Here is a 72089-nt window from a genome sequence, read left to right as displayed (position 1 = left end):
AATGAATTATGAAACATAACTAAATACATATGAACACATAAGAAATACATTTTCTACACTCACAACCACAAGAATCTCATGAAACAGAGCCGCTGCCTTTCATTAATTCTCTGTCAAAAATACACAGTGAAGAAACAGAGTTTCTTTCCCACAGTCTCCCAGAAGTTACAAGCCAGCCAACCCTTTGCAAATAACTTGCATACAATATATAGAATGTGTGAGGAAGAGATAGAACGCCCAAGGGTTGGGGAGTTACTCGAATCATTGCAAAATGGAGATGGAGAGCCAACCATTAGCTACAGGTGCAGCACTACAAACATGACATTTGGCTTGGGTGACTGTTTGCCTTCCTTCGCCACTTGGATAGAAGCCAATTTGAAGAAAAAACACTTTAAATGCTGCCTTTGGTGCCAAAAAACCGAAGTGTAGATGAGCGGGCCCACTTGGAGAAGTCGCGAACCGAAATTTCACGAAACCGAAGCAAATTGGAAATTTTTCCTCTGTGCGCCGCGCCATTTTCTCTGTGCGTCGCGCTATTTTGGGGCCTGTTTTGGGGCACTTGCAGGTGTCCAAAATGTGCCCAAGTGGGCTTGTTGGAAATCCTGTCCTGTCTACTATCTAACCCCACTAGAATTTTCAAATTTGGTGCTCATTTTCCCTTCCAAATCTTCATTCTCCCAAGACTGCTTTATGTGTGTCAAAAAAGTGGCAGAGAGGCCATTTTTGGGTGTTTTTTGACCTTTAGGAGACCCAGACCTTGCCCAAATATCTTGCTCGGACACCAGTAGTCGTAATTTTAGATGCTGAATATAAATATGAAAGTCATTCCTCATTTGGAGCTCTATAATTTTAGGGTCGCGGCAGTGGCGCGGCGCACAGGGAGAAAACCTGTTTGTGCACAAAAATTTGTCAAATGACCAAAAATGCCCCAAAAATGCTCCAAATTTCTTGCCCAAGCACGAGTGGTCATGATTTTTCATGCTGAATCCAAAAATGCAAACCTTTCTTCATTTGGAGCTCCCAATTTTTAGCGTCACGCCAGTGCGCAGTGCACAGGGAAGTGGCGCGACGCACTGGGCTTGAGGCGCGGCGCATATAGCCTGTGCGTAGCGGTTTTTGCAGGAGACTTTTGGAGGCCTTCCCGGTGTCAAAATTGGGCGTAAGATAGCTCGTTGGAAAGGTCTTGAGTCTAATTTCCAACCCAACTGGAATTTTTCAATTTGGAGTTCATTTTCCCTGTCAAAAATCAAATCTCCCAAGACTAGTCAAAATGTGCCAAATGAGGCTGCCTAAAGGCAGAGTGCTGTTACAGTCAACTTTTGAATGCCTTCCTCAACTCCAAATTGAGCTCATGATAGCTCATTGGAAATATATTTGTGTCTAGTTATCATTTGACTCATCAAGAAAGTCATTTGTCAAACTGAGATAGGAGAAAATTTGACTTTCCCAAGGTCACTTCAGAGGTGCATCAATTCTCCTGAGACAACTATATTTTTGACATTTCTCCAAAACCATGACACCTGTGTAAAAAGTGAAGGAGGTTTTTCTTCCTTGGCATGTTTTGGAAAAAAACCTCTCTCAGTTTTCCCAAATTAATCTTTTATTTCTCAGAAACATCATTTGAGTGAAACCTATCCTAATGTGTGGAACAAGGGTTTTGTCGAAATGAAGCGAAATGAAGGGGATAGGGAGCTTCTAAATTATTGAGGAAATTTTGGGAAGTAGGGAGGGATGTTAGGAAGTAGGGGAAAGTGAAATATCAGAGATTGAGTGAGGGGAAGGGGTCCAAAAAGGAAAAACACAGGTCCAACCTAGAAAATTGCCAGGTTGTAGCAAGAAACTAGGGTTTGTGCGAAAATGAGGAATTTGGGGGATCTCAGTGATGGGAAGTGTTTTATAAGGTACTTTAAGGATAGGGGAAGGTGTATGAACATCAGGATACCAGTTTTGCCGATGATTTGACCGCCCAAGAGAAATTTCCTTCAAAACCCTAAGAGAGGGAAATGACCTTACCTAGGCGCAATTGAAGCATGAACAAGGTGTAAAATGACCCAGTGGGACTTGACATGATAATGAAAACTCTCTGAATGATGGTACACTCAGCTGAACGGTGACATGGACCGACATTTGGACAAATTTGACAAGGAGTGAAAGCAAACCCTAGACCTAATGCCTAGTGACCAAATTTTGCTTGAAGACTCACTGAAATGACAAAATTTGACCTTGACACCTTAAAATAACTTTGTAAGAGCATGTTTGATCACTGGAGGAAGGTTGAAAAGACTGACACTAACATTGGCTCCAATAGGGATGGCAGCTCCTTGGAGGTGCCAAGAACTGCAGATATTTGGGTGAGCAGACAGTGCCTTCGTCCATTGGGCTATGGAGTCCATTATTCCGACAAACCAACATGACTCAATTTATTGACTGAAACTTGACTCAAACTGACTCAATGTGAACTGAAATGACTGAAAAACTTGACTTTATGCAAAAGGAAATGACTCATGACTGACTTAACTAAAACAAGAACTGACAAAACTTATTCAATGGCAGCAGTCCATCAAGATTCGAGGGTTTCAAATCATGATGATAGGCACCTGCATACTAATGCAATATGTACAATCATGTGTAATGTGTCTTCCAATGTAACCGATCAAGTAGATGCCTCCTTGATTGATTCTCCGGATCAGATCTTCTGGTCAACAACAAATACTGGTAACTGGGCCTCCAAAAACATAATTGACCATGATCTTTTTCATCACTGAATACTGTAATAAACACCTTCACGGCTGACTACAACAGATGTGCCAGAGGATCTTGAAAAACATGAAGTCTATCCTCTTGCTGAAAGAACAAGGTGTCTTTCTCCTTTGCTTCTGATTTTCCTTCATAATGTACTTCAGTATGAGTATGTTCTTGATACTCAGAAAATTCTGAACAGGTAGATGAGTGAATCTCCTCTTGAAAACACATTTCAAAACATGAAACATATGAAGAAGAATCTGAAATGGAATCCTGAATGGTCTGATCTTTGGTAGTCTGAATATATTGTAAGTCATCTTCATATGATATGACAGCCAGATTCTCATTACATTCATCACATTCATTAATCATGAGAAAAGCAACTTCAGATGATTCTTGAAACCCAACACTAACATTCATACCATCTACTAATGATTCATCCAAGGAAACTTTTTCACTTACTTGAACCAAATTCTCATCTTGTTGTTCATGAACTGAATGAGCTACCTCCTCATGAAGATCTAGTTCTGGTGAGATAAGGTCAGTTAGGTTTGTACCTCTGTTTTCTCCATTTGAGGCAGCCTCAACCATGCAACTCTCTTTTTCCTCCTCACCATCTGTCTCTCGATCTGATTTATCATCCCCATTATCTGAGATTGGAACATCATTTTCTTGCATATCATCTTTTATTTCCACCAGATCTGAAACAAAACTTCTTCTTTCATCATTTCCAGCCATATGGAAATCTTCAACCTGCTGATCTATAAAGCTATTCACCGGATTGTCATCCTTTTCTTTAGAGATATTACGAATATTCTGCCTTATAAACTGAAATGCTTCGTAACACAAGGGTACATAATTCTCTTGCATCATTAAATCATGTATTTCGGCTGCCTCACCTTCATCTGTAATCTGACCTTGAATTGTGTTTGGTGGCTGCAAATCTGGTTCTGTATCCAAAATGATTTCATCAATCATTTCAGGGGAAGATTTCTTATTAACGATCTCCTCAAAAATTTCGCCATCTGTCTCATCTTCAACATTAAAACTGAGGGATTGTTGATTTCCTACAAGCTTTTCATTTGAATATTTACTGTGCAATTTACCCCGCAAACACTGAAATGATTCAAAACAGAGAGGTAAGGAATCTTCTTGTATCGTTTGATCATATAATCCAGTTTCTATGTCTTCATGTGAAACCTGACTATTAATGGCATTTGGGGGCTGGAACTCTGAATATAAGAATTTTGGAACAAAGTTTTCATCTCCCTCAAGAGGATCCAAATCAAGATTTGTCGATAGCTGATGTCTGATTGCATGGAAATTATCTATGATGAACTGACATGAATCAAAGCACAAAGGCAAAGATCCTTCAGTTACCTCAAAATCTGTTGCACTTTCCTCATGGTTTCCATAGCTGATATGCCTCGGTTGATCACTGTACTCGAGCTACTGTAAGCGAACTTCCTCATCCCATAAACTGGCTGCTGATTTTTCTACAAGATTAGCTTCTGTTTGGAGAGCATAATCATCATCATCATACTGATCAAACTGAGGCAAAACGTCAGTATAAAACACGTCATCAAGCATACATGTCATATCAATAGGTCTTTCTTCTCCAATATGATCTACAAAACAATCCTTATGACTACTGAGATAAGAAACAAAATGTTTTGGATCAACCACTTGTTCATGAACACCATTTTCATCTTTTGCAATCATTTTTCTGACCATCTCTTCTACTGCACTCACCAAAATGTCAAGCTTTTCCTCTAAAGGTGTAGTTTTCTCTAGATCCACGTTTTTCATCTCTTCTCCTTTCAACCTTGCCCTTCTGATCAGCAAATGAGCCTCTACATTTACTGCATTGTTCTACATCTCTTCAAGTGTTGCGACATTCTTTTCTCTCAATTGAAACTCCATTTCCGGATCAAAGGCACCTGGGTAGTGCAAGAGAGCAAATCTAGGAGTGGGTCTTATATCAACCGGCATTGAATAATAAACTTGATTAAATCTGGCTGAAAACTGTTGTATTGTCTCCCTTGGCAGTCTTTTCAGCTGATTATACTCTTCTACGATAAGGAAAAGGTTCTGTCCGATCCTCCACCTATCAAGAAAAACTTTGATGAACTGCTGTAAATCTGTGTTGCTCACATCAGGCAGGGCTTTGAAACCAACTCTTGACTTTGCCTTGCAAAGAAAGAGAAAATAGCCTTAAACTGACATCTTCTTCATCAATTTCGAAAAGGTCTAGAAAAGTCTCAACCTTCTGCACATGTTGCTCAGCATTGACATTCTTACATTCACCGTCAAATCTTGGCAAGTATAGATCATAGTTTTTGAGGAAAGCATGAAGAACAGAAGGTAAAACAAGAGGTTTATACCTATCTGGGATTATAACAGTTGTAGGAATATATACAAGAGCGACGGGATCAGGTTTGTGTTCTTTAGGCTCATCAGTCTGAAGAGCATCAACATAAGATGTAGGAAAAGTAAGGAAGCCAGGATCAAAGGGAAACTCACTATTTACACTTTTTGAATAGATCGAGTGAAGATTTTGATCACCTTTATCATACAACAAATTCTGAAAAATTTTCAGGGCAGCTTCAAGAACAGCGAAGAAGTAATTCACAAGGAAGCTGAGTAGGTCCTGAATACCATTCCACTTTGGACACCGAACTTTGTGTAAGATCCTTCCATTTTCGTAGAGAAAAAGTTAGTCCTCCAGTGGAGTCACCATGAAGCACCGATTGCTAGATTCTTCAGTGAATGGAGTCGCTAGGTGAATGATTTCAACCGTCTTCTTATGTCTGATCATTGTTCACCATCAACCATCAGATCTGAGCTTGATAGATGTACTGGGGCAAAACAATCTTCAAGCAAACCATTTTCGATCCCCAGTATGGTCGCCACTATGTTAGCACCTAAATCTGCCTTAGGCTGAAGGAAGGCAAAAATTAGGGTAACCACAAACCACGCTCAGTCTGGTAGCTAGCCCTACTAGAGCAGGAGAGGGCTCTCTCCGAGTCACGCTCAGTGAATAGATAATCGAAAACGGTCTGATATGACTTACAATACAATGTTTACCTTAGGCTAGTAAGTGAAATAGGGATTCTGGAAACAATTTTATGAAATGACCGAGCTTCTGGGATGTTATGGGACCGGCACTTAGCAAAGAACAGAGAATTGAATATGAAGGCACAGATTATTCCATGAGGCAAGGTAGGCGGAAAATGTAGCAATTTAGTTTGAGGTATCACAGCATGAATAGATTGCTGAAGAAAGTGAAAAGGGCATAGTGACATGAATCCTTTTCAACAGAAGAAATAACACTGAAACATGAAATTTTCCCACAGGCAGAGCAATAAAAATTGGATTCTACCTAATCTCACTCAGAAAATTTCACTGGAAATGAAAATGAAATGAATTATGAAACATAACTAAATACATATGAACACATAATAAATACATTTTCTACACTCACAACCACAAGAATCTCATGAAACAGAGCCGCTGCCTTTCATTAATTCTCTGTCAAAAATACACAGTGAAGAAACAGAGTTTCTTTCCCACAGTCTCCCAGAAGTTACAAGCCGGCCAACCCTTTGCAAATACTTGCATACAATATATAGAATGTGTGAGGAAGAGATAGAATGCCCAAGGGTTGGGGAGTTACTCGAATCATTGCAAAATGGAGATGGAGAGCCAACCATCAGCTACAGGTGTGTTGGGTGTGGAGCCTGATTATCTTCTATATTCAAAGGTATCGCCACATAGGACCCCAGTTCGAAATGGCGGCGACAACGCCATCCATAAAATATTCTCTGCAGGGGGGTCCGGGGGGGCGTCTGCGACCTTTGGGAGCCCCCCCCTGGTGGGGGGTTTCGGGGGCAGCGCCCCCGAAGCTAAAAACGGCTATAAAATTGCCTTGTAAAAGTATAGTAATTTCTAGTCAATCTGGGCCGTTCATTAGGCGGATGATCTGACGGTAGAACTTATGTTTAGTTTAGGGTTTTTTGCCCTAGAAGGCAACCCCTCTCTTTGTATGAGGGTATTGTATTTGAGGCTGTGAGATAGATGTGTATTCTGTGAGTGAGAAACAGAGAGGTGAGACTGTGAGAGAAAATAGAGGATATTACAGCGGATTTGCTGTAGGTTGTGTCTCTTCATTTTGCTGGATAATAAAAAGCAAGGACTGGCTGTTCGGGGTGGACGTAGCCCAAACTGGGTGAACCACGTATATCTGTGTCTCTCTTGTTTTGTGTGTTTATATTTCTGCAATATTTTATGTGTTCCATTGCTCCGTAATATATAATTTTCTAACAAGGTGCAACGCTACAAACATGACATTTGGCTTGGGTGACTGTTTGCTTTCCTTCACCACTTGGATAGAAGCCAATCTGAAGAAAAAACACTTTAAATTCTGCCTTTGGTGCCAAAAAACCGAAGTGTAGATGAGCGGGCCCACTTGGAGAAGTCGCGAACCGAAATTTCGCGAAGCGGAAGCAAATTGGCAATTTTTCCTTTGTGTGCCGCGCCATTTTCTCTGCGCGTCGTGCTACTTTGGAGCCTGTTTTGGGGCACTTGCAGGTGTCCAAAATGTGCCCAAGTGGGCTTGTTGGAAATTATGTCATGTCTGCTTTCTAACCCCACTGGAATTTTCAAATTTGGTGCTCATTTTCCCCTCCAAATCTTCATTCTCCCAAGACTGCTTTCTGTGTGTCAAAAAAGTGGCAGAGAGGCCATTTTTGGGTGTTTTTTGACCTTTAGGAGACCCAGACCTTGCCCAAATCTCTTGCCCGGACACCAGTAGTCGTAATTTTTGATGCTGAAATCCAAATATGGCCATTCCTCGTTTGGAGCTCTATAATTTTAGGGTCGCGCCAGTGGCGCGTGCACAGGGAGAAAAACCCTGTTTGTGCACAAAAAATTGTCAAATGACCAAAAATGCCCCAAAAATGCTTCAAATTTCTTGCCCAAGTACCAATGGTCATGATTTTTCATGCTGAATCTAAAAATGTAAACCTTTCTTCATTTGGAGCTCCCAATTTTTAGCGTCGCGCCAGTGTGCGGCTCACAGGGAAGTGGCATGGCGCACTGGGCTTGAGGTGCGACGCATATAGCCTGTGCATAGCAGTTTTTTCAGGAGAATTTTGGAGGCCTTAACGGTGTCCAAATTGGGCGCAGGATAGCTCGTTGGAAAGATATTTGAGTCTAATTTCCAACCCAACTAGAATTTTTCAATTTTGAGTTCATTTTCCCTATAAAAAATCAAATCTCCCAAGACTGGTCAAAATGTGCCAAATGACGCTGCCTAAAGGCAGAGTGCTGTTACAATCAACTTTTGAATGTCTTTCTCAACTCCAAATTGAGCTCATGATAGATCATTGGAAATATCTTTGTGTCTAGTTATCATTTGACTCATCAAGAAAGTTATTTGGCCAACTAAGATAGGATAAAATTTGACTTTCCCAAGGTCACTTTAGAGGTGCATCAATTCTCCTGAGGCAACTATATTTTTGACATTTCTCCAAAACCATGACACTTGTGTAAAAAGTGAATGAGGTTTTTCTTCCTTGGCATGCTTTGGATAAAAACCTCTCTCATTTTTCCAAAATTCATCTTTTAGTGCTCAGAAACATCATTTGAGTGAAACCTATCCCGATGTGTGGAACAAGGGATTTGTCAAAATGAAGCGAAATTAAGGGGATAGGGAGCTTCTAAATTATTGAGGAAATTTTTGGAAGTAGGGAGGGATGTTAGGAAGTAGGGGAAAGTGAAATTTCAGAGATTGAGTGAGGGGAAGGGGTCGAAAAAGGCAAAACACAGGTCCAACCTAGAAATTTGCCAGGTTGTAGCAAGAAACTAGGGTTTGTGCGAAAATGAGGAATTTGGGGGATCTCAGTGATGGGAAGTGTTTTATAAGGTACTTTAAGGATAGGGGAAGGTGTATGAACATCAGGATACCAGTTTTGCTGATGATTTTACCACCCAAGAGAAATTGCCTTCAAAACCCTAGGAGAGGGAAATGACCTTACCTAGGCGCAACTGAAGTATGAACAAGGTGTAAAATGACCCAGTGGGACTTGACATGATAATGAAAACTCTCTGAATGATGGTACACTCAGCTGAACGGTGACATGGACCGACATTTGGACAAATTTGACAAGGAGTGAAAGCAAACCCTAGACCTAATGCCTAGTGACCAAATTTTGCTTGAAGACTCACGAAATGACAAAATTTGACCTTGACACCTTAAAATCACTTTGTAAGAGCATGTTTGATCACTGGAGGAAGGCTGCAAAGACTGACACTAACAATATCAACGTCATTCAATGATATAAAGGCAAGTCTATGCAAACAAGAATTAAGAAGAAAGGTAAAGGAAAGAAGAAGAAAGAAAATGCCCCGCAAGATAAACAAAACAATCAGTCTCTTGAAGAGAAGAAAAAACCTAGCTACCCATGTCTAATCTATACCGAGGAGCATTTCACTAGTGATTGTCCACACTGGGAAAAGATGAATCAATTCCTTAAATCCTCCGCTACACCCACTGTTTTGACAGTCCGATTCCGAAATCATGAGACCACTTTGGTTGTCTAGGACCCTATTTCCTCTAATTCGGTTTTAATGTTTTCATCTACCAAGCCTAAAAACAATATTTTGGTGGCTACCCAAAGTAAGGACTATGGTAATGTGAATCCTTTGAACATCCAGGCTACTGATCAACCTGCCAGTTTGACTGCATCTTCACCGATCTCTATTCCAAATGTTGTACCTACTGAATTAACGATTAAGCCTCCCAAGGGTGTTATTAATATTTCAACATTCAACTCTCATGCAAGAGTTGCTCAAAATTATAACATAGTTGAACACCTGGCTCAGGCCCCATCAACCATGTCCACTCTTGAGGTGTTGCAAAATTTCCCGCCCCAAAAGAAGGCTTTGTTCTCAGCAATTGGATGTATTGATCCTTTGGATTCCAACTTAGTAGTCTTTAACTATGAGAACCATACACCTCGACTTCCAGATCAACTAGCCTTCATGATCCAAGTTGTTGTTCATGGTAAAAATATTCATCGTTCCATTGTGGACGAAGGTGCCTCAACCTGTATTATGTCCCTGTCTTGCTGGAAGGCTATTGGTTCTCCCCAATTAAGCCAGTCACCAACCACTTTGAAATATTTTGATGGAAGAACTTATAAACTGTGTGGGATTTTGAATTCTCTACAGGTAGAATTAGGTGGCAAGATTGTATTAGTATAATTTTAAGTTATCGATGGACCTCTAGATTATAATCTTCTACTGGGTCGTACGTGGGTCTATGCCATGGTTGCATTTGTTTCCACATACTTTCAAATGATCACTTTTCCTCATAAAGGTGGTATCGTAGCCATCGATCAACTCACTTTATTTTCCACTGATTCTTCAGTTACTGGAAGTGTCCCTCTTGTGGGGGAAACCCCTCACCCATATCAGCATGTTGGAGTTGGATTGCTTAAGGATTCCTCTCTCATGGGAACCTTTCTACTTCCTCCTCCCCAACTTCCTGATAAATCCACTTCGGTCACCTATATTAATATGATTTCTTCTTGTACTACTCCAACTGATCCATGGGTAGTACCAAATCAATCTATTATTGATAGTTTTGGTGATCATATGTCGCTTGGCCTCGTTGAGCAAGATTACGAAGCCATCCATTCATCTTTCGTTGACTATTCTAATCCTTCATCTTCGATCAATTGGGTTGATCGTTCTTTAGATTATGGTACGTCGCCTAATCCTTTCTCTCATACGTTTTCAACCGTTGAGAGCATCATGGAGATCATGATGCCAGATGATGCACCATGGGACGATCATCATCATCATTCCTCCTTACCAGATTCCTTCGAGGACAATATTAATGAACTTTATCAACCCAATTTCATTGAGTTATCTACGAATTCTACATCCATTTACAATGTCAATTCTAAGAAGAACTTGTTGAACATTGAAGAGACCATCCCTCTTAACATTTCAATTGAACCTGACATTGTCTAAAATATACATATCAATGTGTTGCTCTCTAGATGAGGTCAAGACTTGTAAAGCACTATTCCAAGAATTCAGAGATGTTTTTTCCTGGTCTTACGAAGAAATACCTGTATTGATCCAAACATTATTGTGCACGGAATTAAAATGTATCCTGATGCTAAACCAATATGATAGTGTCGTTACCTTGTTCATCCCAAGAAGGCCGCTGCCATCAAAGTTGAAGTTGAAAGAATTCTACGACTTGGTTTCATCTATCTTGTACCTTTAACTGACTGGGTATCTAATATTGTTCCTATTATGAAAAAGCATGGAACAATTCACGTGTGCGTCAATTATCAGGACATAAATCATGCTTGTTCAAAGGACAACTATCCCACCCCATTCATCTACTAGATTGTTGATGATTGTGGCGATTGCGAGATGTTTCTATTTATGGAGGGTTTCTATGGCTATAATTAAATCAACATTCTCTCGATTGACCAACATAAGACTTTGTTCATTTGTCCTTGGAGCACATTTGCATACAAAAAAATCCCTTTCGGATTAAAGAATGATGGGGTTACATTTAAGAGGGCCATGAATTACTCCTTCCACGACATCAAACATATTGAGCAACCTTCTTTGGATGATTTTCCTTCTCATTCATGGCGTCGGGCTGATCACCTGATGCATCTTAGGGCGATATTTTTACGATGTAGACATTATGACATTCGACTCAATCCAAAAAAATGTGTGTTTTGTGTTAGCTCTGGTTGTCTTCTCAGATTTTTTGTATCAAAACAAGGAATTTATATTAATCCCTTGAAAGTTCAGGCGATCATTGATCTGCCTGCTCCTTCTTCCCTCCTTCAGATTCAATGACTCCAAGGGAAGGCTAACTTTATTCGGAGGTTTGTTCCCAATTACATCGAACTAACAAAAGGATTTACTTGCTTGCTAAAGAAAGGGGCCCCCTTCCATTGGGATGACACTACTCAGAAAGCATTCGATGCCTTGAAAGATTTACTAGTTCGAGCATCTTTATTATACCCCCTGTTTGTCAGTGCGATTATTTCCTCGTCGCTACAAGTACTACCATTGTTATGGTATTGATTCAAGAGGATGATATAGGAACTGAATATCCTATTTATTACTTGAGTCAGAATCTCAATAATACCGAAGTCAAGTACACTCATGTCAAGAAGTTAGCTTTGGCAACTGTTCAAGTTGTTCAAAGGTTTCACCATTACATCCTGTGTCGTAAAACTATGGTTGTTTCAAATTGCAACCCCATGATGTACATCCTCTCATGATAGTTACTGGGGGGAAAATAATCTAAGTGGATTTTCATCATACAAGAGTTTGATTTGGAATTCATCAAATCCAAGTCAAAGAAATCCCTAGTTTTCATTGAGTTTATTTGCGATCTTCCCAATTCTGAAACTGAAACAACATCTAGTGATTCTATTCCAAATGAGTCATTTTTTTTTTTTTTTATTTCTTCATCTGACCTGTGGTATGGAGACATTCTCATATATCTCCAGACCCAGAATTTTCGGTTTGATACCTCTCGCTCTAACCAACAACGTACCCGATATCAATCCAAACATTATATTACAATCAGTGATAGTCTCTATCGTTGTGGTATCGATACAGTTTTTCGAAGGTGCCTCACCCATGAGGAGGCTAATAAATTCTTAAATGAATTCCATTTAGGGGCATGTGGCATTCATTTATTTGGATATGCCATCACATAGAAGATCCTACGTGCTGGTTACTTTTGGCCCACCATATTTTGCGACTGTATCCTTGTTATCCAGAAGTGTCACACATATCAATTTTTTTATCAAAATCTTTGTGCTCTGTCCACTCCTTTGCATCTTTTCCTTTTGCAAAATGGGGCATTGTTTTCATGGCATGTAACCCTCAATTGATTGGGGGGCATGACTATATCATTGTAGCAGTTGATTATTTTACCAAATGGGCCAAGGAAATGCCTACATATAACAATACAGGCAAAGAAACTGCTTTATTTTTCTTTAACCATGTCATTGCGTGGTTTGGTGTTATACAAGTTGTCGTTACGAACCATGGAAAACATTTTCGCAATCACATGATGTCTGAATGAACTGCTAAGTTGGGACTTTCCCATGAAAAATCCACTTCTTACTACCCTCAAGAAAATGGGAAACTTGAGGTGATTAATAAAGTTCTTAATACAATGCTTCAACATATGATAGGGGTCCATAAATTAGACTGACATCTCATTATTTATGTGGCTTTGTGGGTGTTCCAACTTCTGTCGGTACTGCTACCAAATTTACACCTTTCCAATTGGTTTATTTATGGTTTGGAAGCAATCCTTCCAATTGAATGTGAAATTCCATCCCTCAAACTTGTTGTCGAACTACTCCCTGATACTTTCGTGGAAGAGAAACATCTCTTACATCTGACGAGCTTAGATGAAACTCGACGATATGACGTTATGGATAACAAATCCCATACGAAATGTATTAAGGTGAAATATGACAAGAGTGTCAAGCCTCATGTCTTCTTGGAAGGAGGCTTCATTCTGTTATATGATCAAGAGTCTTATAAATTAGGATCAAGGAAGTTTGAGCTAATTTGGTTGGGTCCATATATTGCCAAATGTGTTCTTTCTAAAGGGGCCTATGATCTAGTTGATTTTGATGGAGTTCCCTTGGCGCATCCTAGAAATGGGTTGTACCTTAAGAAATACTATGCTTGAGTTTTGCATAGTGAATTGTGTACATATTGTATATAGGTGTGATTGATTGTGTTTGTAGTGTGTTCCCTTCAAAGTTTCCTAGGTTTCTGTTAATTCTGTTTAAATTTAGTTTCATATGTCGACATCCCTCGAACCATACATTGGTTACGCTTATGGTGCTAGTTGTAGTACTCAAAACCTCTATTTCGCATCTTGGTCCATATTTGCTCCAAATGGTGAGTTTGTGAGTTTACAAGGCATTTGTATCAATCACTCTACAAATAACATCATCGAGTATAGCATAGTGATCAAATTGTTTTCTGATGCTATTTCACTTGGTATCTGTTGTATAGTCATCAGATTTGACTCACAACTTGTAGTACTACAATTGACTAATGTATATTCGGTTAGAATTCCAACTATGTTTCGCATGTTCATGAGGGCTTTCCTTCTAGAAATATATCTTGATTTCATCCAGTATCAACACATTTCTAGAAATCTAAATACATTGGTAGATGCACTTGCTAATCATGTTTTAGATAGACATCTGTGACACATGTAAATTAATTCAATACGCATCGCATCACATTGAAACGAAATAATAGAACCATAAGAAGCACAACATATAGATAGTTATAGATATATATATATATATATCAAAATGTTGGTTTTACAAAATTTGTGCCCGAGACACATATGGCCACATAACCTAAAATATACATGCAACTAAAATATGGCTATAAGCCTCCTAGTATATTAATCATAGTGTTCATGGTAGCCCGCCACTGCATGAGCCATCTTGCATAGAAGCCAATTGATACGGTGAGTCATGCCAATAGTATGTCGCTGCAATCGCATAGGGAGCTCGTCAACCTTAGTCTCAGCTATATCATGGGTCAACTCCTCCATATGATGCTCAACCTCTGCTAGGACCTCATCCACATTGAGAGCCTATAGTACCTCTCATCCTACTGCAACTGCTTGTACTACTGTTGGTGCCTGTTGTGGGTCTCCTGCATGATGAAGATAAGAGGAGCCCACTGGTCGAACGGGTCCAATATATGCATGTGTACAAATCAGTATTTAGTCTCGGATACATCAAAAATAAAAATAAAATTGTAAAAATTAAAAAATATAAAAAATGGTCAAAATGTTTTACCTATGGCACCCCATCACTCGCCATCAGGAAGTGTGAGCTCCAGGTCTCTACAGAAATCCATCCCTGTGTATGGATTGATAAGATGTGTGCGCAACCAGCTGAAGAGGATAGGTGTGAAGCTCATTGAGGAAGGACCTGCATGCCTAAACATGACATCCACCCATCTCCTCATCTGTGGGACTCTCGGATCTGCAAGCTTGAGTGTGATATGTTGTGGCTTGAGCAATGGAATCCACTCTAGAGAAAAATAGACCAAAATCGAACCATAGCCAAAGTTTTCCAACCGTCTATATGTTGCTTTAGTTAGTTGTTCTTTCATGTTTACTAGTGCCCCTTCACTCTAGTTGAATGTTGTCAGCTCCGAACATTCTAGAGCATACTGCATATGTGACGTATTCGCCACATGGAGAGATGCTCTGCCGACCAATCTGAAAATAAGGAACAATATCGTTCTTAAAGGAAAATAGAATACATATTTGATGTCGATTTTTCCATCCTTAGTTGGTTGGGATCTCGGTTGACAATGTGTACTGACATAATCTTTGACTGTTTCTCCACCACTCCTTGAACCAGACAAAGAGATGGGGGCACCTTGCCTTGACAGACCAGTCAAGAAATATATGTCCTCTACATGCATTTCCAATATGTGTGCATGAAGTTTGAATGATTGCACTTGAACATCCCATGCAAGAACAAGAGACCTCAATACTCTATCTACTACCTCATACGAGGATGCTAGAAGAAGCTTAAGAGCCCACAATCTCTTAAAGCCTAGATTGTGGCAAGATCATTACCTACAGTCAAATCTTGTTCTTCATGTTCTCTTTCCCTCCATATCAAGGCCATTTTGTTCCAATAGACACTTGAAACATCACAAGGAGAATCATTAGGATACATTTCATGCAAAAAACCAGTGAAAATTTGAGGCAAACAAGCAAAACCAAGTTGGGGATTGCACCCAATGCACCCTTGTAGGGGCAGACAATGCATTATAGCGCTAGCCCAAGTGTATTTTCCTCCTAATAAACACACCTTTGGACCTTCTATGGGTGCATTGGACCTAGGGTGAGGAATTAGAGCCCTAGGGGCCTCAAAACCTTGAAAATGTGCATGAAATCACAAAATGGAACCATTAAAAGAAGTGTTATCTCAAAATCAAGCCCTGGAAGGCTGCAAACCAGGAAGACTTCAAGTAACTGTTTCAAACCAATCTTTTGACTAAGGCTTAGCCTCCTTAGCCTGAGAGGGCTCTCTCAAAGGGTTATTGATTTTGGTTAAGAATAAGATGGCTAACTCTTGTGACATAACAGTGACAAATATAAAGGCTGGACAAACATTTCATAAGTTTCCATTGGGCCTATGGAGTCAATCACACTTCAGTAAACAATGGTACTGCCTTTACATAGAAGTCAAGGCACTTAGCATTTGAATATTCAGAACACAACACATATGGAACCACCGCTCATAAATGCACACAGGAAATTAGAGCACAATCAGTGAATTCTGAGTGATTGTACACCTATGCAACTGTAAAAGACATTAAGGAAAAGATAAAATCATACATTCTGAACATAGAAATCCTTCATGAATCCTGAGAATAAAAGCAGCCAAATTATATTACTGAACTCTGTCTTTACATAAGCCAAAACAGTACTCTGTTATAAAATTTCCAACCCTCATTACATTGCTGTTTCAGCTATATATAGAATCCTTATTCTAACTAATTCGAGCTTCCTCCTCCAGCATGAGGGGAGTCGATAACTACCTCTACTGACACCTATTAGCTATTGAACTAACTAATAAATACAACTAAAGTGCTGACTGGAGTTTTTAAAGAATTCTAAATTAACTATGACTCTAACTCCATTTTCCATGCATAATGGCCTCTCCTTGTTCTTTGACACCTGGTCCTCTTTCGATTTAGCTGAGCTGGATGTTTAATGTTCCATATTGACCTTGAACGCTGAATATTTTAACTGCTCAGAAGTATTAGGGGATTTCCCTTGCTTCTCGGCTTCAGTTTTCCTCAAAATGCTCGAATGTACAGAAGCATGTCTTCTAGCTTTTAATAACCCAAAACATGGAACACTGCCACGTTCTTGATGTGCTGTGAGCTTCATCGATGGACATGTGTGCAGGCAAAAGTTCCTTGTATTCATATCATTTGATACCTCTTGAACGGTGATAAAGGGACTTTATGACAAAAATCCAAAATTGGATTTGAATATTCAAGCCTTTAAAGCATCCACCTGTCTTGATCTGATTGACTATTGTTGCTCCAGCTGATGTCTTGCATACCCTTTGGCGTTTCCCTTTCAAATTCCCGCTCATAATACAAAACTGCCTGTCTGTGTTAAAATCATCACCTACAGCAGTTTCGTAGCGCGCTACGAAACTGCTGAATTACTTGAAACAACTTGCCTTTGACCCGAGATCTTTATCACCCAAACATTTGATTGCCAAAAACTCCCTTCGACTTTTCATATGTATAACAGGGACTTACATTTCTTCAAAACAATAAGACCAAGCAAGTTTGACAAAATTTGGAACAAAACTTTTCTTAAAAAGAAAATTCATTTAGCAGGTAATTGGCCTAGCTGTGCCTTCAGGTCTTCAATTTTCTTCTTCATAGCTTTATTCTTAGCTCTTAATTGCATATTTATCCTTCTAATGTACTTGGCCTCTTTGATTGCTGGTACTGTCCATGTGTGAAATTGTGCATGGCCATCAACTACTTAATTCAATTGGTTTTCAAAGGTTTCAGTCCCTTTCCACAGAGCTTTACGATAATTTGCATACACGGCTGCACGTTCTCTAACTACTTTCTTCAGTTTGGCAATCTCATATTTAGCTGCTTCTAATTGGCTCTTTATGACTGCTATATTATCTCCTTGAGATGTGATGCCTGTTTTGCTTGTATCTTTTTGCCTATCTTTCCCGGTTTCCTCTGTTTTTGACAACGTTTCCTTTACTTGCTTCCTTGTAATAGGTCTTCTGGGTTTAAAAATAAATTCTTCACTTGGCTCATCGAATTTAAGCCTTTTTTAGGCCTTAGACTTCTTGGTACCTTCTTGCGGTGACTGTGTCAAATCAATATGGACTGGTTCAGACTGCTCGAATTCAATGGCATGTAATAAATCATTCAAGCTTGCCTTAGACACTGGGCTCTCTTCAACAGCTATGGCTTTACCCTTTTCCTTATTTATCTGGCTTCTTGTCCTTACCCTTGAGACTGCTTCAGATCTGCTTGTTTCAGGTATAGTCTTCTTATCATGAGTTTTTTCCTTTGTTGATTGCTGAGGTTGATCTTGAATGATTAGTGGCTTCACTGGTTTCCTTTGCTGTGACTTGATTTGCTTTTTAGCTCTTGCTTCTTTTTGGAGCTCAGCTATTGTGAATTCTTTGGCTGGTTGTGGAGTAAGGCCAGTCTTGCTTTGGAATCCAGCCATGAAAATAAACGAATTCCAGTCTCTGCCTATCTTTTGGAGGCCATCCAAAACTAGCAACTTGATCAAACCATGATGAAACAAAGAGGTTTCACAGTCCTCTTTCCTTAACTGCACCTTGTCACACATCTTACTCAAACTGCGAAACAAATAAAAAGGAATGTCTATGGAGACTTTCCCAGTGAAATGCAAAAGCAGTTTGAAATGGTAAGAATAAACCTTATTGTACCTTCCTTCACAGGTCAAATATTTTTGTATGCAGGTGAGAAGAAGAGCATAATGTTCCTTGACATGATTTCTTGGCACTGCTTTTGTTAAGTCTTCGTTTACATATGCCTCCTTTAAAAACTCCTTACAAGGGTTCATATCAAACTTAAAATTTTTAAACCATTCTTCCCGTCCTCTTGGGATCTCTGTCACAGCAGATATTGCTTCTGGAGAAACTTGGACTTCTAGCATAGCTATCTTTGAATTTAAACCAGTGAAGTTTAGCGCAAACTCTTTAGTTACCTGCGCATGTCCTCCTTGTAGCTTTTTGCAAAAGTTCCAGCACCCGGCATCTTTGAACGCTTTCTTCACGCCTTCATCCCTCAAAGCTATGTCCAGGCCCTCAGGTTCAGTCCTCTGGCATTTACCGGATCTGTGCTCTTTTCTTTCCATTTTTCCTTCGAGATCTTCACACACAAAGTCTAACAGCTCCAGTTAAAATGGTGATTCAGCTCTTTCTAATTCAGCCTCGCTTGTAATCAGGCTCGCTTGAAATCAGCCTCGCTTGAAATTCAAATTCTTTCATTGAAACACTTCAATACATAATCACAGGCAGATTTGTCGCTCATGCAGCACTTACGACCATCATTAAGGTCTATGCACGGTAAAATCTCTTGGTAATGATATTTCTGTGCATATTAACACATCTATTGGTGGGGTAGTGGCAAATGAGCGTTCAAACGTGAAACGAGGGGTACATAAAATGACATGAGTGGACACAACTGGTGACTCACCTATCAGACTTGAAATTTCGGGAAAGATTCGCTGCGAAATGCACGAATCCATGATTTCGCAGCGCTGTTAGTTTTAAATTCTAATGATGCGCTGCGAAATGGCCTAATCATGACGCGCTGCGAAATTGCTTAACCATAATTGCGCTGCGAAACTGGCAAATGGGATTACGCTGCGAAATCACTAAAAGACACGGTGACTTGGATGAGACAAGACATGGCTATGGAACAATGATGGGTGGAGGAGAACCAATAGGAGTCGAGTATGGTTTGAGTTTAAAACTTTAAAACTCCAAATCCTAAGTGAGGAAAAATAAAATGAAATCAACTTAACACAGACCTTTGTCATCGGACTAGGACAGAGAATTATATTCATCAAATTTTTAGTTCTAAGTGATAACAAGAAGGATAAAGGTTCTAGCTCCTACTTAGCAGTGATGGCATTTGAAATGATACACTGGATTAGTCGCAATCAATTGCATAAGTTTGGGGGAAAAACACTCAAAACTCACTCTCCAAGAGGTAAATGTGAAATGGTAAAAACAAGTTACCTTTGCCTATTTTATGGTCATTTTCATCAATAACTCGTTAATTTTTAGTTTTTTGACCTAAATATGACTTAGTTTTATCATGAAACATGTATTTTTAATCTTTTGGTGGTGCTTTTAGCAGGATGACAGTTGTTTTAATGGATTTGATGATGTCTTGATTGAAATTGACCATTTTGACCAAGGAGGATATTTTTATCACTTTTTTCGGGCTCTGTAAACCTACGAAAAAGGAACCCCCTGGAGTCCTCTTTTAGCTCTTTTCAGACTCCATAAACATGAAAATATTGTTGAGCACTTGTATTTTCAAACGCGTTAAAGTAAATGAAAAGACATTTACTCAATATAAATTTAACTCTTTTCCGGATTGAGATAGACTAACTACGAAAAAGGAATACCTTAGTCGAACATGGCTAAGAGGTTCTCCTGAGTATTGTTTTCTACCTTTTCGGACTCAAGAGACTATTTATGGAAAGGAACTTTTGGAGTTTTCTTTTTTGCCTTTTTTTCAATCTCTCTAAATATGAAAAGCATGTCGAATTAGACCTTCGTTGGACTCACTAAAGCATCAAACAATGATGAACTTGTCAAACATTACGAGACTGAAGCACTCCTTATCAGGGTTCGTTAAACATACTTCGAGGGATTCATCTAAAGGATGAACTTACAGATCAAGCATATGTTATCCTTCTCAACATTCAATAAGAGTCCTGATGATGGATCACTGTTGGGATTTGAAACGTTGACAGAAAAATGGTTTTTATTGTGGCTTCTCCGGTTACAAAGTTAGAAGATATTAACCACAAAAGTCTTAAATCCAAAATGGTTGGGGAAATTGGGAAAATAGGATATTCCACCTATTATGGTCGCAAGTCGCTCTTGAACAAGACACTCTTCCACTTCATCTCCATGGTTGTTGGGTTGGGGAATCTACTTGTCTTTTGGTTCATCATGCCATTTCAGAGCCTCGATTTTTAGTTTTAGGTTATTGCTGCCAACTTTGTTCAGTGTCACCAATGTGATCAAGAGAAGTCATTAAGTTAACATCTACTATGATACTCTTAAGCCTTCATTCCATGTCTGTCATTCCTAAACTAGTTCAATATCAAAGTCATTTTGTCTTGAATCATGATATCCATTTTGTGTCATTGATGGGGGATACATCAAGGCCCTCCTACGATGGCTCACTTCCTGTCGACATCAACTCATCATCCAGGAAGTTGACTTAGAAATTCTTCCTTCAGTACCGTAGGACCTACAATGGAAATTTTCCTCGCTCTCGGTGACAAGTTTACATCACTGATATTTGACCAACAGATTCTATGTGGTGTTCGACTTCATCTCATTCATTCACACCATATGAATTGTACTGCAATACCTTGAGAGCCATTAACATCATGGTGGTTTCTCTTGCATCTGTTAACGGCTTACATCATTGGCCGGTAATTAGATGGTGTCATCCATGTTCGAATCCAGCTCCTTTATTCACATGGTTAGACTCATACATTGGATGATCAAGTGAAGGAGATAGAAGACCCTAGATCTAGTTCCAACCATCTAGGATGCGATTTCAATATTAATACAAGATCACAATGTATGATAGTTATGATCATACATATATTCATCCAATCACGGGTCCACCCTTTGTTATTAGTGGACATGACTTCTTGATCATTGTACATGTAATGTTAGCTTATGTACTGATTATGGGTATGCCTACCTCAATAGAGATATCATGATGTCAATGTATTTTAATAGATGATGATCCGATTAGATGTTCTTGATCTAGACTTGTCACAAGGTAAAGCACTTTAGTCATCAGCCACTATTTCTAACTTTTCACTTTAGGGGGAAATCTATTATAGGCCATTTTTTCACATTTGATCAATAGGCCTACAAACTAGATCCATCAACATCCATGAACACCTTGTCATCATCCCTACAAAAATCCCTAAGCATGACTCTCTCAAGTCCCTAATTTTATGACCTTTATAACTTCATTTTAGTGCTTTTAAGGCCCAACGCACCTTGGCCCTTTTGGGAACTTCTTTGAGTGGCAACTTGCTCAGTTCTGCACCTACTCTGATTAGAGTAAGTTTGCCCTTGTTGGGGGTGCGCTGATCAAGAAAAATTGGGAAAATTAAAAATAATCTCGAAGATTCCTCTTCTAGAAGCTTCCAGGAGTTGTTACAACCATTTACCTTGGATTAGAACTTTGAATCCTATGTCCCCTACCTTGGAGTTTTCACATTCTTATCCCTTGAGCTCATCCTCCCATAAAGAGTGGATCTCAGGCCTAGATTGGTAAATGGATAATAATTCCTAAACTACCATCCTCTCCTATATATTTACATCCATCCACAAGCTAGAGGGGGATTTTGGATAGTAATTATACCCTTATGTTGCTTCTTTGATCATAAGAGAGACATCATTCCCATGCATTAGGGTTGCTTTTAGGTTTACATTGTGGCAAGGAAGGACAAGTCAACTTGAGAGGTTATATACAAGGCTAACTTCCACTTTTGGTTGTAAAATCTCTCGCTTCCATTTTAATATAAAGAGTATACAATTTTCCTACATGCGTTATGTTATGCTTATGTACATGTGTTTCAATGCTATGTTTATCCATTGAATATAATGATTCAATAATGCTACATAGATATCATAGACCTTTGGATTGTGTTATTTGTTTGTGCAGGTTCTAATTATAATGTTTGGAACTATAGTTGGAGCTGACAAGCCAAGAGGAGAGAAGTTCTTGCATAGATCACAAGTAAGCATATTTCCATTGTCCATTTCTTCTAAGGAAAACTTTATAGTCTTTGATTTCTATTTTTCTAAACCAGGCCACTAGGTCTAAGGCAGATACTTCTGTCTGTAGTCGTAGATTTCGTATAACAACCATCATACAAGGAAAGCCAATGAGATAAACATAGGGTAGATATAAAAGTCTCCCACAAAACAAGTAATGGTTTTGGATGCATTGAAGCAAAATCAAGAGGAATTTGTTGATGAGGTGGTAGACTTGATTGGTGCCTATGCACATGAAAATAGATGGTTTGTTAAAAATAAGAGAGACACCATTAAATCATTGAATTCCAAGTGACTATGTTCCTTTCATGATTTTTTATGAAGAGTTTTAGGGATAAATAGATAAACTCCTTTTGAATAAGTTCTACAATCATTATTATCCAAAGAGCTATAATTTGTTGTGTGATTTTGTCAAACAATTTGTAAACTTGTTAACAATTTCACCTCGGTGCTCTGCCTCCAGCTCGTGTAGGCTCAATATTAGTGCTTGATCTCTAATGCCACTTTGAAATGTATCCAACCACCCCAATGTTTATTGGGATAGTGTGACACTACAAAATTTCCCAATTTTCCCTAGAATTCACTCATTAAATTCTCAACTCTGTTATCAACAAATACATTATTCTCTGTCATATGATGCAATTAGACATTCATAATGACATGTAGGCTCATGCATAACATGTTATCATTCATAAATATATATACATACATATATGTATGTATGTATAACTATTCTATAAGAATACAATGAATCAACATGTGATTACACAGTCTAATAGCATAGAAACATGACATGTTTCTTTTCTAAAAAAATCGACTAGCTACAAACCTCAGACATTCTACCTAGCCATAGACCGCATTGCTCTAGCCCTTTTAGTAGCAGGCCACCCTCAAGTTAGAGTACGACCCCACCATGGAAAAGGATTACCTAAAGCTAGATATGGTCTCACATATAATGTTGGTGATCTGTAGCCAATGTGCCCAACTCCAACAACAATTCTAACATATGGCCTCTCAATTCCCATTAGCATACATAACCCAAAGAAGTGTGTCCCCTTCTCTACATCATAGTCCCTTAAGCTATCCAACTTTCCTTCTAAGGCTTCAACATATGCTAGTCAGGAAGTCTTAGAGCTCTATGGCTCTAGAAACTTTAGCTTCACTCAAGAGTATCTAGGCACATTATGGGAATTTTGAGGTATAAATTGGGCCTCTTGGGGAAAATAATAAAATAAGAGTTAAATTTAAAGGAAAGAAATAAAACTATCTTTTAAAATCATTTTTTTGCCTTATCTCCTTATAGCTTTAGTCAAATTTCAAATGTGGGCATAAGAGTTAAATTTAAAGGAAAGAAATAAAACTATCTTTTAAAATCATTTTTTTGCCTTATCTCCTTATAGCTTTTGTCAAATTTCAAATGTGGGCACTTGTATGACGCAAAATTAGATTCTGCATCCAACAAGTACCCACTCTACATACTTTTGAGTAGACCCACACTGATAAAAAATAAACATTCATGAAAAATACTTTTGAGTACCCACTCTGCATACTAGTTTTCATGTATTTTTATTTTTTCTCACCATTGTTCTACTCAAAAGTATGCAGAGTGGGTACTCGTTGGATGTAGAATTCCAACAATTAAAAATTTAGCAAAGATATAACGATATAAGGAAAAATTATAATACGAAAGTAGTTCTATTCTTTTCTCTAAAAAAATATTTATGCCTAGGGATGACATCATCATCTTGAATCCTATTGGTTCTTCTAAAGTTTTTTTTTTTGTTACTAGGTTAAGCCTAAGCCTAAGCTAACCTATCTATTAGTTGGAAGAATGAAATACCCACCAATGGGATGTTATCACCATGATTTTGTGAGGCTCAATTGAGGGCTAACCCTTGGGAGTCTCTCCACCAGGTAGCAATCACCTTAAGGTTGGTCATGATGAAAATATAGGATCAACACTTTCACACACTCAAGAAGTTAATCTGTCATGCTTGTGTAAACAAATCTCAGTTTTCCTATAGGGCCAAGTATTCTAATGACCTAGGAGTTCATGAGGTTAATGAAATTATTAAATACCTCAAAGAAAAGAAGTAATGGCACAATAACTAAGCATTTTCTGCCCGCATTTTATTGTTTAGCAGTGTAAGTAGCGATCACCATGTAGAATATTCATTGATGATGTGCTAAATCTTCACGAATCACCTTTCCAAAAAAGCTTTGGTTTGATAGAATTATAGGATTTCCATATACTCTTGGCCATAAACACTCATTTTAATTACATATGCAATGGTAGTTAAAACAATGAAGATTCAAGTCTTTCCAAATATTTTTACCAAGGAACCAAAGGCAAGACAGTTTCTAAGTAACAATTTCCTTACCTCTTCCTCAATAATCCCCAAAATGATCCATTCAACGCACTGGTCTTATCTTTAAGACAAGGTTTTGATAATCCACATCCCTCCCCAATATTTAAGGAGGCACCCTTGAAGTTTATTTGAAAGACCTAACTCATTTATCTAGCTGAAACATTAAAAATATACCTTGGGAAACTCAATTTAGAGCTTCATAGCTCTTGCTACAATAGCAGTGAGAAATGTATCACTCCTCTACAATATGCAAGGAGTAGTGATTGCCCCATGTCCTTCAGAAAAGGATGATGATGTCGTTAGACTCTAAAACTGCTTGTTACCACTTAAACTAGCAAGGGGCCTAAAGGGGATTCCTAAAGGGGACAATTGCTAGGCCAAGGGAAACAATGGAGACTTATCCCACTGTCACTTCAGCTAAGACTCCCTACTCTTTACATACTTTCACTGATGGTAGAAGACCCAGTATATGGAAGTCACTTGTGAAGGATGAATCAACAAATGGATGTGAAGTGACCTCGATGATCCTTTTCCTGGAAGGGGGTAAAGAATGGAGATTACTTGCTCTTAAAGAAAGGTACACAGATTTCTAGGATAAGGAAGGGAGGATTTGAGGGTTAGGTTAGAGGAATATTCTCTGGAAAGGATTTTCTCAATCCTAAAATCCTTATTTAACTTGGATTCTCAAATGGTTCTTAAAGAATTAACATTTCACAGGGATGGGACCACAAAGGACCAAGTGGACCCAACCTAGGTTAAGGAGAGAGAATCTAGCGACTAATGATGTTCTTAACCCATACAAGGAAGGGGAAAGGATCAAAGCAAGAATTTCCAATTAAAGGTGTCATATTGATCCTATGAGGTGCTAGACTATGGAATACCAGGGCAAAGTTTGGTCTCAGATCTAGGGCTTGGGTTATCTCACAACTCCACTATCGGAATGGCTTGAAAAATGGAGGAGGTTTTGAGGACACACCAATGTAGTAGGGGATAGGAGATCAAACTTTCTCTTTGTCTATTTTATCGGGAAAGTGATGCCCTAGGTGACCCAACTTGGCTAGACCTAGAATAGAAGGGAGAGGTGGAGAAAACATATTCTTTGAATGATCACCTATTGGCAGACCATTGCCTAATCCCTTGGGGAGAATAGAGTCTAGGAGAATGATGAGAAAGGAAATCATATTTTAGTTAAGGAGGCCTTAAGGGCTACCTCACTTGGCCTTTAGGACAAGAAGAAGAGAGGTCAAAGATTTTACACTTCGCTTTGCAAAAGGAGATAGCTTATCAAGATAAATTCACCGGCGCAATTATCCCTAGGAGATTTCATTCACATGCATTGCCCAAACATAGATGCTAAATAGAAACAATAATTCCACAGTTGCAATTATGCAATGCAACAATTATCCCTAATATAGCGAAAATCCCATTCAATGCATATGAAAAAATTAAAACAAGAATAACATTAAACGTGTGTACTTACATGTAATAGAACATATCCAACCATCAAAATTTGAAAATAAAGAAGCTCCACGATAAAATACTCCAATCCAAACATCAAAATTCATCCATGCTCCAATTCGTCATCCTAGAAAGAGTGTGAAATTCTCTAAAGAGAAGAATGATCCAATCCAAAGTGACGATACAAATGAATTCATGTTTCTCCTATTTATATACTCATTATGAGTTTGAATTACCTAATTTGAGCCTACATTAGCCCATAAACTAAATTAATGTGCAAATAACCATTTATTGGTGACAAGCCCACCAAACTAGCTCATAAATAAAATAATAAGCTTCCCAAGAGGTCGAATAATCAATAGTGCATGTCATTGGGCTCTCTAAGAGGCCCAATGAAATCCATAAGTGCCAAAATGATGATTTTGACTTCCAAAAGTAATGGACAAGGGGTTATCCCCTTGTTCTCCACATAATAGATTTGTGGTGCTCCCAATGGTTGTGAGGGCATACAAGTGACCTCATGGGTCTCCAAGTAAGTCAAAGATGTATGTAGATCATATGTAAGGGCTCAAATGATGGTGTACCTGATATGACATCTATACACAAGACTTGGGTCAGATGCTAAGTGCATGATATATTTGTGGGGCTATCTGGGCAAAGGTGAACTAGGTGCATCTTCCTTGTCCAATAGGTGAATCTCGAGCAATCTCTGGACATCTCTAGGGATCCATGGAGTGTTTTCTATGAATGTGGAGGCCCATGGCTCTCAACACACACCCTATATGTGCCAAGTTACCCCTATGGAAGTTTAGGGCCCCGTATAGGGAGACCAAACCCAAGACAGAGACCACCTGCAATCCCACATAAGATCTATTGTGTCCCCTAGACTTACAATACAACACGTCATCAAGGAAATCAAGTAAAATATCTTACAAACCATGGACCACAAATGTGGACTTCATAATGGCATGCCCTTCCATAATGGGCTTTAGCATGTGCTAATGTATCCAAACTCAAAATGGGGTTAACTAAGTATCCCATTAGGTGGTTTCTACTCCTAAAGGGGATAATATGTCCAAGGTACATCCTTTAAAAGGTGTTGACATGTGATAAAGAGATGAATGGAGTAGGGAATGGGAAGGGGAAGCCCTGGGCCACATGCTCGGGTACAAGGGTAGCTAGCAAGAGGGAAGCCCACACTTGTGTATATAATGTATTGGAGGGAGAAATCGTGGTACATGAGGTGCCCCGAACTTGATTTTTCCACCCTTATTTTTATGTATTTTGTCTTTTATGATTTTTATTTAATTAACTGCTTGAGGCTCAAGGGGTAAGAGCATGATGTGTGAGATATCATAGTGGATACCCCCTTTTAAGGTAGGGCGGTTCATTTCCCACCAAGGGCTGGGACAATCATATGTTCCTATATGATGAAGGAGGCTCATAGAACATGTAGGAACCAGGGTGATTACCATGATTATGGGGTAGAGCTCATGTATTGGATTTTTCCCATGTGTTAAATGTGTTTGTCTCGGCCATCTTTTGTATTTTGTGGTACATTTCTGGTTGAATGTGGCTAGTTGTGATTTTACTTTTCCTTTTAGCTGCATCAACTTCTGGGGCATCATTCCAGTCCTGACCAAAGGTGTGGGAAGGGGAAAGGAGAGAGCTAGGCTTATGTGGACCCAATGGGGGAATTTGGACCTAGGTGGGATGAATGATGAATGGGGTAATAATGAGTGGAAAGGGGGCAATATATGTGTATGAGGGAGTGGGACCACACAACCAAAATACTTAAAACCAAATGGTCAATAAAAGAGATCCCACGAGACTAGAATCCTAGGTTAATATCTAAAAGGGGTCTAGGGGACAAGAGCATGGACCTAGCCCATTCTTTCCGCCGAATCCCCCCATTAATATATGCCCAAAAGTGTCCATGATAAGAAAAATACAATACTCAATTACCAAATGACAAGGCATACCTTTAGGTTTGAGAGGCCACCTTCAAACATACGATCATGATAGATGGGTGAAGGACCACATGGCTAGCTCAGTTGGTAGAGAAATGGCACAATGACCTAGTTGGTGTCTGCAAGGGGCTACTGGCTACCGGCTGATGACCATTTTGGAGAAAAAAAATTATCCTAGGGATATCACTAAAAAAATGGTGGGTAACATCTGGCTCCAACTGGGAGGTGATATCTCTCGAAGTGGATGAAGCTACTGGGAATAGCAGGCCATGAGAACTCCAACAATCTCTTGGTTACTATAGACTTGTTACCTGCACATATCAATGATTGAACCCATGGGGAAACATGTTTTTCACGGTGTCTTATGATCACCCATGCTTAATGTTAGGCCTTAAAATCAACATAAAAATAAAATATGTAAATTTTACTTTAAATGCATCTAATCTACCATGAGAAATATCATATGAGGTTAGTTCTAATGAAAAATCAACATGCAATGCATCCTACTCTACATGCATATAATAAGATCAATACTAAGTGTAATCATAAAGCCAATGCAAACACCATATCATCATGTCACTATACATATGCGTGCCAGTATGATTACTCATGAAACAAAACCCAAAGTGAATGTGGACACAATCACATGGAGGGTGAAGTGGGTGGGAGGTGGGAAAACATGATCTCCATTTGATGTAAAAGGAAGCCTTGAGAGAAGGAGAGTAGGTCGATCTTGAAGTGCAGGGATTTCCCTTTAAGTACGCAATGATGTAATAAAGGCCACTCTCTAGAAATCCCTATTACAAGCATTGCTTATAATATTATGCTTTGTAGATGCCACAAGGTCGTGATGAGAGGGGAATGAAGGGTGAGGGATAGGAGGAGTGCAACAAATAGGTCGCCCATGGTGATGGTCACATTGGGGAGGGAAGGTATCAGAGTGATCATAATCCTGAGGATGAGTCAAAGGGGATAAAGTATATTCAATGAAAGATTCTTCCTTGAAAACATATTCAGAAGGGGAAAAGGGTCATGGTCACTCGTGGTCATACCAAAAGGGATGAGGGACTCACTTGAGGAAGACTCGAGATGATGAATAAGAGGGAAATGCAAAGGGAAGGGTGATGTCATATTCAACGAGTTTTCCTTCCCCAAAATCATAATCTAAAGGCTCAACTGATTTGAGTATATAATCATAGGGTGGGTAGGTAGGAGCTTCATTGCTTTCCTCATTATAAGAACCAAATATTGGGTTTTCATTAAAAGGAGAATCAATTGCTTCCAACTATCCCTCTTCATTCAAGGGAAAATATTAATTCTCCTTCCCAAGGGTATCGATGTATATGTCATCGCAAGTAATGCTTGGGATAAAGGGAAAACCAATCTCAACCTCATCTTCTTTGTTGATATAATAAATGGGAGCATAATAAAAAAACTTCCCATTTCTCCTATTCAATGCAGAAATAATCTTCAATGTCATCTTCCCAGGGACTAATGGGATCAACTTCATAAAGATTCTCAAAAGAGGATTCATCAGGAGTAATATCCTTGAGAAAGGTAAGGTTGGTCTCAATTTCATTTTCCATAAACTCATCCTTCCCAACACCTATGCTTTCTTGTTCATTATGTGGACTTAATGAGGACTCATCTTCCTACTCATTAGTAAGATCCTCAAGGTTATCTCCAACTTCTTCATCTTGACTAATGAGACCTTCCCTTTGGAGGGCTTCCTCTAGGATTTCATAAGTAACTTCATTAGATTGGAATTTGGGTCCCTTATACTCTATGAATTTGTTGAGCAACTTGATAAATGATTAAATGCTTTTAGGCTCACACAAGTCAAGCCAACCTCGGTGCTTGTATTCAATAGAGGCAATAAATAACTCTATGAGGCTATCTAGATAGACCACATTAACTTCAGAAGCATGATTCATAATTTTTGTTATGTGGTCCATTGTTGTGGATGGATCACCTTTGAATTGGGGCATATTTTGCAGAAACTTCCAATCTAGGCCATTTGGGTATACTAGAACCCATGTGATATCCAAAGAAGAAAAACACTCATGAGGATTTTTAGAAGCCATTGATATTTATATATTAATATCATGGGAGTCGCCAGGGTGAACTAAAATTCCTTAAAAAATGCTTGCTTCAACCTACAAGCATTGACTTTGAAGTTCAATGAAGAATCAAGGCTTCATTCTTCCAATGGAGTTGCCAATAATGATATGTCAATATGTTGTACGGGGAACAAAACACACGTCTCGTGTCCCCAGCAATGACACTAAAATGTTACCGCTCAAACTAGCATGGGGGCTAAAGGGGATTCCTAAAGGGGACAACTGCTAGGCAAGGGAAACAATGGAGACTCAGTGCACTGCCATCTCAACTAAGGCTCCCTACTCTTTACGGACTTTCACCGATGGGAGGAGACCCGGTATATGGAAGTCACTTGTGAAGGATGAATCAACAAATGGATGTGAAGTGACCCCGATGATCCTTTTCCTAGAAGGGGGTAAAGAATGGAGCTTACTTGCTCTTCAAGCAAGGTACAAAGATTTCTAGGATAAGGAGGGGAGGATTTGAGGGTTAGGTTAGAGGAATATGTCATGTAAAGGAGTTTCCCAATCCTAAAATCCTTATTGAACTTGGCTTCCCAAACGGTTCTTGAAGAATTGACCTTTCAAAGGTATGGGACCACACGATACCAAGTGGACCCAACGTAGGTTAAGAGGAGAGAATCTAGCAATCAATGATGTTCTTAACCCAGACAAGGAAGGGGAAAGGATGAAAGCAAGAATTTCCAATTAAAGGTGTCAAATTGATCCTATGAGGTGCTAGCCTAGGGAATACCAGGGAAAAGTTTTATCTCAGAGCTAGGGCTTGATTATCTCACAACTCCATTGTTGGAATGGCTTCAAAATTGGAGGAGGCCTTGAGGACACACTAGCGCAGTAGGGGCTAGGAGATCAAACTTTTTCTTTGGATTTTTTGTCGAGAAAGTGATATCCTAGGTGACCCAACTTGGCTAGACCTAGAAGACAAAGGGATAGGTGGAGAGAAATATTCTTTGAATGACCACCTATTGATGGACCAGTGCCTAATCCCTTGGGGAGAATAGAGTCTAGGATAATGATGAGAAAATAACTCGTATTTCAGTCATGGAGGCTTTAAGGGCTACTTCACTTGGCCTTTGTGATAAGAAGAAGAGAGCTCAAATATTTTATACTTCGCTTTGCAAAAGGAGATGGCTTATCAAGATAAATTCACCAGTGGAATTATCCCTAGGATATTTCATTCACATTACCCAAACATTGAGAGATGTTATATAGAAACAACAATTCCAATATTTTGCAATTATGCAACGCAACAATTAGCCCTAATATAGCGAAAATCCCATTCAATGCATATTAATAAGTAAAACAAGAATAACATTAAACATGTGTACTTACATGTAATAGAACATATCCAACCATAAAAAATTTGACAATAAAGAAGCTCTAAGATAAAATACTCCAATCCAACATCAAAATTCATCCATGCTCCAATTCATCATCCCAGAAAAAGTGCGAAATTCTCTAAAGAGAAGAATGATCCAATCCAAAGCGATGATACAAATGAATTCATTTCTCTCCTATTTATACACTCATTAGGAGTTCAAATTTCCTAATTTGAGTCTACATTAGCCCATCAACTAAAATAATGTGCAAATAGCTATTTATTGGTGATAAGCCCACCAAATTGGCTCATAAATAAAATAATAAGCCTCCCAAGTTGTCGAATAACCAATAGTGCATGTCTTTGGGCTCTCTAAGAAGCCTGATGAAGTTCATAAGTGTCAAAATGATGAGTTGGACTTCCAAAAGTAATGGACAAGGGATTGGCCCCTTGTTCTCCACATAATAGACCTGTGGTGCTTCGAATGGTTGTGAGGGTAGACAAGTGACCTCATGGGTCTCTAAGTTAGTTGAATATGCTTGTATATCATTTGTAAGGGCTTAGATGATGGTGTAAATGATTCCACATCAATATACAAGACCTAGATCAGCTTCCAAGTGCATGGTACATCTATGGGGCTGTCTAGGCAAAGGTGAACCAGGTGCATCTTCCTTGTCCAATAGGTCAATCTCGAGAAATCTTTGAACATATATGGGGATCCATGGAGTGTTGTCTATTTTTATGGATGCCCATCACTCTCAATGCACACCCTACATGTGCCAATGTAGCTCTCTAGAGGGTTAGGACCTCGTATAGGGAGACCAAACCCAAGATGGAGACCACCTGCAATCCCGCATAAGATCCAATGAATCCCCTAGCCTTCTAGTACAACAAGTCATCAAGGAAATCGAGTAAAAGAGCTTACAAACCATGGACCACAAGTGGGGACTTCATAATGTCATGCCCTTCCATAATGAGCTTTGACATGTGCTAATGTCTCCAAACTCCAAATGGGGTTAACCAAGTATCCCATTAGGTGGTTTATACTCCTAAAGGGGATAATATGTCCAAGGTACATCCTTTAAAAGGTGGTGGCATGTGATAAAGAGATGAATGGAGTAGGGAATGAGAAGGGGTAGCCTTGGGCCACATGTTGGGTACAACAGTAGCTAGAAAGAGGGAATCCCACACTTGGGTATATAACGTGTAGGAGGGAGAAATCATGGTACATTAGGTGCCCTGACCTTGATTTTTCTACCTTTCTTTATATGCCCTTTTCCTTTTATGATTTTTCTTTAATTAACTACTCGGGGCTCAAGGGGTAGGAGCATGATGTGTGAGATATATCAGTGGATACCCCCTGTTATCACAAAATCACAACTGAGGGCTGCAACCAAGCATGATTTCATGTAACTATTTCAACCAATCTTTAGACCAAAGATTAGCCTCTTTGATCAGAGAGGGCTCTCTCACAATTCTTGATAAAATCCTTCAAACACTAGATGGCTAACTCTTTATTCACTTATAAAAGCATAACTGGTTGGAAACACATCAAACTGGCTCTCATTGGGCTATGGAGTCTATAATATCAAGTAAACAAGGAAAAACACAGTGACCTCATAGAAATCAAGGCTCTTAGCATTACATGTCAAACATATCTCACCAAAACATAGCTTGCTGTATACACAGGAAGTCAGAGCATATATTTATGAATTCTGAGTGATTGCATACAACAAAACCATAAAATAACATAAAGTACCACACATCATCACTACATTTGATCATGACAATCCTTCGAGAATCTTGAGAAGAGAATAACTCTGTTTTACTATTACTGTCAAAAAAGGTCTTACAATGGCCCAAAACAACACTGTTTTTCTATTAAGTATCCAACCCTTTTTACATCTAACCTTGGCCCATATATAGGCAAGCAAACTAAAACACCTCGAGCTTCCTCCTCCAGCATGAGGGGAGCCTCGAAGGTGGCTATTAACTATTCCTACATGCTACTAACTAATGCATTAATTACAAACATGCTGAACTATAATTACACACAATCCTAATCAAACTAAAATACTAATTTCATTCTCCTCGTATACTTGATACTTTCTTGAATGCTTTGGCAGCTGTCCTCCTTCAATTAATCTGATATGGCTGAGTTACGGATGCAATGCATGCTGACTTGGGATGCTTGAAAGCGCTGATGGCTCATTTAATGACCAGAAAGTGTGCTCCTATTATAATGGTCTATGTCTCCCAACCTTCTCCGAAAGTGTAGCAACATGTTCCCAAATCATTTAACAACCCCAGGCATGAAGTACTACCATGTTTTTGAATGTACTGTAGGTGGCATAGACAGATGTCTCTCTTTCACAACTCCTGCTCACAGTATTACACTAGCTGCTCTGTGCTTTTAAAATCATCACCTACAGCAGTTTCGTAGCGCGCTACGAAACTGCTGTGTAATCATAAAAACACAGTCTTCTAATAATCCCCTGATTAGATAAACCTATCTCCGTTGTCTTCAAGATATTTTCTCTGCTTTCTTTCTATTGGTTATGACATCCTTTGAGGTGAGGAATATCAGGACAGCTGGATCCATCTTTAAAACCTCATCTAGAACCCTTAATCATACAGAAAGTTCACAGACTTCATTTTCACTCCTCTTCACTTTCAGCAATAATCTCTAAGATACTAAACTTAACAGCATCAGTCTTTAGCAATCCTCTGTTTGAATGCTTAGATCTTTTTGCTTGAGAAGGTTAATGATTGTTTTTCTTTAATAGCCATAACTAGTTCCAGGCCTTTGGAGCATGTCTTCAACGGCTTCCTCTGTTGCACATAATTGTAACCAGTCTTTATCTCCAGAATGTAGTGATAAGCATTTGTAAATGGCTTATTTAGCAACCGGAATGATATTTGTTCAATCTCCTTGGGCTTTGGATTCCCCTTCCTGAATGTTCTTTTAAAGGTCCATAAGATGCATCATCTCTGCAATTATATATCCAATATGATGGTAATAGCGTCTTGATAATAATACATCTGCATAACAATGCTGTGAGTATCAACAAAATCCTTTGAATTCCTACCATCCATAATGCAACTTACAAAACTGAACTTCCCCTGCTTCTGGTATTTTTAATTTGACAGAGTCATCATGTTGATATGTGATGTCAACAGAGTCTGATGAATCTAATCTCAAAGGAAATATAAGAAGAGGTTGAGTAATTGAATCTGGAACCTTGACTTCATGTTTTCTCACACCAAATGACAATCAAACCTTTGTTACAGTGAGGCCGCTTCTTTTCAAACTCTAATGCTTGGGCCTCAATTTCAACTTTCCACTTGTTCAACAACAGTTCCTGAACTCTCATCTGCTGGCTTTGCATATCTTCTGCAGCATCTTCACCATTTTCGAACAATGCTTCATACAGCTTGTTTGCAGTGTCATAAGAGCACATCTCTTCATAGAAAAGCTGCTTGGAACACAGAATTTTCCTTATTTCTTCCTTGGTCTCCTTAGAAATACAATCCACAGAATCCAAGAGAGCAGGATTCTCGACAACCTTTGATGCGTCTTCTACTCCGAGGGTATCATTCAGTCTCTTAAACTTCTTGTACAGGTCGTTGAACTTATCTTTACACTGGTTACCAGAAATGCGAAATCCTTTCTGCTTTCATTATGCCCATGTAGTATCTCGACCTTTTTCTAAACAATAGTCCTTCACAAACGCACTTCCTCCCTGTCAACCAGAATGTGGTTATCAGTGTTACCAAAAACTATCTCCACGAATGCTGATAATACTTGATGACCCGCACCTTCATATAACAATGCTTGCCTATCTTCAGTATGGCGGTTGTGGAATAAGTTACTGAGAACAAACCGTATTGCATGGAAAAAATTTGTCTTTCCTGACCCATTGGCATCAACCACATAATTATGCTTAGGGATAAATGACTCTGTCGCAACCTGCTCCTTGTAACTGCTGCATCAACTTTTGCTCTCTATCATCGACATTTGGTCACGAAAACCCTGAATTAACAGTATTTTTGGTATGAATTGCGCCATCCTTCCTTATCTTCAGGTATTGCAGTTTTATGCTCGGGCCAGCGATAAATGATAAACAATGGTTGCATATTCGCTTTAAAGTCTCTTTAATGTGTTCATACACCTTCTCGACAAATGGCTTTGCTGAATACTGTGTTGTGCCACCTGTCCAACGGACTTTATTGAGTTTACATGAATCAAGCCAGCCGTTTGCCCTGAATCCACAAGATTAAGTAAAACCATTCCTATCATTAACCCCTCCTTTTACCAGACAGATGCTACAGTCATCTAAATCTAATTTGGTAGGTACAGCACCATTCATTAAAATGGTTCTTCCAGTATCATGAGCTGTCCCCATAGGGGAAAATCTTGCAAGAGGGAACATTTATCCAAGTCCTGTGACAGCCAAATATCCCCGATTGCCTGATTTTTATATGGTGACCAGTTGCTCTCTAAATAATCAGACACAATGTCAGCACGAGCTGCTGTGCCAAATGGGGTATCATAGAGGTTCAAAATACCTTTCACTCATGGGAATTTTGGGGAACCAAAGTTTACAAGATGATGAAATATTTACTAGTACCTTTATATCTGCTAAAACTCTTTCGGGTTTGTATTGGTTAGGAGTCAATGCCATTCCAAGAACGATACTCAACCTGCCAGTTCTAAAAATGACAGTAAGAAGGTTCAGGTTGAAAATTACAAGAAAAATTGTTGGAAGCGCACATTTCCTTGCTATCTGAATTGAACAGGGCAGATTTCAGGAGCCCATCAACTCCAACTAATACCATGAAACTTTCTATAGAATAGCAAATTTACATAGCCCTTGTTGTTCGTTGTGTCTTCCCTGTTTTGTAAAATCCATAAATCAGAGCATTGTATGCAAACAATATCAAAGTTATATCCTTTAGTCAACACTAGACCTTTAAGCACCTCAACCTCATCCACAGCAGTTGTAGCCAGTATACCATAGGCGTGCTTAGAATTTGGGCCTTCACTGAAAACTTAGAGAAAATCCCTAATTCCGTAGCGCAGCCAGTGCAAAGTCAGTGCTTTTGCTATGAAATCACTAAAATAGATGGCGCTGCGAAACTGCTAAAAGAATTCAGGCGCTGCGAAAACACCCGGTCTTTAAGCTAGACCAAAATTTTTGACAACAGCATTTTTAGTGATAACACCCCCTTTTAAGGTAGGGTGGTTGATTTACCACCAGGGGTTGGGACAATTATGGGTTCCTATATAATGAAGGAGGCTCATAGAACCTATAGGAACCAGGGTGATGGCCATTATGATGGGGTAGAGCTCATGTATTGTATTTTCCCCACATGCTAAATGTGTTTGTCCCGACCATCTTTTGCATTTTGTGGTACATTTATTGTTGAATGTGGACAATTGTTCTTTTACTTTTCTTTTTAGCTACATCAACCTCTGGGGCATCATTCCAGGCCTAACGTAAGGTGTGGGCAATGGGAAGGGGAGAGATAGCCCTATATGGACTCGGTGGGGGAATGTGGACTGAGGTGGGAGAAATGATGAGTGGGGTAATAATGAGTGGAAAGGGGGAATTGTATATGGATGACAGAATGAGACCACACAACCAAAATTAGGGTTTCCCATGAAATACCATACTTAAAACCAAATGGTCAATAAAAGAGATCCCATGGGACTATAATCCTAGGTTAATATCCAAAGGGGTCTAGGACACAAGAGCATGAATCTGTCACATTCTTTTAGCTGAATCCCCCCATTAATCCATGCCCAAAAGTGTCCATGGTAAGCAAACTACAATAATCAATTACCAAATGACAAGGCATACCTTTAGGTTCAGGAGGACCACCTTCAAACATATGATCACGATAGATGGGTGAGGGATCACATGGCTGGCTCAGGTGGTGGAGAAATGGCACAACGAACTAGTTGGTAGTTGCAAGGTGTTGCTAGATATTGGCTGAGGATCATCTTGGAGAAAAAAACTTCTCCTAGGGATATCACTGTTAGAAAATTATATATTACGGAGCAATGGAACACATAAAATATTGCAGAAATATAAACACAGAAAACGCATAAAACAAGAGAGACACAGATATACGTGGTTCACCCAGTTTGGGCTACGTCCACCCCGAACAGCCAGTCCTTCCTTTCTATTATCCAGCAAAATGAAGAGACACAACCTACAGTAAATCCACTGTAATATCCTTTGTTTTCTCTCACAGTCTCACCTCTCTATTCCTCGCTCACAGAATACACATCTATCTCACAGCCTCAAATACAATACCCTCATACAAAGAGAGGGGGTTGCCTTCTAGGGCAAAAAACCCTAAACTAAACATAAGTTCTACCATCAGATCATCCGCCTAATGAACGGCCCAGATTGACTAGAAATTACTATACTTTTACAAGGCAATTTTACACCCCCCCTGGACCCCCCCTGCAGTGAATATTTTACGGGCGGCGTTGCCGCCCCCATTTCGAACTGGGGTCCTATGTGGCGATACCTTTGAATATATAAGATAATCAGGCTCCACACCCAACAATCACCCACAAAATGGTGGGTAACACTACTCATTTATGAGGATATCACTTTGAAATGTTTGGATGACCTCATCTAATGGCATTGGAATTTGTATTAGTATCTAAATTCATTAGGAGATATGGGTCTAGATTCATCATCTCCTCTCTTTAGTATATCTATATAATGGAGTTGTTCTCGAGGGAAATACATATATAGAGACATAATTAAATGCTACCAAAATTCTCAAGGAGTCTTCTTGCTATCATAGGGTTATCTTACTTGTGAACATAAGCCATGGAGGAGATAGAGCCAAAGAGTTGGGAAGGATTTTCATACTCTCAAGTTGATGTACTATTAGATTCTTCATCTTAATATAAGATTCCTGATTTATTCCCAATTTCATGTTGTTTATTGCATATTGTTAATGGATCTAGATTATCTTGAGTAGATTAGCTTATATTTGGTATACTCTAATCATATATTTTCTTAGATGAAGTAGATCAAGGTTTCTTATTGTCTTGTGTGCAAGATACAAGTGCTTGGAGTTGAAGTGGGATCTCTAGGAGGCTAGAGCAATATATCCTTCACCAAAATAAATCGATATCATCACTAGAATTCAAGATTAAGGTATGTCATTTCCCTCCCAATCTTCTTCATTGGTTGCTAAGAGGTTAAGAGATTAGATCTAGGGAAACTTGGAGATGGTCTATCCTTGTTCTGTCACAAATCTTGGGAAAATATATGGGGAAATAAACTTGTTTGTAGTGGGAGTTTCTCATAATAGAAGTGCCAACTCTGTTGCAGATGAATCCATCAAATCTTTCTCATCTTGTTTAAATCCTTGGTTTCATTTATCTCTAAGTATTATATTTGTTGTATTTTTTGTTTTGCAAGTATTTGAGCCCTTAAAATATCTAGACCTATCAAATTTGAGACAATTTCTTGCTCCATCCCTTCATCACTCCTCCCAATGGCTATAAGAGTAATGCACGACTCTCCAGTACTGTGCAAAAGGATATGATTGCCTATTGCTTAAGGCACTAGAGAAATGGTGCCTATATAATCGAAATTTGGAGTTTTATTTGAAAATGCTATTTTCATAACTTTTATTTTGGCTCTAGCAATGTGTTAAGGGTGTAATCTCTATGTGTTTGGTCTCTTATCAATGTATTTTTCTTAGATTTCATTATATTTTATGAATTAGGGTGTTTTATTGTGTGCATGTAGAAATTCCTTGTAGATTCAAACTACTAATAGTAATTTACTAGAACAATATACTTGAATCTACTCTACTCATCAGCGGAAACAATTCAATGATCGTGAAATTATGAAGCATTCAAGAGAAAGAATTCAATCAACACATTGCAAAATGATTTCTTGGGGAAAGCCAAAACTAAAACCTCCTGATATTCTTATATTGCATTAGTCAGAAAATATGAGAAGATTACAATTCTTTGCTCAAGCCTAAGCAACCTCTGCACTATCTCTATTTGTCTCACTACTTCCTAGACAAGCCTAGGCCAATACTTAACCAATTTTTTGCTTTCCCAAATCCCTATTTCCTTGCATTGTTTCCTTGGGAATTAGCCCCATATTAATTAGGGAAATTCCTCAATATGAATTATGCAATCCTCATAGGCCTTTCTTTGAATGCATGCACCACCTATACAATTCAGATTATTATACAACTGATAGTACATTGTCTCTAAAATCCAATCTCAACTAGGTAACTCTCAGATCTGACATGCATGACTTATTTATGAGTGAATCATCAATTAATTGGTTGATCACTATAGGCAACACCACACTACTATACTTCCCACTAGTTCCTCCAGTATTTTGAACTAGTTTCACTGACTTTAACTCAGTTAAATTGAATTAATTAATTACAACTCAAAATAAAATCAACTAGGGCTCCTATAATGTAGGAGACACTCTACATGACTCGAGTTAGACCCTCAACTCAAATTAACTGATCCAACTAAGTTAAATTAACTTAGTTAACTAATACAAGTTGTCATGTGATGTGGAATTACAATTTTATTCCTAATTTAATTCAAGGACAAAAGTAAATCAAGATTTTCTTGTTGCATTTTCAACACTCCCTCTCAATAAGAAAGGGATTATCCACTACCTCGATCCTACCTCTATGAAACTCAAATTTTCATCTTGACAATGGCTTTGTTAAAATATCTTCATCTTGTTCTTCTATAGGAATGTACTTCGGTAACATGATTCTCCTTTACATAATCTTGTATATGGTTATACCAGATGTCGAGATGCTTGGATCGATCATGAAAAACTAGATTCTCAGAGAGTTTGATACAACTATGATTGTCACAGTAAATGATTGTAGGATCCATCTCCTGAACAAATAAACCAACAAGAATCTTCCTCATCTAGATAGACTCACAAGCTACTTAACTAACAACCATGTACTCTGCTTCTGTAGAACTAAGTGCAACTAATCTTTGCTTCCTATTGTACCAAAAAACTGTTGTTGTCCCAATACTAAAGATTCTCCCTTATGTGCTCTTCATGTGTGATGGACTCCCTGCCCAATCTGCATCTGTGAAGCCTTAAAGCTTCACTCCCTTTGTATGTCTTTACTAAAGACCAAACTAAGTTGTGCCTATGAGGTATCTCAACACATGTTTACTTGCCTTCCAATAAAGTTTGGTTGGCTTAACCATTGCTTGACTAAGGTGGTTAACTGCAAAACATATGTCCAATTGTGTGTTCACCAAATACATAAGTGAACCAACAAGTTGCCTGTAAATAGTAGTCTCCACTACTTCGCCTGAAGTAGCATCTTCCTTGCTCAAGTTCCCTGCTAGAGGAGTCTCCATGGGTTTGTTGCTCTCCATGTGGAACTTCTTTAGTATCTTGTTGGCATACTTTCCTTGAGAGACAAACAATTCCTCATCTCCTTGCCATACTTCCATACCAAGGAAATAATGCAAGAGCCCCAGGTCCCTTGTAATGTCCCCTAATAATAATAATAATAAAAACAATAAAAAAATATTATAATATTAAAATATAAGCAAATAAATGATAAACAATAAAGAAAAGATAATAATTATATATAAATAATAGAAATTAAAGAAAATATAATAATAGTAACTAAATAATGAATAATGAAGAGAATATAATAATAATAAATAAATAAAATAGTAAATAATAATACTGGAGTTCTAAATAAATATATATAAAAGTAAACTATAAAAATAGTAAAAATAAGTAAAGTTAACAAAATGTAAAATAAAATAAGAAAGAGTTCAATTAAGAGAACTATAAAAATAGTAAAAATAAGCAAAGTTAACAAAAAGTAAAATGGAATAAAATAAGAAAGAATTAAATAAAGAGAAATATTAAATTAATTAAAACTTAAAATAAAGAAATAAAAGTTTCATGTTGGCACATGGAATGTGTGCATGCAGACCCCTTTCCATTGTTTGGTCTATTTCATAGACGATGAGGAAGATGAGATTCATCTTTTCTTCATCCATTCTCTTGGGAGAAAAATGTTGTGAGACAAACGATTCTCTGGTAGTAGTATGCTGATTGAGGGCTCGGGGGTGGCCACTTGTAGAAATATTATGTGCAACTGAGCCTATGGTTGGGTGGAGAGTCATCCCCAAAACTTTATTATGGTTAGCAAGATTCAATAGTATTCAACTTCGAAATCACAAGTAAGGAATATCTTCTCTACAGGTAAGTCATATTTTCTCATGTTTTACGAAATTCTATGCTAATTAGTTGAATACATGTGTCTTGATTCTTAATTGAATAAACTGATATAATTAGTTGTAAATTTTAAAATTGAGGTTGTTACATCCTTCATATCAAATTCTCTTACAAGATCCTCTTTGCAAGATTTTACCAGCTTCTCATCACTTGTTAGAATTATATCATCGACATATAATGCTATAATAAAAAAATTACCTTCAACCACAATATGGTAAAGGTTCGCATCTACTTCACTTTTGGTGAAGCCCAACCTAGTGAAATAGTTGTTAATCTTGGTGTACCAAGCACGAGGTGCTTGTTTCAATCCATACAATGCTCGCTTGAGTCTGCACACATGTGACTCTTTGTTGAAGGTCTCAAATCCTTCTAGCTGCTTAATGTACACCTCTTCCTTAATCACTCTATTGAGGAATGTTGTCTTCACATCCATCTGATGTATCTTCCATCCCATCTATGCTGAAAGTTCTAGAATAGATCTGATTGAAGAGTACCTTTCTATTGGAGCAAAGGTCTCCTCGTAATCAATTCCCTCCACTTGAGAGAACCCTCTAGCCACAAATATGGCCTTGTGTTTGTCGACACTCCCATCTGATGCTTTCTTTACCTTGTAAAGCCATCTGAAAATCACCACTAAATTTTCTTCTAGTCTTGGGACCACTTCCTAAACTCTGTTTTTGATAATGGAGTCATACTCCTCTACCACGGCATCAACCCATACTGGTTGCTACACTACTTCCTTGAATGAGGATGGCGCAATCTCTACACTCTCGCTCACAAGATCCACGTAGTCAGTGTACTGATCTGGTGACCTCCTATGCATACACTATGATGTGGTGCTCCCACATTCTCTCTAGCATCATGCATCAACCTGTCAACCTCTCTAACGTGCTTCCTTCCATCTTTGGAAGTCTCTACATGAGTGGGTGCTTCTACTCCCTGCTCCTCTACATGTGGCTTCTCCACATCATCATGAGGTTCTTCCTTTGGAGCTAAAAGCTCCTCATCTGCATGCAACTGAAGCTTTCTCTCAAGGGAACATCTCATGGCCTTCTCTTCATCAAACTTCACATCTCTACGAACTGTTGTCATCCTGTGAGATGGAAGGTACACCCAATAGTTGTGAGGTGTATCAATGTACCCCACAAATATGCCCAACTCAGTTGTTGGCTCTAACTTTTTCCTTGCATCCTTGGTAACAATTGAAGTTTCTAAGTTTACGTAGTTTAGAAACCCTTCATGCACTTTTTCTGATTTATTCCTACCTACTTGTTATTTTTCTTTAACAAGTTATTTACAAAGTAAATACTGAAAATAAACACCAGTGCATGCTCAACATATTACAGATCAGCAACTAAAGGAAACAAGAACAAACGCACCACATGACACCATTATTTTTGGACCAATGTCCCCAGAAAATCCCAATGCAGGAAAACCAATGCAACTATCTGAGGGTTTTCTTATTAAGCAATATTAGAGTACAATCTGGGTGTCGAAACTGGACTACCCAAAAAAGAATTTCCTTAGCAGCTATACCTCATAGTTTGAGAGAAATTGTTTGGTTAAAACCCTAGAAAATCCTTCCGGCAGCTCCTCAACACAAAACTATTCTGCAACCCCAGCATCAGCCCCTCTCTGTCTCACGCTGGCCCTACGTTAGCCCAAAGAGGCCCTACGTCAGCTTTCTGGGCCTCTGCGTCATACACGTTGGCCTCTTTGGTGCTCTGCGTAGCATTTGGCTGCCTCTGCGTGGCCCTGCGTGAGCCCTTGCTGGCTCCCTGTCACTCTCCTTTACTGCTCTCCCGACACAATCTCCGCCTTCTCTATTTCTTTGTACTCAATTTCCCTCAGCTTCTTTCCAGATCACTGATTCTATCTCTCTTATCAAACCTCGCTCTAGAGAATAAAATGACTGATCACTCTGGTGTCTTCTCCAAGTGACCCTCAAGCCTCCTCTTATACTTTTCCTGTTGACATCTCAACCTCTGAGATTAAGTCCCTAATCAACGGCTAAGATTAGATCTGACTTGATCCATGTCTTTTGGACCATTCTAACACAGATTCATATTAATACACATTAATATTTTATTTTCCCTAAGTTTAGATGTAGGGACTCCATCAAAAATATTAATTATTTTAAAATCTCCTGATCTGTTTAGAATCTACCCAAACCCTTTATGAGTATTGGAGATATCATGTGCCCCAACCTCTCCACCAAATTTCATGGTTGGAGCACATCCAATGCTACCCAAAATCAACACTCCCTCTTAGCGAGGACTGTGCTCTAGAAATACTCCTCACTGAGTATTACTTTGATCATCCGACATCGGTACCTGTGCTGATGCTAGGCCTTCCTGCCTAAAATCCTCTGCATTATTGTATCCTGTATTGCTACCCATGGTTTTGCCACTACCACTGCTGCATATGTTCGACAACTCCCTCCGCATTCATACCGTTGCTGGTCCTTTCTCCCGGCATTGCATCCGCACTGCACCTCCTCTCATCATGTTGCATTGTGCTACCCATTGCTGCACTGCAACTTAGTTACTGAGAAGTAAGTAACTGATCTCCCAACTGACCTCCCTGTTGGGATATAAACATCCACTAATGCTGAAGCTCCCCATACCACTGACAAGTGCTCCCTCTCTTTGACCTCTGCACTGTTGCAACAACTCCCTGCATCTCGCATTGTTGCACACCTCTCTATGCTTTCCTGCACTAGTGCAACACTCATGTGCCTCTCCCACTACTGTAGCCTGCTATCTCTGCACTGTCTTGGGACTCTTGCACTGTAGTTCTCTCTGCCGCTCCATCCGCATCCATCTCTACCCACCCAGCCAGTCCAGCTACACCTCGTCGGGGCTCCTGAAGCAAGGTCTAATCCAAGAGGCAGAGTACCTCGAGGATCCTACCCCTCATCGCCTATAGTCCGCCTAACTACAACTAGATGTCTCCCCACTTTCACTCAGATGGTGCATGTGCACTCATGGCATAGTCATCGTTTGTCAAAACTTCCTTCTCTGCCTGTGTTGGCACTGCCTCAGTCTCAGAAGACTCTCCCTTACTTTTCTTCCTTGGGCATTGGGTTGCATAATGACTCATCTCCCCACAGTGGAAGCACTTGATCTTAGAAGATCTTTCTTCTTCCTCTTCTCCTGTTTTCCCTCTGATGCTAGGGCCACATCCTCCTCCTCCTGCTTGACCTTGATCCCTTTACTGCTGCTACCTGTCTTTGACTGCCATCTGATTTCTTCTTGGCAAAGAGCTGCCCGCATCTCATCGCAAGGTGGGAGAGTTCCTCTGCCCAGGATACTCTGGACAAACACTTCCCAATATTCTGAGACAACATTCAGGGTTTTCCTCACCATAAGCCCCTGATCCGGTGTCTCTGCTATAATAGTCAACTGGTCTCAGATCTCATTCAGTCCTTCGAGGAAGGTGTCAATCGATTGCCCTTCTTCATCTGATATGACCTCATCTGGTTCTCGAGAAGCATTCTTCTCTAAAAATAAGATTGCTGGTATAGGTTCTTGAGAACCTCCCACATCTCAACTGCTGTTTCCTTCTCGGTTATATGTGGTACCACATGATCCTTGACCTCGTCAAGGATAATGCACTTGGCCCTTGCCATCGCCTCTTCGTACTTTTTGTTATCATTGGGGGTCGATTGGGATAGATATAACCTTCAAGGCGAAGTTCTTGACACGATTCCTTTCAAGCACTCATAAGATTCTAGCCTTCCAGACTGCAAAGTTCAATGCTCCGTCCATTCTATCCAGGTCTCTTACCCCGTGTAGTGCCATGATTCTCCTCTACTTCCCTCCTGGAAGTTCTATGTTCGACTCCTCTAAGTCTCTACTTCCCATCTGGAAGTTCTCTTCTCAAATCCCTCTGAGTCCTGATTTCCCTCCTAGAAATCCTTCTTCCACTTATCTAGATGCCCCCTACTTTGATCGTCTTATGCAACTGCACTGTTAATCTAGGTTCCTTAGCTAGAAACCGTCGGTAACAACTCCTCTGGCTCTGCTCTGTCAAGTAATGTTCTGACTACAGTACCTCACCAGCTCCACTTTGCAATATTTCTATAGCCTTCTAGACTCCAACAACTGCCTCTCTATGAACTGCATCAACCCCTCTCTGCCTCACACTGGCTCTGCGTCAGCCCTGGGATGCCTTGTGTGAGCCCTCTGGCCCTCTGTGTCAGCAACGCTGGCCTCTCTGAGGCAATGCATAGCTCCCAGCTTCTTCTACGTGGCGTTGGTTGGCTCTGCATCACACTTCTTGGCTTCTGCGCTGCTAGAAACAGCTTCTGTCACCTCGGGACAATTGTTTTCTACTACTATTGCTCCGCTCAACTGATGTCTTTTAGTCCTCCTATGATTTGCAATCACGCTTTGATACCATGTTGAAGTTTCTAAGTTTACTTAGTTTAGAAACCCTTCATGCACTTTTTCTGATTTATTTGTACCTACTTGTTATTTTTCTTTAACAAGTTATTTACAAAGTAACTATTGAAAATAAACACCAGTGCATGCTCAACCTATTACAGATCATCAACTAAAAGAAACAAGAACAAACACACCACATGACACCATTATTTTTGGACCAATGTCCCTGGAAAAACCTAATGCGAGAAAACTGGTGCAGCTATCTGAGGGTTTTCATATTAAGCAATATCAGAGTACAATCTGGGTGCTAAAACTAGCCTACCTAACAGAGAATTTCCTTAGTATCTATACCTCACAGTTTGAGAGAAATCACCTAGCTAAAACGTCAAGAAAATCCTTTCAGCAACTCCTCAACACAAAACTGCTCTGCAACCCCAGCGTCTGCCCAATCTGGACTGCGTCAACCCCTCTTTGTCTCACTCTGGCCTTGCGTCAGCCTTTCTTGGCCTGCATCAGTCTCAAGAGGCCCTGCGTCAACTTTCTAGGCCTCTGTGTCAGACACGCTGGCCTCTCTAGTGCTTCGCGCAGCACTTGGCTGCCTCTACGTGGCCCTGCGTTAGCCCTTGCTGGCTCTGTGTCACTCTCCTTGGCTGATGCGCTGTTCTCTTGGCACAATCTCCACCTTCTCTATTTCTCTATACTCAATGCCTCTCAACTGCTCTCCCGATCACTGATTCTATCTCTCGTAGCAAACCCTACTATAGAGAATGTAATGACTATCACTCTGGTGGTGTCTTCTCCAAGTGACCCTCAAGCCTCCTCTTATGCTTTTCTGGTTGACATCTCAACAGATGAGATTAAGTCCCTAATAAATGGCTAAGATTAGATCTGGCTTGATCCATGTCTTTTATACCATTCTAACATAGATTCATATTAATACACATTAATGTTTTATTTTCCCTAAGTTTAGACTTATTGACTCCATTACAAATATTAATTATTTTAATATCTCCTGGTCTGTTTAGAATCTGCCCAAACCCTTTCTGGGTATTGGAGATCTCATGTGCCCTAACCTCTCCACCAAATTTCATTGTTGGAGCATATATGATGCTACCCCAAATCAATAGTAACATAACAATAAACTGATGAACCAAGGATCCTGAAGTGTGCCACATCTGGTTTCTTACCTAAAAAAACTTCTTCTAGTGTACTCATCCTAAGAATCCGATGAGGACTCTTGTTCATCACATAAACAACTGTGTTGCATGCTTCAACCAAAAAGTGAAACGGTAGGCCCTGATCATGTAACATCACCCGTGCAACTCCCACAATACTTATGTTCTTCCTTTTAGCCACTCTATTTTGTTGTGGGTTATGGGGTGCTATTAACTCCTATCAAATGCCTTTTGATGCACACAATTTCTTGAATTCATTCGACACATATTTTGCACTGTTGTCATTCCTAAGAGCCTTCACTTTCCTCATAGTGTCTTTCTCAACAAGTGCTATAATTCACAAAATTTAGAGAACGTCTAATATTTCTTCTGCATGAAGAAAATCCAACACTTATGGGAGAAATCATATACAAATATTACACAATACCTGTGCTTGGTCGTGGAGGCTGCCAAGAACGATCCACACATATCTGAGTGAACTCTTTCAAGGATCGCTTATGCTCAACTATCCTTATCATGAAAGGCGGCTTTGATGTACTTCCCCAATGTACACCATTTGCATGTATCTCTCTGCTCTAGTGCACCCTTGGGAAGTCCTGTAGAAATTTGTTGCATGATATTCAAAGTTCTATGGTGAAAGTGACCCAATCTTCTATTCCAAAATTCATCAATGTCTTGTCTTTGCACCTTCTCTGCTTTTGTGCTCAAAGAAGCACACTCTTCTACATCTAATTTGTAGAGGTTCTTCACTTGAACCCTGATCTGCTTGACTTTTCATGAGGCTATGTGATGAAGGAAAGCCTTTCCTTTTCTAAATATCACATCGTAGCCACTATCCTCCAACATAGCAATTGAAACCAAATTCTTCTTTAGACCCGAAACATACATGACATCTTTTGATGTGAGAGGAGAACCATACTCCCTATGAAAAGTAATAGTACCATTTCTAGTTGCACTATACCTTCCATCATCTCCCATTTCAATGTGCATATGGAGGTCCTTCTCCTCCAAGTCACTGAATAATTATTTGTTTACAATCATATGGAATGAGGCTCCACTATCCAAATACCACACACTACCCATCATCAATGTGACCATGCAAGCGATGAGGGTGAAATCCAACTCGAATTGTGAAGCAAGAGCTTCACTCGCATTCCTTCTGAGGGATTCTTGTTGGCCTTCTTGTGTGGACACTTCATGGCATAATGTCTTAGCTCCGGGTAGTGAAAACATTTAATCTTCGACAAGTCCTTCTTCTTGTCACCGTGACTCGAATCTGATTTAGAATGGGATGACTTCACTTTCCCTTTATTCTCCTTTCCATCTAAGGAAGATTTCTCCTCATCATCATGCTTGGATGAGGATCCATATGTAGTGTTCCACCGAATCTCTTCTTGCACCAAGTCAAACCACAAACACTCCCACTCTGGTAGCTTCTCCCTCCCATTTACCAAATCCTGGTAGCTGTGCCATCTCTTTGGAAGGCCTAGAAGCTCTATGATGACCATATCATCTTCAACAACTATAACACCAACACTTCGAAGCTCATCTCGACATTGAGTGAACTTGGTCAAGTAATTTGGTATTGTTTTTCCCTTCTCCATCTTGATTTTTCTGAGCTTGTCCTTCAGTGCCAACTTCTTGTGGTCACTGCTATTTTGAAACAGGTCTATCAAGGCCTTCCACATTGCATATGGAGTCTCCTTACCATGGAGGTTCGAGACAATATGATCTTGAACTCCTTCTAGGATAATACTTCTTGCCTTTGCAACACATTTTCTACATCTTCTAGATCTTGAGCATCTGTTGCTAGAGGCTTAGGAATATCTTTGTTTATGAATTCCTTAAGCCCATTGTCTTATTGCACTACTTCCATCTTGTCCTTCCAATAAATATAGTTTGAACTACCCTCAAGGGCATATTCGAGTCTCAATCTGTAGAACGACATCCTGTTGGCTTTGAAGTATGATACTGCAAATTTGATTTCACCTGCAAAAGACAAACTCATATTCTCCTCTTCTAGAGTGATTTATGCTCTGATACCATGTATAAATTCCTTGTAGATTCAAACTGCTAATTGTAATTTACTAAAACAATAGACTTGAATCTACTCTACTCATCAATGGAAACAATTAAATGAAAGCAAAATCACAAAGCATACAATAGAAAGAATTCAATCAACACATTACACAATGATTTCATGGGGAAAGCCACAACTAAAAACCCATGCTATATATATATATATATATATATATTGCATTAGTAAGAAAATATGAGAAGATTATAATTCTTTTCTCAAGCTCGAGCAACCTCTGCACTATCTCTATCTGTCTCACTGCTTCCTAGACAAGCTTAGGCCAATAATTAACCAATTTTTTGCTTGCCCAAGTCCCTATTTCCTTATGCTATTTCCATGGGAATTAGACCCCTATTAATTAGGGAAATTCCTCAATATGAATTGCACAATCCTCATAGGCCTTCCTCTGACTGCATGCACCACCTATACAATTCGGATGATTATACAACTGATAGTACAATGTCCCTGAACTCCAATCTGAACTAGGTAACTCTCATATCTAACAAGCATGAGTTATTTATGAGTAAATCATTAGTTAACTTGTTGATCACTGCAGGCAACACCACACTACTAGACCTCCCACTAGTTCCTCCAATAGTTGGAACTAGTTTAACTGACTTTAACTCAATTAAACTAAATTAATTAATTCCAACTCAAAATAAACTCAACTAGGGCTCCTAAAATGTAGAATACACTCTACATGACTCAAGTTAGACCCTCAACTTGATTAAATGAGCCAAATAAGTCAAATTAACTTATTTAACTAATACAAGTTGTCATATCACGTGGAATTACAATTTTATTCCTAATTTAATTCAAGGACAAAATTAAATTAGGATTTTCTTGTTGCATTTTCAATAGTGCCTCCTAGTGCATTTGCATTGCTTGCTTGCTTGAGTGAATTGCCTGGAAATAAGTGATTTGGGCATAGTATTGAGTGTTTGCTACTTGATTTGGCTAAGTAATTACCCCTATATTTACAGTCATTTTGAATCTAATTTTGACAATCCTAATTTCTTGGTTGAATCTCTTTTTGTTTGGATTTCTTCCTTGGAGAGACGAAGTCTTATTGTGCTAGTTGTTGCCTCTGTAGTGCAGCCCTGAACTTTTACTTGTTGGTGGTGCATGAGTTTTTTATTCCCTCATTAGATATGTGAAAATTTGACATGTCCAAGCAATTAATCATTTGAAAATATTTAGAGTGTTCTATTATAAAATAGATTTCTTTAGAGTTTGTTTAAATCTTTGTTTGGATCATATTGTTTATTTTTTATAGTTATAAAATTGATATGGAAATTGTGTGTGTATCTATTCTCAAATTGAAAAGTGAAAATGAATTTATCCTCTTCTCTAGGTATAATTCATGAAATAAATAAATTGCACATATTGTATGAGTTACATTTATTTGGGTTGTGAGGAGTTATGAAAACACCATCAAGTCTCACGCTCTAATGTTTTAAGAAACCACAACAATTAAAAAGTAAAGTGCATAAATTTTAAATCAATTATATATATATATATATATATATATATATATATATATATATATATATATATATATATATATATATATATATATAGATATATATATCTCTCTCTCTCTCTCTCTATATATATATATATATATATATATATATTAAGAAAACCAAGAGTAGATAAGATTTAGGGACTTGGAATAGGATTGGAAAAAATCTTCAAGGCCATGAAACTAGAAACTAGAAGCCAGTAGAGAGTGTCTAAATCTATTGATTGCATATATTGCTTACATGGAGGCTCCTCTAACATGAGAATTAAGCATGAGGTTACATTGGTGGCATGTGGAGTGATATCCCCACTCCATTTTTCTTTGGTTACTATTGGATTGCTACGTGTATGGGGATCTCTTAAGGGGGAAAGTTATATATGAACAATCACTTGATGATATTTCAAGTTTAGTTTCCCTACCCACTCATGTGGTCTTGACACATAATTGTTCCTCTAATTGTTCAATTGTGAGGTGGTACAGTAGTGGTTGTTCTTTAGGTCAACCTTACCAAGATGACTACAAGTGGGAAGTGCTTGTAGTACTTGAGACAAATGTTACATCACCATATCAGTGCTCTTTGGGGGTCAATCTCTTTGCTACTTGGGGGATTTGTGCTGGTAAAGGCTAGTATATGAAAGTTAGTGTAATTTTTTCTTACCTTATTTGGTTGTAATTGGGCCCTAATCATCCTGATTTGGATTTTGGAAGGCCCCTTGATTAACTAATTTGTCTTTTCTATCTTGTTAATTTGGCTAGCAGTGTGCTATTTTGTCTAAGTCTAATTAGACATAAGGAGTCTTTTCTCAATGTTTGCAATTAATCAAGGCTAAAATAAATGTTTTTTGATCTCATGAACTACAAAATTCCTCCTAAGGAGAAGGTCCTCCATTGCAAAGGCGAAGAATTGATCCTATCACTGAAAACTTGAAAACATTAAGCATGGGATGATTATTTTTTGTTCTAAAGGAGATGTGCAAGTCCAACTTGAAGTGGTAGACGAAAGTAAACCACCTAATTTTAACCCTCATTTAACTCATACTATAGACCCTATACTAATAGGAATAAGTGAACTTTTTGATGCATCCTTTTCATTACTCGATAGCCTTTGATCAATATAAGTTGTGAGTGGTGCTTCCACAATGGGAGAAAAAGACACTTCGTTGCCAAGTGAAACTAGGGGGGCTTCAATGGTGCCAGGAATTATCTCCCATTAGCAAAATAGGTACATGCAACCTTGTATCTCCATTCTCACTTGGTGAATGCCATTGGTAGTTCCACTTATCTCTTCTCCTCTCCCAGGTTTTCATTGTCTCTAACCCTCATTGCATTTTTATTCGGTGTAGGGAAAAGCTAAAGCACACAACCTAGAGTTAGTTGGTTTCCACCTAGTTCTATTATCTTAATCATTAATGTATCTATACTAAGCACTGAACCTTATCTTGGGTGGATTATTGAGGGGCTTCATGCTTGTTCCTAGTAATGATGGGAGCAATAATAATTTTTTAGGATTTGATTATCCATGGGGTAGTCAATCATTAGGAGGAATGCCATTTACTAGGGGAATTGATTTCCCTATGAGTGTTCAAATGTATATGGGAAATTTCCCCAAATTACCTTTTTCTCCCAAAAATTTCCTACTTCTAAGAGTGCTTTCGCTTCCGGAGGAATTCTCCTAGGGCTATATATGGTCCCATTGGTAGCCATGCCTTTAAATTATGGGAGTACCTTTTTCCTTAGGGGAAATTCCCCTAGGGGTGATAATCCACTTGTTATTCCTTCTACTTTAGGGCCTAAAATCCCTTTGAGTGATAATCCCTATGGTAGATTTTTTTCCAAGGGAAGTCATCCTCTATCTCTCAGCTTGAGGGTGAGACTTAGGAAGAGTTAGGGTCAAAACAATATTATTCATAGGCACGTATCCATTACAACAATATTTCTCATCATGATGTCACTTGTAGGGAATTAAACCTGGGTGGAAGAGATAACAACCATTCCGTCCAACCACCCAAGATAACCCCTATTGACAATAACCTCTATGGTAGTTATTTAACCTTTAGAATCAAATATGTTAGGGGACCTCAAGGTCCATTTGGGATGCCATCTCTCCCCCCATATTTGTTTGATCATTCACAATTATCGTTCTTGGCATATCTTGATTTTTGATATTTTAAAAAACTCACAAACAACCCCATATGACACGGTCCTAGATGGCCACCTATCCCCATTAATCTATAGTATGATATCCCAAAATTTGAAGGAAAGTTGAGAGAGAACTTGAAAACACACATCACTACCTATCATTTGTGGTTCCTTTTAGATTATATCATTCATTTGTGTCTTTTCCAGTGTACCATAACAATTGATGCCACAAAATGGTACATCTAACTTAATTTTGCATCATTATGTGACTTTTATTCTTTGGATAAAATATTCTTAACACATTTCCAATTGCCTATTCGTCAAGAGACCATGATGGATATTCTATCACATTTCAGCAAGATACTACCACCCACATCTCTGATCACATCCATAAATTGAGATGATGACAATGATGGCTAATATAAAGTAAAATTCATGATCACTTGTTGCTTTACTAGTTCACTAGGTCATTATTACCACTGATAGATAAAGATGTCATGATGGAAATGGAATCCATCGAGAAACAAGCCATTTTCCCTTCCCATCATATTGATCTCACTTATTCCCAATAGGGCACATTGTATGGCATAATTCAAAGCTATAATTAGCCTACAAATGATCCTTCAATATCCAAATTTAGACCGCACCATGGTTGGCTCTGTGTCCAATGGAAATATGGGATAATTAGATGCTCAATTGGGTCAAAATATTGTATCATTGTGTCCACTAACAAGTGTCTCTACCTCTCAAACTGCTATGACCCTTGTTCACACCTTTAATTTGGTGCAATCCATGCAATTGAAGAATTCTAAATAACCTAGGGGTAAAAAGAAAATAAATAAATAAGGGAACTAGTCAACCCAACCCAATGAGGGAGATGGAACGAAAGAAAAATAAAAGGAAGAATAAGTTTCCGTTGAAAATTTGTTAAGGAGAATATCCCACTCATCAATCCCCATGAAAGGATGAAATCAATCATTATTTTCACCAACATGCCATAATATGGTAACCCATTGTGTTGATGAATCCATTCCCTTCATAGCAACAAATGGTTTCCCAAATCCCTTCTCCTTTACAAGGGGGAATGATAAGTAATTTCTACCCTACAAGCCTAGCACTTGATCTTCATGTTTTCATGTGTGATGAAAGGACATTACTTTATACATAAGATAATAACTATAATACCTCAACGAGTGGTTCTTCTTCTAAGGAATTGATGATTCCAACCCACTCCAGTGACCTATCTCCTTAGATAAGCCATTGAAAATGGTGATATTCTCCCCAAAAATTATGCTTTGTTGATCAACACACAATCCTAATGCACAAGCTTCCCACAACTACAACATCGTAGAGGATTTGGCCTAGGAACCATGTGCCATGTATACCTTGGAAAGGCGAAACAAAGACTTTTTGACTATGATCGGTGTAGTAGATCCCTCAAAATAGAGTCTCATTACTTTGGACATGGACATAAGAAAATAGAGGCTTTCCCACTAGATTTATTTCTAACTCATTACAATGGTAATAGAAATCATATTCATCAAACATTGTTGGATGAAGGAACATATACTTACTTTAGTTCCATGACATGTTGGAAATGTCATGGTTCCCTAGCACTCATATATTATAACACCACACTTTAAGTGCCTAATGGGCATATATTCTAGCCTAAAGTAATTCTCAGCGCATTTCCCATAAAGCTTGGAAGTAAAATTGCCTTAGATGACATTGAGATAGTTGATTTCCCACTTGAGTATAATATACTTCTTGGGTAGAGTTGGTTCTACACCAATATGGTTGTAGTTTCATCAATATTTCATGTCACGTGATTTCCACATAATGGAAAAATCATAACCATATACCACTTGGGCTACTGCACACTTGGTATTCAAACCAACAACAGTAAATATGTGCCATTTTTTAGTGAATCTTCCATCAGTTATGTGTGTGTTGGTGCCAAAATGTTTAATATTATTCATTGATGGGAACATTCCTTATTCCCGCACCACTCACTTCAAACATGGTTTCTCTCTCTAACATGATCTCTTCCATCACTAGTGGATCCCTTGGGTCTCTTGATCCTTGTGTGGTGCCTTCATCTACATAAATAGACTCTTATGGATCACAAATGTTGCTTAATGGAATTGGTATTTCCTTTGTAGTAATCCAGTTTCCCTTACTAGTCCTTGATTCATTTTTCTCATAGGATGGAGAGATCGATTAGTATTTTGTATCATCTTAGGTTTTCCATCATCCAATTTCTCATGGATTACTCGATATCCCAATGCCTTGGGATGAGGCCATTTTGATACAAGACTGTCCTTGGGATGATATTCATCATTGATCACAATTTCATCCTCGTTTGGATCAACAAGTTCATGACATTAAAATCCTCACTTCCTCTAGACATGTGGAATGGCCCCAATCCTCATCATCTCACATGATGTCTATTTAGATGGATTTTTTTTATAAAATATCAAATACTATTTCCATTTACATCTCCACAAAATGAAGTGTCATGGGAAAAATCCCAATAGGTGAAAACCATTCTCCTTGGGAAATTGAACTATATATTACCTTATTTAAAGAATTCCCTGATGCATTTTCTTGGTTATAAGAAAATGCCATGGATTGACACTTAGATTGTTGCACATGAAATTAAGATGTACAATGGAGCCAAGATTGTTTGAAAAAATATATTACTAGTGAACACTCGCAAGGCAATTGTTAATAAAGCAAATGTCAAAAAAATACTTGAAGTAGTTTTATATATATGATCCCCTTAACTGAATAGGTTTCCAATATAATTCGAATCACTATGATATAAGGTAAAATTGGAGTTTGTGTCAATTATAGGGATTTGAATGAGGATTTTCTAAAAGACAACTATCCAACCCAATTCATTAATTGAATTATTAATGAATGTGTCAGTAATGAAATATTTTCCTTCATGGATTATTTCTCTGGCTACAATCATAAACAGATCAAATCAGATGATTAACAAAAAATGATGTTTTTCTATCCATGGGGTACGTTCACTTACAATAATTTCCATTTGGCCTAAAAAATGTTGAAGCTAGTTTCCAACAAGTTATGTCATATGCACTTCATGACATCAAACATATAACAAAGACCTACCCTGATGACCTTCTAGCTTGTTCTTGACATTGTGACGACCATCCTGCACATTTACAAGTAATATTCCCTAGATTTTGTTTCTCTAACATTTTTTTGAACCCACATAAGTGAATCTTTTGCATGGCACTTAGGTGGTTACTTGGCTTCATCATATCCAGGCACATGATTCTTATTGATCCATTAAAGGTTGAGGCAATTGTCAAATTTACTCCTCCTCCAACACTTATCCAAATTCAATGTTTGCAAGGAAAGGATTTTTTTTTTTGCACAACTTCTTTGCTAATTATGATGAGATAATGAAAGGATTAATGCACCTACTAAAAAAAGGTGTATCTTCTACATGGGGTTGTTATAGGGCATTTTGTCACATCTGGTCAATAGGCCTTCAAACAAGATCATTCACACCCTTTGAACACTTTTTCATCCTCCCTACAAAAAGTGCTAAGTATGCCTCTCTCATATCCCTACCTGAAATTGCCTCATTTTAATCATTTTTAGGACCAATGCGCCCTGGCCCCTCATTGGGTAGCATTGACTACTAGGTTGTCCTACTTTCGGCATGTGTTGATCATCTACAAGTTTCCCTATGTTGGAGGTGTGTTGATTCTAGAAATTTAGGAAAAAAAAAGAATCCCAAAGATTCCTCTTCCAGAAGCTTTCAATATCTATTGTAACTATTTACCTTCGATAAAAGTCTCGAGTCCTATCCTATCCTAGCTTGGAGTTTTCATCCCTTATCCCTTGATCTCATCCTCCCATCAAGAGTGGATCTCAAGTCTAGATTTGTAAAAGGATAAGAATTCATGGACTACCCCCCTCATATATATATTTATAGCCATCCATAGGCAAGGGGTTGGCTTTTGGAGATTGATTCTACCCTTATGTTGTTGTTGTGATAGACATTATTCCATGCATTAGGGTAACTAGAGGTGCACTTTGTGGAAAGGAAAGGAAAATTCAACTTTGAGGAGCTCTTCTACAAGATCAATACCTATTTTTGGTTGTAACTCACTCCATTTCTATTAATGCAAAAGAGTTTTATTGTTTTCCTATATATGATGTTATGATTTCATGTATTTCAATACCATGTTGATCTATTGAATAAAGTGATTATATTATGCTATATAGACCCTGTAGACCATTGGCTCGTGTTTTCTAATTGTGCAGGTTCTAATTATAGTGATTAGAGCTAGGATTGGAGCATACAAGCCAAAGGAGTGAAGCATACAACAGATTCCTAGTAGGCTTCATCCCGTTATCTATTTAATTTAAGGAAAACATTAACTTATTTGTCATTATGTTGCTTTAGGTCAGTCCACTAGGCCTAGGGAAGATACTTCTATCCACAACTGTAGATTATGTATAACAAATTAGCAAGCTTTGGGTTCCCCACAACTTGTGTTCGCCACTCCGAATCTATTAGATTTTAACAAAATAACTAGTCAACCCTTAGGGATCCTTGGGAGGAAAAACTGTATGTATTGATGTTATGGTTGTTATGGTCCCTTTGGACTTCAATTTTTTCCTAGGGTGAGACTATCTTTATACTATGAACGTTGTTATGTCCATGCTCTTTTGAGTGATGTGCTTCCCACATGATGGAAGGATTGTGACTGTCGATCAACTTTCATTTGTTGGCCCCGATTTGACTGCAAATCAACCAACTCCCCTAAATGGTCCTTATGTGCAAGTGGTATCTTCCCCACCATAGGTTAATTATGTGGAAACCTATCCCATTCACATACCTACTGATGAAGATGAGACGTTCGTTGTCTACTCAACTTCTTTCAACCTAGATCTAGTAGGTGATGTAGTGCATCATTTAGTGGGGGCATTAGAGCCTGATATTTCCAATCGATCCTTTGATATGTATACCTTTCAGATCATTTTTCTCCCATATGATGCAAACATCTTGGAAGCCACGGCCTTCGGCAAGTCATGATCAAGGTCTTGGAGAAAAGTTCTTTTTCTTGTGTCAAGCTCGTTAAACAATGAAACAAGGTTCCTATAACAAAGTTATTTTTCTTGTGTCAAGCTTGTTAAAAAAGGAAACAAGGTCCTTAGAGAAAAGTTATTTTTCTTCTATCAAGCTCGTTAAAAAATTAAACGAGGTCATGGGCATAATTCTTTTATTATGTCAATCTCGTTAAAAAATGAAACATATCCCCTTCTAATTCAAGTCTTTGATTAGATATTGTAAATTCCCAATCGAGTCTTTCAGTTAATCTCATACATGAGCCTTCATTCCATCTACCTGTTAGTAACCAATAGTCTACTTAGGTGCATGAAATGAAGCTTGGGGGGCATGTACCTCGAATTGAGTCATTATGTTGGGGGCATGCAAACTAATTTCAAGCATAGTTTTCTCATGTTTCAAGCTTGTGTAAAAATGAAAGCATTCACTTTTAAGCATAGTTTCCCATATTTCAAGCTTGTTTAAAAATGGAACCACTATGATCCTATCCCTCATGATTGGAATTTTTATCAACGTTTTTCTGCCAAATGAGCCTTGGTTTTCTCATTCCATCATCACCATCCTCTTGGCCAATCATACACTTTCACATGGTTGTTTTACCCTTGCTTGGGGAAATGCTGCGATGAGTGGTCTTATTAGCTAGCCTCTTAACCTCTACGTGTTTTGAGAAATTCCACCATGACATGAACCAGTTTCTACCCTTTATACCACTCATTCCTCCAGGAGGATTCCTCTCTCATCTCTTTTCAGACTCCCAAAATATGAAAAGATTGTCGAGCACTTGTCTTTTCAAAATCGTTAAAGAATATGAAAATATGTCTACTCAATATAAGTTTATCCCTTTTCCAGAATGAGATAAACTAATTAAGAAAAAGGAATACCTTAATCGAACATGTCTAGGAGGTTCTCTTAGGTATTATTTTCTGCCTTTTCAGACCTAAGGGACTATCTACGAAAATTAACCTTTGGAGTTTTCTTTTTGTCTCTCTTTTCAAACTCTCTAAATGTGAAAAATATATTGAATTATACATTTGTTGGATTCGTAAAAACATCAAAAAACGATGGACTCATCATTCATGATGGGACCAAACAACTCCTTCTCTGAGTTCACTAAATATTCTTAGAGGGATTCATCTAAAGGATGAACTTACAGATCAAGCATATGTTATCCTCCTCAAGCTTGTTAAAAAATAAAGAGTTACTGACCAGTATGGTTGGGGAAATTGGGAAAATGGGGTACTCCATTTTGTTAATGGTAGCGAGTCTCTCTTGATCACGACACTCTTCCACTTCATCTTTGTGGTGGTTGGGTTGGGAAATCTATTTGTATTTTGGTTTATCATACTGTTTCAAATCCTTTATTTTGGTTTTGGTTCAATCCTACCAACTCCGTTTTAGTGTCACCACCGTGTTTAAGAGACGTCATTCAGTCAATATATGCTACAATACTCTTAAGCCTTCATTCAATGTCTGCCTTTCCCAATCCATTTTTTTATCAACATCATTTTGATAATTGTGTCTCAAATTATCATGCCCATTTCGTGTCGTTGATGGGGGATACATCAAGGCCCTCCTGCGATGGGTCACTTCCTCTCGACATCATCTCATTATCCATGAAGTTAACTTAGGAACACTTCTTCGGTACCTTGGTGCTTTAATACACCAATGGAAAGTTCCCTTGCTCTTGGCAACAAGTTTTCATCATTGGTTTTCATCTAAAGGATTTTGTATGGTGTTTGACATCAACTCATTTATTCACACCATACAGATTGTACTGCAGTACCTTGAAAGCCATTAACATCATCGATAGTTTCTCTCGCACTTGTTAATGACTTACATCATTGGCCAGTAATAAGATGGTTTGTAACATGTTCGACCTCAACTCATTGGTTCACATGGTTAGACTCATACATTGGTTAGTTGTATGAACGAGATGGAAGACCCCAGATCTAGTTTCATCCATCTAGGTTGCGATTTCAGGAGTAATACAAGATCACAATGTATGATGGCTATGATCATATAGAGATTCATCCAGTCATGGGTCCACCATGATTCATATGTGGACGCATATTTTGATCATTTTATATGTAATGTTAGCTTATGTGCTGAGTATGGGTATGCCTCCCTCAACAAAGATGTCATGATGTAAAAGTGTTGTAACGAACGATGATCTCGTTGTTTGTTCTTGATCCTAACTTGTCACAAGGTAAAACACTTCAGCCATTAGTTATCATTTTTGATTTTTTTTTTTAGGGGGAAATCTGTTATAGTCCTTTTTGTCACATCTGGTCAATAGGCCTTCAAACAGGATCATTCACATCTTTTGAACACTTTTTCATCCTCCCTACACAAATCTCTAAGTATGCCTCTCTCAAATGCTTGAATTTCTTCTTGAAATTGCCTCATTTCAGTCATTTTTAGGACCAACACACCCTGGCCCCTCATTGGCCAATGTTGACTACTAGGTTGTCCTTCTTTGGGCCTATGTTCATCTACAAGTTTCCCTATGTTGGGGGTGCATTGATTTTAGAAATTCAGGAAAAAAAAAATCTTGAAGCTTCCTCTTCCAGAAGCTTCCAGGATTTGTTGTAACTATTTACCTTGGATAAAAGTCTCAAATACTATCCTATCCTACCTTGGAGTTTTCATCCCTTATCCCTTGAATTAATCCTCCCATCAAGAGTGGATTTCAAGCCTAAATTGGTAAAGGATAAGAATTCATGAACTACCTCCCTCATCTATATATTCACAATCATCCGTAGGCAAGGGGTTGGCTTTTGGAGATTGATTCTACCCTTATGCTATTGTTGTGAGAGACATTATTCCATGCATTAGGGTGAATAGAGGTGAAATTTGTGGCAAGGTAAGGACAATTCAATTTGGAGGAGCTTTTATACAAGATCAACACCTATTTTTGGTTGTCTCACTCCATTTCTATTAATGAAAAATAGTTCTTTTTTTTCCTATATATGATATGATTTCATGTATTTCAATACCACGTTGATCTATTGAATAAAGTTATTAGATGATGCTACATACACCCCATAGATCGTTGGCTCATGTTATTTGATTGTGCAGGTTCTAATGATAGTGACCAGAGCTAGGATTGGAGCATACAAGCCAAAGAAGGAGCAAAGCATACAATGGATTCCAGGTATGTTTCATCCCATTATTTATTTACTTTAAGGAAAACATCATCTTCTTTGTCTTTTTTTTTTTGTTCTAGGTCAGTCCATCAGGCCTAGGGAAGATACTTCTATCCACAGTCATAGATTCCATATAATAGAACAATCAAGCTCAATGCTCTTTTGAAGCTTTGAATAAAGCATTTATGTTAGTCCCATTATTGAGCCCTCCTAATTTTTTGTTATGAAACCAGCTCAAGAAAAAGATAGAAAAGATAGATCAACGCCTTAAAATTCAGCCTCTTCGAGGGGGCAACCTCCTTTACATTACATAAATGAACAATTCTTGGATGATTCAAATGACAAAACCTCCTTTCTATATATAGGAGTCTAAGGAGTCACAATATAATCCAGCCGACCTAACAATAATAATATAAAGCCACAAAAATAACAATAGAGGGATTCTATGGGGCACAGTAATAACAATATGGGGGCAATAGGGGCACAACAATATTAATAAGGGGTATAACTACAATAGTAATGGGGTAATCACTAGTATTATAGGGACCCAACATGCCCCTCCCCTTCAAAAAAGTGTTGTCCTCAATGCTTGAGTAGTTCTGGATACTTCTGCATAAAATTCTCATCCTCCATGTGGAATCTTCAGCAGATAAGTTCTTCCACTTGATAAGATACTCTGAAATTGATCGATTTCGTAGCTGTCGAGTTCTTGTTTCTATGACTTCTTCTGGTTCCAATATAATTTTTCCTTCCTCGTCAAGTTCTGGAAATATTGTTTGAACTGGGAGCTTGTCGCCTATAACCTTCTTTAAACATGAAACATGGAAAACTGGGTGCAATCGAGAAGCTGCAGGAAGCTCCAATTTGTATGCCATAGTACCAATCTTTTGCAACACCTTGTACGGACCATAATACTTTGGTGATAATTTATTATCCTTCTTAGCTTGCTTGAGGGACATTTGCTTATATGGTTGTAGCCGTAGGAATACCCAATCACCTACATCAAAACTTCTTTCACTGCGATGTTGATCTGCCTGTTGTTTCATTCTATTCTGTGCCAACACGAGGTTATCCTTTAAGAGTTGGAGGACTTGTTGTTGATGTTCGATGTGATGTTCCACTGCTTGAACCTTAGAATTTTCTCTTAAATATGATGTGATGGATGGTGGTTGATACCCATAAAGTGCCATAAATGGGGTCATTTTTGTTGCTGTATGGAAGGAAGTGTATACCACCATTCAGCCAGAGGCAACCATTTGACCCATTGTGTCTGTTTATCAGATACAAAGCAACGAAGATATCCTTCCAAACATTTGTTTACTATCTCAGTTTGCCCATCAGATTGAGGATGATAAGATGAGCTATGAGCTAACTGAGTACCAAGACAAGAAAATAATTCTGTCCAAAAATTTCCAGTGAAAATGGGATCTCTGTCACTTACAATAATCTTTGGGTTTCCATGTAGCTTTTGAATTGTTTCCATAAATGCAGTAGAAACTGTACTGGCTTTAAATGGATGTGATAATGCACAAAAGTGTGCATACTTGGTAAGTCTGTCAACTACCACCATGATGACACTCTTTCCCTCAGACTTGGGTAAACCTGTGATAAAATCCATTGAAACCTCCTCCCAACGTTGGCTTGGAATGGATAAAGGTTGTAATAGACCCGGTGTCTTAATTGTTTCAACTTTATTTTGTTGGCAAACCAAACATTCCGCCACAAACTTTTGAATATCTGATTTAAGGCCATCCCAAAAAAATTCCTTCTTAACCCTGTGGTAAGTTTTTAAAAATCCTGAGTGCCCTCCTAAGGGAGAAGTGTGCAATTCCATAAGAATCTTTTGTTTTAGCTGGGAATTCTTACAGAGGTATAAGCGATCTTTGTACCATAACGAATCATTTTGCCAGCTAAATGTATCAGATGTACTGGAATCTTGTTGTAGCTTTCGAATAAGTGCCCACACTTCTTCGTCATTCTTCCATTCCTCCCTTGCTTCGTTTATCCAATCTGGTTGGATAATAGAAATGGCACACAACAATGCTTCCACATCCTCATCCTTTCTTGAGAGTGCATCTGCCACCACATTTTGCTTCCCTTTTTTGTAGATGATTTCAAAGTCATAACCCAACATCTTTGTGACCCACTTTTGTTGCTCTTCAGAGGATAATCTTTGTTCTAAAAAGTATTTAAGGCTATCATGATCCGTTTTTACCTTGAAGTGTCTTCCCATTAGGTAGGGTCGCCATTTCTTAAGTGCATGGAGTATTGCCAACATTTCCTTCTCATAAATAGCTTTGCTTAAAAACTTTCCCTTGATTGGACGACTTTCAAAAGCAATGGGTCTTTCATCTTGCATTAGAACAGCACCAATTCCATTTCCTGAAGCATCACATTCCACAATAAAGGTTTTTGTGAAGTCCGGTGTAGCTAAGACCGGTGCTTGGCACATTGCCTCTTTAAGATGTTCAAAGGCCTTTGTTGCTTCCGGAGTCCATGAAAATGCATCTTTCTTCAATAATGTTGTTAGAGGTGCTGCTATTCTCCCATAATTCTTAACAAACTTGCGATAATACCCTGTCAACCCAAGAAATCCTCGCAGATGCTTTATGGATGTGGGGATTTTCCATTCCTTAATGGCTTTAATTTTGCTAGGGTCTACCTTAACTCCTTCATGAGATACAATATGACCCAAATATTCCACCTCCTGGACTCCAAAGAAACATTTGGATCTTTTTGCATATAATTGTTTCTCCTCCAATAGTTGTAGCACCCTGTCAACATGTTCAACATGATCCTTCCAAGACTTGCTGTAGATTAGTATATCATCAAAAAATACTAACACAAATTTTCTAAGGAATGGTTTGAAAATTGAATTCATCAAACCTTGAAATGTTGAAGGTGCATTGGTAAGGCCAAAAGGCATGACCAAAAATTCATAATGACCCTCATGAGTTCTAAATGGTGTTTTCAGAATGTCTTCAATCTTCATTCTGATTTGATGATATCCTGAACGAAGATCCAACTTGGTGAAGTAAATTGATCCATGCAATTCATCCAGTAATTCATCAATGACAGGAATGGGGAACTTATCTTTAATAGTGAGCTTGTTGAGCTCCCTATAATCCAGACACATGCGCCATGATCCATCCTTCTTGTGCACCAATACTACTGGAGTAGAGAAAGAACTTTGACTCGGTTGAATTATACCAGCCTCTAGCATTTCTGCAACCATACGTTCAATTTCACTCTTTTGGACATAGGGATATCTGTACGGCCTGATGTTTGGAGGAACACTTCCTGGAATCAGATGAATAGCATGATCATGATCACGCATAGGTGGGAGACCTTTGGGAGTCTCAAATACCTTGGAATGATTGTCCAGGACTTTTTGGAGATCTGGAGAAATAGATGATTCTGATGTGGAAACATCTAGCGAACATAATTGTGCAATTACACCTCTTTGCTCCTTTTTTAGAAGCTTTGTCATACCATTAGAGCTGATTATCTTTCCTGGTTTCCCTGCAATACCCCTTAATTCAACTTCCTTTCCTTCCATAGAAAATTTGATGAAAAGTTCTTGAAAATTAAAAGCTATTGTACCCAAGGATTGTAGCCATTGGACTCCTAGTACAACATCAGCACCTCCCATTGGAATGGAAAGCATTGGGCTAGTCAATACATATTCTCCCATGGATAGCTTGATATTATGGCACTTTCCAAAGAAATTTATTGTTCCTCCATTTGCAATCATCACTTGACACTCTGGTGCTGGATATAGGAAGCAATTCAATTCTTTTGCTACCCTACAATGAATAAAATTGTGGGTACTTCCTGAATCAATCAACACTATTACCTTTTTCTTCTTGATTTTTCCTTCTATCTTGATGGTTTGAGGAGTGGTAATTCCCGCCAATGCATTACAAGATATGGTTGGATTTATTTGTTCTTCATCTAGGCTTTGTTCCTGGAGTATATCCTCTTCTTTTGACCTTTCTTGCTCCTTTTCTTCTTCCTCTTCACAATCTATGTAGTAATTTCTTCTCAGCACACTTATGACCTTTAGTGTATTTGCTATCACAACTGTAACAAAGCCCTTTTGCTCTTTTTTCTTCCAATTGTTGTGGTTCAACCTTATAGGTTGTGGAAGACTAGGGGAAACAACACTTCGTCTTTATAGTTGTGAGTGGTATGCTTCCTGGTTGCCATAATTTTGCTTTCCATTTTTCTTGCTAACCTGAATGCCTTCTCTAATGAATCAGGTTCCCAAAGGCGAACATCATGTTGGATATTATCCTTTAAAGACCCTATGAACACATCAATCCTATGCTCCTCTGGAATATCTTTTACCCTTATGTTCAATTTTTGGAACTCCTCAATGTGCTCCATTATTGAACCCTTTTGTTTGAGACTTATCAATTGGCTAAAAAAAGTGTTGCTTTTTGTATCCTCATAATGTGCTATCAATTCTTCCGTAAAAATTGCCCAAGTGATAAATTGTTTACGAGAGCAAAGCCATTGATACCATACAAACTGATTTGGTTCCAAATATAAAGTTGCCATACGTACCTTTTGTGTGTTTTGCACATTATTGAGATCTAAAAATTGCTCCATCTGTAATATCCATGTTGCGGGATCCTTGCCATCAAACTTTCTCATATCGATTTTTGGAATATGGTGGGTCTTCGATCCAACATTAGAGTTTATGATATCATGATTAACATTTCTTTTGTTCGCATCATGAGTTTCCTTTACTACCTTTTCACCATTAGTAAGTATTTCTTGTAGAAAATTTGTCAAATCTGTCTTCATATTTGTCATGCTTGTCTTCAAGTTTGTGTTCAAATCTATCTTCAATTCTTCCATGTATGTCTTCAAATCTGTCTTCCAATCATCCATCTTAGCTTCCATGCCCTTTATCTTAGATTCCATGCCATTTATCTTAGCTTCTGTTAGCTTTTGTGAGCGTGACATTTGTTGCACTTGTTCTTGTAATTTTGATATATCATGTAGCATTTCTTCCTCTTCTTCATGAGTCATGCTAGAGCTTTCAGGTTCCTTACTAGGTGTTTGCATTTTCTTTCCTCGGGGAATCAGTTACCGATAATAATTCTTTACTATGCCCTTTGAATTCCTTCAAACCCAGCTTACGCAAAAATTTAAAAAAAACTACACACCTTTTTTCACTTTGTAGAAGCCTGATATTGAATCTGATGTATCTATGTAATTCCAAATCCTCCAATTCTGAAATTGCGACCTATAGTAGCCTTCTGCGTCCTCTTTCCAATGCCACAAGTCTGACCCAAATTGGATTCTCCAAGGAAGAGTTATGCGAAATCTCCCACAGTGACTTGATTATAGACTAGTTCAGTAGAGCGAACTTGTACGACGTGCCACAAGTCACTGTTTCGACCTTTGGATCTGAAAAATGCATACAAGAAACTACAGTCCGTCCTCTTTCTGTACCTTCTTACGAAATTTCAATCCGATCCCCAGAGAGAAATTTATGACGATTTTCCCCAGGTGTTACAGGGAAAAGTGTCTATTTAGAACTGCTCTATCCCACTAAGGTGTGACAGCTGCCTTAGAAACAAACAGAGAAAAACTACTTTTGTTTTTCCTTTATGAATTACAGATAGAGAGGAACAGAAAGACCAACCTCTGTCTTGCGCTAATCCTTCGATTTGATCCCTCTCTTCTTTGATAGTCCTCAGCTACTTGCTCCCTTGCACGCTCGGCTTCACAAAGTACCTGTAAGATCACAGAAGCATAGCACTATACAAAGACATGGATCTATAATCATAAACAATCTAGGATCAGATGTAAATTGACCATACAGATGTAACAAGCATCAATGATACAAAAGCATGGAGGAAAACTCAAATAGATTTTATTGATAAACAAGAAAAGATCTAGGAGGAGTTACAACCAGTTGTTCCGACCCAGCATCAACCTCCCAGCAAAGAAGCCCCTCTTCACCTCAAACAAAGCTTAGATCACCCAACAATCTGATGTTTGTCTCTAGAAACCAACAACAATTCCTTACAATATGCAAAATTCCAGCCTCTAGATCTCTGGGATGAGGGATCCATATATAGATATCTGTAAGGGGGATGAGTCAACTTGTGATTTGATTAGTGTCTTCTCTCTGATAGTTCTTGCTTCCACTTGGAGACTGAGGGCCTCTTACTCATCCTTGGTCGAATTCAGTGAGGCAAGTGTCACAGGAGAAGATTCTAGAAGCTTCCATTGCCTCTCCACCTTGCGGAATGACACTGCCATTTGTCATTTCTCACCCATCGCACCCCACAGAAGGGACTTTTGAAATGCAATGCACCCTCACAGTGTATTTAGGTGAGATGAAACGCACTTAGCCAGTGGAGCAGCTGCAATGATTCTGTTTTTGACCAATTCTGAGTAGTTTCTCATGGAGAACTTCTGGGAGAAGCTGTAATCTGTTGACCTTGTTCCTTTAGGGGTTAGAACAACACTTTTAGGGACTTAGGAGCCCTTGGTTTATGGACATTTCATGCTTGGGGTTGTAGGGCACAAAAATGTCTATAACAGTTGCCCCCCTAAAGTATGAGGCCGTTAACCTTTTGGTGTCAGGTGAAATGCTTTATTATGAGGATCCGAAGTTCTTTCAATGTTGGGAGGAGACCGTAATAAGATACAATACAATACATTATCTTCATACTGTTTTCATGATCTAGCTGAGGCGGGCATTCCCATGCTCAGCTTTATAAATTCATTTTCATGTACATAGGACAGATAATCGTCTGAGTGTAGACTGATGATTCTGATAGAGCCATCATCCTTTTGAGTGGATGATTATCTGTGCAGCAATGATGTACATTTAATGTCTTTATTTCCCTGAATATATATCGTAGCCTGGATGGATGAAACTAGATCCGGGGTCTTCAATCTCGTCCGATCTTCACTCGAAGTACAAGTCGATCCATGTGAGAAATGTTATGAAGTCGAACATGGAAAGACATCGCTTGATTACCAGTCAATGATATAAACTGTTAACAAGCGCGAGAGGAATCACCGATAATGATAATGACCCTCAAGGTACTGCAGTACAATTCACGTGGTGTGAATAAAGGACTTGGTGTCGAACACCACGCAAAATCTTTCGGTCGAAGGTCATTGATGTAAACCTGTCGCCGGAAGTGAGAAACTTGCCATTGAGGCATGCAAGCTTCAAAGTACTGAATGGGGTGTTCCTAGATCAACTTCTTGGATAATGAGCTGATGTCGAAAAGAAGTGATCCGTCACAAGAGGGCCTTAATGAATTCCACATCAATGACACAGAACGGAGCAAATGATTTTAATGGAGGTGAAAATAATCTGGTGATATAAAGTTCAGGGTGGCGGTCATGAAAGAATGGAGTATAATGTATGGTAGTGGGTGAGACACAGGTGAATTCTCTGAATGACTTCTCTTGAACATATCGGCGACACTGATGTGATGGATCGGTAGCATTAACCCCAAATGTGGATGGTATGGCGTGACCATGGTGATGTGACCGGTGAATGAAACAACCCAACCCGACTCGGACACGGAGTGGAAGTGTCATGTTCAAGAGCGACTTGCTACCAACAAAGTTTCTTTGAGTTTTCTTCCCAATTTTCCCCAGTCATTGCTGACCAGTACCTCTTTATTTTTGTCAAGCTTGAGGAGGATAACATATGGTTGTTCTATAATTTTCCCTTTGGGCAAACCCATCGCTATGTTTTAACGAGCCTAGCGATAGTGAAACTCATTCTCGTCTATAGACAAGTTTGTCACTATTAATATTTTTAACGAGTTTAACGACAAAGATAACTCAGTCCTTTTCAATTTTAGAGAGTCTGAAAAGGAACGTAAAGGTAACTCCAAAATTCCTTTTTCATCATCTAATCCCTTAAGTCTGAAAAAGTATAAAACAATACAGAAGGGATGAATTTTCGATACTTTTAACGAGCCGAACAAAACAAGCGCTCGATCTTTTTGTGTAATAATCCCTCAGGTCCAAAAAGATTAAAATCTAGGGGAGGGATAGCACTTCCTGTCCCTTTAACGAGCTAGAAAGGTCAATGGCTCGCAATCTTTTCATATTTTATGAGTCAGTTGAAAAGAGCCTAAAGGAGACTCGTCTTTTGAGGAACGAGTGATAAAACGGGTAGCAGCTGATTCCAGGTAAGGTTTGGAATTTTCCAATCACGGCAGTGTCACAAGGATGGCTAGTGAAATCACTCTTCGCAGCTGTTCCTCAAAATGGGTAAACAATCAAATGGAGGTGAATGATCGGCCAATGAAAAAGTGGAGGTGACGGTGCAAACACGACCAAGGCTTTAACGGCTGAAGTACTACACTCAAGACAGTTATTTATCGGGGAATAGTTCATTTTTTAACGACTTAAACGTGGGTGGAAACATTTGTTCATGTCTTATGTTTATTTTTTAACGAGCTTGAACTATGTGCTAAAACTGCTCGATTAATCCAGTCGTGTGATAGGAATGTCTCATATAAAACGACAACTTTTAGAGTTTTTCCCCACATCCTTCCTTTATGCAAGTTAGGAGACGACCAATCCTACGAGTTTAAAGGGTTAGAGGTCCTAAAAATTTAAAAAATAAATAGTTGCTCTTCGCTTGCACTCCAAAAGGCTTGCATGCCCCCAGGTATAAAACAGAGTTTCAAGGTTACCCCTTCTTTAGTCCGTTAAAACATTTGTTCTACCGAGAGAGGCCTACCTCTTACAGGTTACCAAAGATTGTTCTATTTACAGTGCAAACAAAACACTTCCTCGGCGATGTCTACCGAAATAGACAAAGGTGAGTGAAGGAGGCTACTCCACTCACATAACTTTGACAAGAGAATCTTGTTCTAGAATAACCCCCTCTTCCAATCATGGATGGGGGTACAGACTAGTCATATTCTCTCGCGGAAACCTACCCTATACCTGAAGTTTTCCTGCCGAAGCAGACCAGGGTGCACGCCCCCTGGGTTTCAGTCATGTCCCCCTGAATCACTCGCGCTCATCGGGAGGACGGACTAGAGATTGAGACATTTCTTGCGTGAAGAGACCATTCAGGGATGGTACATGACTATTTGCTCTGTATGATCTGGGAAATGAAAGCTGGTCCACGAGCTTGACCACTCTTTCTTCGTGCGGAAAACACATTACTCTAAAGAGTGAGGAGACAATTGCTCCCATGCAATAAATATAGTCTCGTCCAAGGAGTAGATTGTAATCCAGGGGTCCTTGAACTACCATTACGTTCATGTGAACAGCTTTCCCTCTCAATGTTATGGGCACATCGGGAAGGATCCCTAATGGTCGACTGGTTCCTTTATCAAAGCCTGTCAGATTTCTCATCTCAGGCAAAAGCGATGGCGAACCAAGCGCTTTCCAAGTAGTTGAGGAAAGGATACTCACAGAAGCCCCCTCATCTATGATGGTACCAGCCATAACCATTCTATATATTTGAACAATAATTCGGAATGGTATACTAGCTAGTAAACGGGGTCTGCCTAGTTGATTCCAGTCGAAGGAGACAACTAGGTTGCTTGGAGGTGGGACCGAATAGACGGCCGGGTACGACTCTGACGAACTTCCTTCTTGCGGTAAAGGAACGGGTAAATTGCCCCCATGTTCATTGGAGTCTGTGATTATGAAAAGAATTTGGACAGTGTCATCCTTGCTCTCTTCAGTGACTGTATCATCTGAAGATGGAACCTCTGAAGGCAAGACCGGGTCAACTGTCGCCTCGACCTTTTGACTTTCGTCTGGTATGGATTCAAATGGTTTATCTTCAATGATAGATGCTTCGGCTGACCACCTGAGCAGGCCAGCTGGATTTTCAACTAGTGACGGACTCGGTAAGAGTTTTTTATATCCAGGAGGAAGTCGTAACGGTGAAGCCGGACGATCATCCAAAACTCTTTTAGCTTCGTCTAAGAAGGGACAACGGTGGACGGCATGATTGCCTTCGCACAGTTTACAAGGAAATCTATATTTTCCTTTTTGTCCTGGGGCTTCACTTTGACTAGTTGACGGTGTGTTTTCAACATGATCATCAGAGGTTGACGACATCGGGTTGTGCAAACGAGGAGACCAGTCCCTTAAGATCCGAGGGATGCAAGGAAAATCTCTATGATAGTGGTCTCCCTTGCAAACGACACATGGCGATTTAGGCCTGGTCAGTGCAGTGTGTGGATTTTCGCTAGATGACACTCGTTTGCCCCCATTCGCTTTTGGCTCCTTCTTCTTCTTCTCTTTCTTCTTCTTTTCCTTCTTCTCCTTAGGCACTTGATTTTTGGCTTTACCAGCACTATCAAGCGAAGAGGAAGGAGGAGAGGAAGAATTAGAGGAAGTAGAAGGTTGGTGGGTAACTCTGGACTCGTCTATTTGCTGATTCGATTGTTCAGGAATTGTGGTGTTCTGAATGACAGAGGTTGAGAAGAGCCATACAGGCAAACCAATTGTCAGTCCTGGAAGCGACAATGTGGCCATATGGGGTGCACCAACATCTCCCCAAGAGGAGAA

This window comes from Pinus tabuliformis, chromosome 7, assembly GCF_031772625.1.
Source record: "Pinus tabuliformis cultivar Carrire ecotype Pingquan chromosome 7, CPIR1, whole genome shotgun sequence".
Taxonomy (NCBI): Eukaryota; Viridiplantae; Streptophyta; class Pinopsida; order Pinales; family Pinaceae; genus Pinus; species Pinus tabuliformis.
The sequence above is the reverse complement of the archived record's forward strand: the minus strand, read 5'-3'. Positions refer to the sequence as shown.